This window comes from Phalacrocorax carbo, chromosome 2, assembly GCF_963921805.1.
Source record: "Phalacrocorax carbo chromosome 2, bPhaCar2.1, whole genome shotgun sequence".
In the NCBI taxonomy this organism is placed as follows: Eukaryota; Metazoa; Chordata; class Aves; order Suliformes; family Phalacrocoracidae; genus Phalacrocorax; species Phalacrocorax carbo.
The window spans coordinates 15,927,904-15,999,992 of NC_087514.1; the positions used below are offsets into that span (position 1 = coordinate 15,927,904).

Sequence of the window (72,089 nt, forward strand, 5' to 3'; positions counted from 1 at the left end):
GCTGAAAGGGAGGACAAGCTCCAGCCCATTTTATTACACATTTAACTGTTGTAGAACAGTGAATTTTGTGATTAATTTATCAGCCAATGCACAAACTGCATCAAAACATCAGTAACATGAATTGGCAATTTTTGACCTGAGCTGTTAGGCAAAGAAGGTTTGTACAGATTTGTAATATCCATTTTGACCTCTCTGCCTTTGATGGTAATAACATATGTTCAGCATGAGCCCAGTTTTTAAAATATAAGTAACCCCCCTGAGGATCTTTTCTAAAAAACTCAAGCCTCTCAATGATGGAAAGCAATGTTTTTCTCTTTAGGGGAAGGAGGAGGCAGGTAAGGGGGAGTGAGTACTCTGCTCCTCGGATATGGAAGGCACATGTAAATGCAAGATGCCATTTATCATTATTTGATATATAGCAAAATACAGTAATTTCATTTAGCAGCAGGTTTTAAGAAGATTAAACATGCTAGGAAAATTGTTTTAAAATAACAATGTAACAGGATATTGTAAATTATTTTGCAGTAGGCTGTCATGCCATGTCACCATAATTCTTCAATATTTAATTAAAACCCACAACAACTTAATATTCAGGTCCTGTCAAGAAAACTAATTGGGTACAGGGACCAGCTGCTGGAGAAGTTTGGATGTCAACTTCAGTGGTAATCTGAGCGCTTCACTCTGGCTTGTGGGTCCACATTTAAAACACTCGATCACCATGGACTCGTGGAAAAGGCTGGTTTTGTTTATAATACATTCTTGGCACTTTAGCCTGAAAGATTCATCTTTAATGACAAGATATACTAATCCTATTTAATTGGAGACCGTTTTTTTTTAAAAGCAGTTCTCAATTTAATGCTCTGCGATAGAAAATTCTCTCTTGAGAAAGGTGATACCCGCTGGTGTTCATGGTCTTAGGAACCTCTGCGTCTGCATACCCAATAGACCTTCCATTTCTCCCCATCTCTGAGATTAAGCTCTTTTAAGGTGAGGATGGATAGTTCAAACTACTAGTCCCCTTTTTAGCACTGTAATCATTGCACTGGGCTGAGCGACCATTAGATCAGGCGACACGATTATGGGGGGGGGGTGAGTTTGGGACCTGTAGTGCCCATTGGAGTGGGGCCAGCCACACTGGCCAGGTTTTATGATAAATAATGAAAGCCCTGACGTTAAATGCATTGCAATGAATCACATGCTTATTCAGGGTGATATTTTATAGCTCTGCAGTCTCAGAGCTGTGTATGTGGGTTTTTTTTTTAAAAAGTTTTAAATTACAAATGCTTTGTACAGCTCATTTGTAAAGTCGCAAGTACCGGGTATTGCAAGATATCTGTATTTCAGTGTTTATCAGAAGGCAGAACACTGCAAATTGCTCAGGAATATTAAAAAAAGTTTTAAAATTATGGAAAATGGCATAATAGGGATTTATAAATATTGTGTTAGCAGAGCAAGTAGGCTATGTAATTCTCCTTCCTTTGGAGCATTATAAAATACCCACAATAAAAGATACTCTCTTTTCTGGTAAATTGTTATTATTTTTTTCCATCATTGATTTATACTGAAGTGCTGAACTCTAACACTTTTGTTGCTAGCTAGCAATTAAGATGAAAGCACTGTCCTTTCTGAGAATGGCATTCATTCAGGTGATACAAAGATCTGACACAGTTTTGCTCTTTTACTCATCAGTTGTTTGCAAAACAATAGAGAGGAACTGTGCTTGATTTCCTTGCCTCAAAAATAAAGAAAGAGGAAAAAAACAAAAAGGAAAGAAAGAAGGCTGGAAATATATAGCTTACAAAGAGATGAGAAATGGGTTTTGCAGGGAGCCAAAGTCATGCTGTGTGGAAGCTAATACAGCAAATTCAGGGTAAATGCAAATTCTGTACATTAGGCAAATTAGAGATGGTTGAATTAATCATGAATAAGTGACCAACATTGGGCTGTTTCTGTCTGGGTTCTCCAGCTGATGTCGATTTCTGGTTATGCTCTTGTTTCTGTTTAAGCAGATTCTTCTGTGGTTTAATCCTGTGAGTACCTGAACTGCTTGCAGACACCAAGGACATCAAGACGTCTCATGACACAGGGTGAGGAAATGCCTCTCTGGAGTGGGGAGATGTGCTGAAGCGCAGCAGGAGTCCCGGCCCTGGGACTTGCTCCCAGCTCCTCTGAGACAGTTAAGGACCTCAGCCTGGGCTCCTGGTGGTCTGGATCTGGCCCTGGAGAGCTCTGTGTGTCCTCTTGAGCCTTGCGCTCAAGTTTCACTGTGCTGGCCTTGTGGCTTTTGAGATACGTACACCTGCACAATAGAAGCGTTCAAGGTGGTCTTGCCTGGCTGAGAGCTCTTCACCAGCCTCATCTAGAGGAAAATGCTGGGTGAGCTTCTATGCCAAGTGAGTGACACATTTGCTGTTAGTCCTGTTTTTATCACGTTTTCTGTCCTGACAGTGCTTGGGCTGGGTCTTTCTGCAACCCTGTGACATAACTGCCATGGGGAGGCAGAGCAGCTGTCCTTGTCCCCCATGACACGGAATGAGCATCCATGGGACTGGGCAATGAGTCTCCTCTGAGATTTTATCCCATACTAAATTCACTGGAGGAAGAACAACATTCTAGGATTTGGTTCGACATCAGGTGGTAAATACCTCGTTCTTGTAAAGCGTGTTCTGCCATAGGGAACAGTGTTCCTCTGCGTTAGATTAGTGTACATCTTCCACGTGCAACTTCTGCTAATTTAATGAATTATTTAGCAGTCCCGTGCTCATGGGCCTTGCCAACATGGTAATAGAATTCTGTCCCGGCTACGGGTATGGCCAGATGTTCACAATTTTTCTGCCTCTTTCTGCACAGATTTTATGCAAATTGCAGGAAGAATAGCACTGCCATCACCACCTTCTCTGTTAATAAATCCCACCATGGACTCCATGCCTGTACAACCCACCCCACGGGGACAAGCTGCCGGGTGTGATCCTTAGTCTTTGTGAGTTAAAGATGCTCAGTGGTGGGAAGGAAAGGGCCACGAGGGCCATTTCTTCACTTGCCCGCTCCTGCTGGTGTAAATCACACGTAACCGCAGTCAGTGGATTTACACTAAAGTGTTGTCAGGGGAGAACCGTGTTCAGCAAACTCAGGAAGAATTAGATAAGCTACAAAGTTAAAGGATAATCAGAAGGTGATGACAGAAGCAGTATAGGAAATCCTGAGCTGTTGTGTGTGACAGTTTTACAGAAACTTTTTTCCTTTCTTTTTTTTTCCTAGGGTTTGTTTTTCCAGCACTGGTGCAATTTTACAGAGTACCTACAGAGAGAAGAGCTGGCCTCACTCTCTCCCCATTTCCACACTAACGTCCCCTCCTCAGAGGATTTACTTGTGATTTACACTTGCAGAAGTGAGAAGAGATTCAAGCTGTTCTCATGCTATTGTACGGAATGGGGGAGAGAGGCCAGCAGAACTGAAGTTGGTGGATTTTGGGGCTGGGGCTGTTTCTACACAGCTGTGCTCCCTGCTTGGCCATTCAAACTGCTCCGGAGTGAGACAAAGCAGATGCAGCTGCTCTGGAGTCAGAGGAGTTTAAGTTCAGGGCTGCTTTGCAACTCATAATGACACCCCTGCTTTGCAAAGTAGTTAAATATGAGCTTTACTCCCAACGACTTCATTTCAGCACTTAAACCTAAGCACATGCTTAAATGGTTTTCTGAAGCGGGTCCTTGGCTTGATAATATTTTATACACAAGATCAAAGTTAATAAGCATCAGGCCCACTACACGACAGTGTGAGAATTACCCATTTATAGAGATCCAGGAATGTCATTTATAATTCAAGTATTTCAAGGGAAGGATAATTGTCCAATTTTGCACTGCTGCATGGGAGAAAACAAAAGCGGGTTATGTGTTTATGCGCTTGGTGCTTTTTGGTTTTATGTTGTTTTGCTTTATAAATTGCCCCAGGTTTTCAGGGAATTGAAACCCACCTGATGTTGTAAAATGCTTCCTGTAAAGCAAAGTCTTGCGCCCTGCCATAGCTGTGGGCTTTTGTGGAAGCGTTGTGCTTGCTCCAGACTCCATCTGTGCTCCTGCTCACCCCGAGTGCTTATTAATTACATGCTAACTTCATAGCCTGGCATAGGGACTGGTGATGGATGATCTCCGGCCAGAGTGATCTCTGCTTTCTGGTCACTTGACTCGCCTTGCCAATGAGGCTGTATTTCTGTTTACTCAGTTAATGAGGATCAGCGTTACGAAACACATGGCAGGGATTCAGTATACATTACCAGTTAATAGAGATAATTGAGTGGAAGGAAAACTAGTTTCTGATGTCACACAATGTCTCTTGTGATAAAGGATTTGGAATACAATGGTTAACATTTCATTTAGCTCTTACAGAGAGTTGTGTACCAGTTAATACGTATTGTTTGTGAAATGATAATGACATAATAATTGCTTGCAGATACATTCCTATTATATCGGGTAAAGCCTTCCTCTCCATTTTTCTTGTCTATCCAGTCTTACTAATTCTCCAAACATGCCATCAGACATCTGGTGCCAGGGTTTGAGTATCTATTTCTCTGTCTCCGCATCTAGACTCCTGAAAAGATAGCCAAATCTTTTTCTTGTTTTGTTTTGTGGTTCTTATTCCCCCAGAAACAAAAACACTGAGATCAGTGGGAGTTGAAGACTGAGAAATACTTCAAATTAGGCAACATAGCTATGCTGTAGCACATAAGTATGTACCAGATCAATAGATAAGTGCCAGGAAAGGACACTCAAAGCATGTAGTGTGATTTCTAGACTTGATAGGACCACTAAAAGTTCCTGTTGTGCATCGTACAGACTTTCCTTGGCATCTATTAACTTTCACCTTTGGAACTATTAAAAAATCTTGGCTCTGGTTTGGGAAAACAGCTAGCAAACTAACACTGTTTACCTGGTTGTTTGACCATCCATCTTCTGATTTAACCAATATTCATCAATATGGATTTTTATTTAAAAAAAACCAGACTCAACTGAGGACACCATTTTACCATTTTTTTTCAGTAAGTCCTCATATCAGTTTCAACTAAAACTGTGTGTTTAACTCATAGGTATATTTATTTTTCCAGCATGGAGAACCTTGAGAATAAGAGGAAAATAGGTATACATTGGGGGAAATAAACAGCACTTTCCTCTTTATGCATAGAAATAAATAATGTCTAAAAATCTTTTTGCCTCCTACTTGAGTAGACTAAAACCCTAGAAGCTTCTTATATGTGCTGGTTGACTAAAAATAGAGAGCATATATCACATTATCATTCATACAAAAACTGCCTGCACAGGCTGCATAGTCCCTGAGCTGCTGGAGGCAGGGAGGATATTTCATGGCAATACCAGTATATGCGGCTGTGCTCTTCCCTTGTTTTTTCTCAGAAATAGGTTATTGGACAAACACCCCCTCAGGCTGATGTGTTATGACCAACATTAGCTTCTTAAGCTCAAAAACACAAGTTGCTAGTCAAGATACTGGGAATTATTTCAGTACTGGTAGTGGTTTTTTAAAGTATTAATCAAAATAAGAAAGAAAGAAAATATGTGAGACTAGAAAATAAAGCAGTTAACCTCTAGTCTTTGCATGCTGCGTGTGTGTATTTTGCTGCATTTTGTGCACTGGCATGCAAGTTCTCTCCATGGATTTGTCATAGAAGCCAAGCACGTATTGCTGAAAACATCTCTGTGAGTCTCCAAACTGCTAGTGTATGTTGGTTTGGCTAAGGAGAGACTAAGGGAGCCTGTGGATGAAAAGAAGAAGGTGACTTGTTCTACCAGGTAGAAAAGTAATAAGGATTACTTTTTGGTGACAGAGGATCCAGGGTATGGGCTTAGGCACCCTTTGGGAGTCACCCTTTATAAAACCCAACCCAAGAAGACAATGTAAACCAGCCTTTCTGATGTTACTTCTAATTTCTTGATGTACTGCAGGAAGAGGTGGTGAGTTCTTGAGCTGATGCTGGCTGGGCTTTGCCTCAGATGGATCAGAAGTTGCTTACACTGGTATACAGAGAGAGACAACTTCTCTGAGTTCATTTATATGGAAAGGTGACAAGGGACAGGAACAATTTACAGAAAAGGAAGAAGGTATCAACCATGCTCTGCTCTTCATGTTGGTACAGTCCCTGCTTCAGGCAGGGTGGCACTGTCACAAACCATACCAACACACAAATGAGTCCAGCACATTAGCAATAACTCTCAGACCATGGACATCAGTTGGTTTGAAATAACCTATGAAACATCTGGAGGCAAAAGTCTGTTACAAGGGTGGTGAGGGCTGGTGTAGTGTTCCAAAGCATCCACCACAGCTGTCCGTAAGTTGCTGATACTGCCTACTTACGAGGAACTTGCAGAGATGTAACAGATGAACAGTAGGTCACCACAAAGAGCTAACCATGTAAAACCTCTGTTGTCCTAACATTTACATGTGTTTTAAAGCACCGGATCTCCATTGATTTAAGCAGACCTCAGTGATTCATTCTGGTAACTCTGGGAACCATCAGTTCCCATGATATCTTTTTGGTCTGAATGAAAATGCCTAACACGTCAGAGCTGGATGGACTGGATGCCTATGATCTACAAAGGCTTTCTGTTCAAATTATATAGGAAAATTGTTCTGTAACACCAGCTCATGTTGTCATAGCCAGGCCTGTCATACCTTGGGGAACATTAACCCAAATATACTTTTTGAAATATGTGAGAGTGGCTCAGGGGAAATCTGTGTCTCAGACAAATTTCCAGACAGGGTTAGTGAATTCATTTTCTTCCATTCCAGCTTTGAAGTTTTGTATGACCTGGAGCCTGTCCACAGTCCACGGATCATGGAGGTGATCAGGGTGCCAAGATGGAAAGGGAAAAGAAAAAACTAGGGTAAAAAACAATAAGTACGAAGGAAGCTATTGGTTGTGTGAGCTGACCCATGCTGTGGCTCATTATTATTATTTGCAACAGCAAATGTTGATGTAAGGGCTGCAGAGTGTCAGTAATTAGTAGGCATGCCTCTCCAACGGCTGCAGCATGTGGTCAATGAGTTCCTGCCTCCAAGTTATGTTCTGCACTGTAAGAAAAGAGATTTATGCTATGGATAAACATAAAGAAAGATTTAAATATACCTGATATGCCACACTAGGAATGAGATTTCTCCTACACCTGTGCATTGGGAGAAGCAATCTCAGTCTGGAGAGCTGGTGGAAGGTGAGGCTTAGCATCTAGGGTGCAAGTCAGAATATAATTCTCTCTGTTTTCTTTCCCTCAGACTCCCACCAATCTGTTCAGCAGCATCCAGGAAAAAGAAATCAAATGCATGTAACATGGAATGCTGTTGGGTGGCTTAGTGACATTTGATTATACATGCCCAACAGCAGTGTCATTATGACTGATGCCTTCCACAGTTTCCATGTCTGTATTGTACAGAATTCTCTTAATTACATTTTTAGTCAAACTCTTTCTGCCACTTGTAGGCTATACACATTTTACAAGCTCAGTAAATAGGGCATGAGCAAAGAAAATGCTGAAGTAATGAAACAGGATAGAGCAATGTGCTTCCATGTCACTTGGAGGCTTACATGGTATGCTGCTTGGTGTGGTGTGTAGGGGAAGGAGCTTAAATTCCCCTTTATTCCTGGCTAAGTCTCCACCATCCTTCAGTGCTGGATGCAGCTTTGCACTGCAGACCTACCCTATGGCACATCGATTTTCCAACATAGTGAAAGTCTCAGTGCCAAATTTCCAGCCTCTCAACTGCTGAATAAAGTCCTTTAGAACTTCATGAGGATGGAGAACATCTTGGGTTGTAAAGTCCAAGTTCTTTTAATCACATATCACTATGTCAAACATCCTCCTGGCAATCTTTTATTAAGCTACCTCTTTAAATGATTTTTTTATTTACTTCTACTTCTGTTAAAATGCAGATCCAGGAATTAACTCCTCTGCTCACTAGGTAGCTTCTTTCAACCTTTGGTCTAATTTTAGAAGATTGTTTTACAGCCATGAGCTCTTTATGCCAGCAATAGTCTCTAACTGCCACTTCTGCCTTGCTCACACTTGCCTTTCTGATAGTTTTATGGACAATGACCATATTCTCACCCAGCCTCCATTTTGCTAAACTAAACAAGTCAACCTTCTCTGAGCACCTCTCAAAAAAAAAACCCACTAAAATCCCTGAACATCCTACTAGGCCTGCTCTGCCCCATTCCAGCTGAACGTTTCTTTGTTACCACATGACAGTAGAATTGGGTATGAGTCTCCAAGTATAGTCTTACCAAGGTATTACTCAGCTAATGGCACTGATTGTGCCTTCTGCATGTGGCAACTACCTCGCCCGTACGCTTTTTGGCATGAGTAATATAGGACCTGGGACTACATGAGTGTAATTTTCCTCTGGCTTTCAAATCTGTGAACAGTTACACATTTGCCTGTTGTTCAGCTCTTGAGAGGGGCACCTCTTTTTTTCTCCTATAGAAAGAACCAGATATTAAATTAAGAACATACTGACAAATATTTTAATAAACTACATTCTTCTGTTTTGCTTCACACTGGGAATAAGCTGCTTAGAGATCAGAGAGCTTTTTACATATTCTTCTTAACTTGGCTTCCTGTGAGCCCATGCTTCTGAAAGCACGCACTGCACGTGCGTGTGGGTATATATGTATATGTGTTACTCATAAATTTTCAATTTCTTGACTAATTTCAACCATATTTGTCAATCTCAGGGGTACTGTATCCCTATAGATTTAATGAAAATCGGCAGCCAAGTAGAGGAAAGAGCTGTGCTGTCATCTCCACTGGAAAGGTTGCAGCAAAAGCTTTGTCTAATGCTTTCTTAGATGGTAGAAAACCCTGTCAGGTTCCCAGGCATGGGAAACAGTCATCTGGAGCTCACACATTATTATATGCTGTATAGTCAGGCCAGGACACAAATCCATAGGAAACCAATCTCCATTAGTTCTGCTGCTCTAAGCTATTTGCTATATTTGTGTATGTTCTCTTGCTTAGAGTACCAGATACCTCTGCAAATACATATCCACCCTTCTTTTTCTGCTGCCTCATAATATGTCTGGAAGTTGTGTATTTGTCAGACATATATTTGAATACATCACATGAATTAAGTTCTACGTTTCACTCTTTCTCTTTCTCTGACACACACATATCTCTGTGTATTCCAGCTGTTTGAATGCTCCATATTTGCATCCTTATCTCAATCTATAGATTTTATTGACAACCTTATAGATAACTACATTTCCACCATCCATGTCTTCTCTCTCCTCACCACCAGGTGTTGGACCTATAGATGGATATGCTGTGACCATATACAGGATACAGGAACAATGACATGAACAGGAGGTAATACACTCTCTGGGGAAAGGGGTGATGTTGTGTTGGTCGTGTACAGCCATGGTGTTGCACAGTTTATAGCTACCCCAGGGGTTCTGACTGTAGTCAAGATTTGGCCACAATTCAAGTGATAGTTCAATGAATATACTGTTAGTAACACATATCTGTTAACAAAACATTGGTCCCAGTTACTTAGCCCAATAGTTTGCTAACTGCAATACTGCATGTGGTGCTGGGAAGCTGTTCCAAGAGCTTTTAAGTGGAAACTAACAGTCCTTCTTGGGTGCTCCATGTTTTCACAATAAAGAACCATAGATAAGATGCTGCTAGTAGACCCCATTTTCTGTGATTACACAGCTACCTGCCTTTCTGTCTGTCAGTCACACAGTAAATCTCTCTCTTTCCGTGAAGTATCTTACGTTGTGCAAAATCAATATGCTGTTAGAGCACTTTGCTACGTTACTGGCAACACCAGCATGGCATCTCCCCTAGTGAGTGTGACTTTGCGCAGGAGTAAAAAAAAAATCACTCTTCTTAGGGCTGTATTTAGTAGAGGTCTGAAAGGTCAGATCACCATGGGGGCTTTGTCACTTTTTTTGCTCCCGTTCATTTCATTTAGTGTTCAGGATCCCTCCACCTGGCCCCTTTGGTTTACAGTCCCTGGGGGCCTCTGACATCCCATGCCTCAGCAAACTTGGCTAGACCGCAGCTACGGTAGCGGCAGCAGTGAGCTTCTGCCAGCTCCCAGCTCAGCATTATCAGTGTTAAAACATTTACTGCATGTGCAATTCTCAACAGCTCTTAACTCTGGCAAATCAAAACCAATTTTAACCGGAACACTCCAAGACACTTCTCCACAACGAGGGCTATCTATCTGTCTGACAAATTCAGACTTGTTTCCCCCAGCTGCTTTGGCATTAAAGCTGTTTAAAAAAAAAAAAAAAAGAGCTGGAATAATTTTCCTCTTTATAGATGCTGAAAAAAAAAATTCATTTTCTTCATATTAAAAACTGGTGATGGCTTCATGCCAACAAATCAAATGAGATTTCAATTGCAGGAGCAAACAGAAAAATTTCTCCCTGATCAATAGACATTCAAAGTGTTATCAGGAATTAGCCAGAGGGAGCTGGAATGGAAATACCTGGCTGATCTGAACTGCTCTATCTAATGCCCTGTCTCAGGGCAGTCTGAACCTCTCAGGGCTGTGAATAGATCTAGGTTTTGGGGCACAGAAATGTAAATCCCTGTGGTCAGTCCTGTCATTCGCACATGTCAAGCTAGGCATGTGACTGAACCCTCCTCATCCTACCAGGCACCCAGGCACTCACTCAACTCATGGCTGAGGCATCTGATGAGCTCTTTGAGGGCTCCAGTCAGCCTAAAATCTGTAAAATTCAGCTTTTGTTTTGCTCCCCACTTTGTTTAACTTCATTGCTGCATTTGCAGGTTCAATGTGCGTATGACCAAGCTATGAAACCAGCAACCAAGCAAAATGATACCCTAAGGTCTGATCAGCAGCAGACTGGGATCTACTTCTTTAAGGCTGTCACCCTTGACTTTAAATTGGAGCAGGGAGCACAGCACGGTCATTTTATTGATTGAATTACAGAAAAATTGAGGTGGCTGATCTGTATGATGACATTATTGAGTTGTGTTTGCAGCTACGACAGAAACAAAAGAATTTTTATTGGATTACTCAGGGCACAGGGAGAAAAGGGAAAAGAAAAGGTAATATAGAGGTGAGCAGGTATTAGCCCTGGTGCCTTTGTGCTTAGGCTCTCCAGCAAGAGCTCTCTTCTTCTTTGCTACCCTGTCTACACAGCTCACTGCTGTGTTAGCTACTGCTGCCTTTCCAAACATAATCCACTGCAGAACCAAAGAGACACAGGAATCAGTTGCAGTTCCTCATTAGTGGATGCTCACATTAGGCCTGTTCGTCACCCAAATGAGAATATTTGTGACCTTAAAAAACCAACAAAACCCATTTGGAGGTGAATATCTTCTTTAAGGGACATTTTTATGCAAGCCAGGTGTTTAAAAACTGTGGTGTTGCATGACACCTACTGACAAGCAGGGCATATCACAGTTCACAGTACATGGGCACTGAGTCACTTGATTTATTTTTACTGGTGATTTATCTTTACATTTGTTAAAAGTATGTGATTGAGAAGGAGGAAATTGATATTTTGTACCATGTGAATATGTGACAGTGAGTGAGTAACTGGCATATATATGTTTGTGTATATATATATGTACTCTACCTTATGTTTTATATACCTCTTTTACATGTTTAGTTTATAGACTGGTTTTAAAACCACTGAGTCCAGCAGCTTCATTGATTCATTGTATTTATGGCTGAGGAAGAATGTTAGTAGCAAACGTTGTAGTCAGCACAACAGAGCAACCTACAGGTTATACTTTTGAAATGATCACATATTTTATTTATATGGTGCCTGTCAGTCAGAGAAGCCTCCAGTGAAATATTACTGGAATGAAATGCAGCTAAAACTCCATATTAAAATGACACAGTCTGATTCTCCACCGCCATGCATGCTGTGCCCTTAGACTGCTGAATTCAAACCATGTGGAGAAGAACCCTATACAGGTATGGAGTGGCTCTACAAAATGAGACCAGTAACATTTTACGTTTGCTTTGCTCTGGTGTGTTTTGTCCTGCTAAATGGTCAGGAAACACTCAGACTCATGACTGTGTTCCAATATTGGGGTTTTATTCCTAGGTCAAAACATTCATTATCTTGTTGACTCTCCTGTGGCATGGGCAGGACAACTGAGGGACAGACGACCAGACACTGAGAATCAGAGCCCCACCAAAGGCCATCACCCTCCTCCCGTTGTCACAGTCTGTGTCACGATTTCACCCAACAGTTAATTTAAGACAAAGAGTTCCTGCATCGCAGATCAACCCAATTCAGCACCAGTGTCATGACAAAAGACGGAGAAGGAAATGGATTTTGTGAGGATCATCAGCACAATTCAAATCTTAAATGAAACCAACAAGCAAACAAATGAGCTGTAATTTTATCAGGTGGAAACAGAAATCAGTGGAGCTATTAAGTCTGCAGCAGCTGAGACTCTGTTCCTTAAATAAGTTACACAAAGCCACTGCTACAACTGGAGCATTTTTCAGCTCAGTGAGTGGGACCCATGCCCAAGGAAAAGATATTGACACTGTACATTTTTGGAAACATCATTTCCATGCTGTGAAATTGCCCGTGTGCTAGGCTTGTACAGATTTCAATGGGAAATCTGATCATCAAACCACATGGCACCCAGTCCATACAGAGCTTTGAAGAAGGTACTAGAGATAGTGTCAAAATCACCATGACAATGGGACCAATGGTTAACAGTACAGCCAAAATTGGTCCCGTAATTCATTTACAATGCTGTCAAAATAAGGCTAGAGCAGAAGGAATCTCAACAAGCACCATCGTCAGCTGCAGTTTTCTTCTAAGAATGAAATACGATGGCAAAAATGTGTCTCTGTGCACAAGCCAGTGCTGAGAGGAAAAGAGACCCCAAAAATTGCTTCAGTAAGATTTAGAAGTTGACACCTCAGGCTACAGAAGTGCTCTCTCTTTTGAAAGACAGACTATCCATATGCAGTGATTCATCAAAACTCCCCAAACAAGCAGCTCTGTTTCCCCAATGCTGAACACATCTTTCTATATCCCTACACATGTCTGATTTTCACAGACAATAAGTGCATTATACATATTGACTTCCTCAGCCTAACTGAAAAACAGGCCCCAGCTGTTGCCTAGAATGACCCTAAATCAGAACTCCTTGGAAATAAGTACACCAGTTTCTTGTTGGAGGACAAGACCTCATATCTCCCTTTGACAGCAGGTCTTTCTGCTTTGACTAGAGGACAGGCCCAGGATGCCCACACCAGTACCCACATTGTAGTAACTGGGAAGGCTCCCACTGCTCCAGTGGGCACTGAATCCAGCTTTTAAAGGCACCATTGATGTGATCAGTTCGTTACTGTTAAGGATGCCAGTGATGGAGTCAGCAACGAGCAGTAGGATAAAATTTAACAAGGAAAATGTGGACTGAACATTGGTAAAACTTTCCCATAGGTGATGTCTAATTGATCATGGCATGATCCTATCAGACATTTATTGTTTGGTCCTTTGAAGGATGTCTGAAAAAAAATACTATAAGATTATTATAAAGAAGAGTTCTGCATTGGCAAGGCATTCTGCCTTGCTTTGCTTCATCCTTGCACTGTTAGTATCAGTCTACTCAGGGGAAGTTCATCTACTTAATTTTAGTTTAAAAAAAAAGGTTTTTAAACCCTCAGGGAAGAGTTACCAGCTTAAATATTATTTTATTAATTTAATGGTTATGTTTTTATACTGATTCTTGAAAGTTACTTGAAATGCCTGTGGGGCAATATGGTAGCGTTATGTTTACACCAGAGACACCAGTGAACACAATTCCCCTCTAGTTTACTTAGTGCCCCACGGACTTCAAACAGGTTGTAGAGGAAGCAAAGGAGCCCAGAAGTTAACCCCGCAGACATTTGTCTTGCTGGACTCAATTAGTTTATCTGCTGGCACTTAACTGGCACATGGTTTGGATTAGGAAGAGCATTCTCCTGGCTGGGGAGGGGGGTTGCTGTGCGTTGTGTCAGGACAGTGTTAGATGGAGATCTAGACAGTATTTTAGTGTGTGGTGGTGGCTATCCTGAGGTTGTTTTAAATATATACAGTTTGTGTGTGACAGTTAACTAACATGTTTATTTACTGGCTTGCTGGCTTTTTGTGTTTGGAAAAGATGACTCATCTGCTACTTCATCCTGCCAATGTTTATTCTGCTGGTGGGCTCACTCTTTACAGGAGTAATGAGAGTAATCCCAGTCATATCAGGGCTATTAACGAGCATGCTTTCACAGGATTAGGTCACAGGCTAGCTGTAAATAAAAATATCCACCTCCTTGCCCTCAGCACTGGTGGGATTTCAGGGATGCTCATGTCATCATGGTCTATTATAAGGTTTCAAAGCCACCACATTAACTCCATCCAGTTTTTCTAGGGATAACATTCTAAAGGGAACAAAATGCAAGTAAGGGATTTTGCTGTCATTTAGCCAAGCACATAAGAGCCAAGCTCTCGCAAGATTTTCTGCCTCACACTCCGTGCTGTTCAGGTTCCCCACAAACTGCCCAGAGGCAGATAAATGTCTGAGACAGACAGTGGCTGGCCAGCAAAGCAGGGAGTTGCCCGAGGCTGAGATAAATAGTGAGAAAGCGGTTGAATGCACAAAAAAAAATCAAGGTTTCTGGGGTCGGGAGGAGGGTGCACAAGCAAGCATGCTGTGCTGCAGCCTAGCGGTTCATCAGCGAAGGTGGATGAAAGGGCTCTTTTTCCACCACTGTTGCCCCCCGCCAAGGGTTGTATAGATAGCCCTTGACTCTGTGCCAGTCAGTTATGGAGTGCCAAGGAGGCTCTAGGGAAACAGTAATTCTGTTGTATGTACTTTTAACTCATCTAAATGGTTCCTGGAATCTTTTTTTGTTTGTATCATCTCTTGGTCTGCCAAAGAGCATCTAGTCACAACCTGGGAGCAAGAATGGTCCAGGGCCTCTCCAAGGAGGAAGTCTGCATGTGGTTCCCCATCACTGAAAGATTCAGTGCGGGACAGCCTTTGTGACAGGATGCTTCTGGGTATGTTTAATTTACCAGGATGGCTGTAATCTCTATTTGCCCACTCTTATTCTGGGTTCTGCCCCAGAGAGGTCTAAAAGTGAGGTGTGGTGGTGCTTACCTGTAGTTGCATGAGTCTTGCTCCTAATTGCCAACTACATAAATACCAGTGAAAGCTTGGTGCCCCTGAGGATCTGTCTGGACCTTGGATTTTAGGTTACACAGATCTTAAGCACCTAACGACCGAAACAGATAGCACTCGCAGAAATAAATGCAACATCAAGGGCTGATGAAGATTTAGCAAATATCTATGTTGTGCACTTTGGTACTTTCTAAACTTGTACTTGGCATCATGCTTTCACCTTGAAAATCTGTCTTTGATTCCCAGTAGAGTCAGATTTGGAATGGGTTTTGGTATCTAAAAAGACTTCTAAGTCCGTCCTGAGGACATTCCCCAGATCCCCGAGCTCAGGCACTGGGCAACCTCCAGTCTCCACCAGTCAGACCATTTGTGAGCCAAGATATGGCCCAGTCAACGTCCCCAGGGAGGGCCAGCAAAGCCCAGGTGACTGGCTGTATTCCCCACAGCCAAAGCATCGATGACCTGAGCACCACTGAGGAGAGAAGACACAGAGTCCCAAAACAAGCGGGAACCATGAACATCTTTCCAAGGTGTGCTGAGTGTGGCAGAGTGATGCCATTCCTATTTCTGTCTCTAAGCTGCATGGACAGTCTTTTTTGCATCCTTCCAGAGCAGGTTTGGAAACAAGCTCCTCAGCTGGAGGCAGGGCTGGTCTCCAACCCCCCAGCCCACCCAGGAAGTCCCAGTGCTCTGCTCGCTTGATCTGCCCTATCTGTCACCCTCCAGCTTTTTAATCACAGGCACTCTGCTTGCCCCAGACAAGCCATCTTTGACTGTGTGCCCCTTGTGCACATACAGGTACGTGTTTTCCTTGCTTTCCTTACACCAGGATACTACAGCACACACTATAATGGGATAATGTGCTGAAATGAGATGCCAGGGCTGTCTCTTCAGAGGGCGAGGCTGCCAAACATTACACCCACTGGATGTTAAATGAAGGTGATGACTAAGTGTTCACACAGCAGCTTGCTTTCGCTGAAGAGCTTGGCAGACTGACGTAAATTGAAAGTCTGCTGCGGGCAGATTTCCTCCTACTATTTTTGATTTAATGCAAATAAGAATTGCAGGACGCCAGGCAATTTCTACCTGTGACTGACATATTTAGCGTTGACAGTTCCACACTGTTTTTATATCTAAAAGCACGGATTTAATAATACATGTGGGGCGGCTGCAGATTGCAATATCTCATCCCAGACCCATCTCCAGTTCCCCTCCTTTCCCTACTCCCAGCAGGCTGCATCCAGCCCCACGGCACGGCTTGCTTTGACACACGCATGTCTATAAAGTGTTGCAGTCTGCTGCCGAGCTGCCAAAGAAAACACAACGGTGCAATATTTTCTGCTAACAAGCCTTCATCCTGTTTTCACTCCCTGATTCTGCTAGATAAAAGCTTCCCGTTAAAGGATTAAGGGGTAGCTTGGTCAAACAAGCATTCCCCATCTTCCAGCTGAGCCAGGCAAGGAAGCATCTACTGCTCAAAAGAATTTAAGCCAATCTAAAGGAGTCTGGGAGGAAGGCTCAGAAGGTACAGGACTTCTAGGAGAGTAGCAGGGGCACCAGCTTTTGGGGTGATGGGTGGGCAGTAGGTAGCAGCCGCACATGGCCAGCAGCAAGCCCCACTAGAGTGGAAACCAGGACATGTGTCTGAAGAGCCTGAAGCACCAGGTGCACATGTGGTTTCATCCCCTCAACTCTGGGTTGTGCGTGGGTGCCACAAAAACTGCTGGGAAGGGATCGCAGTAACGACTTGGATATGAAAAGCCCTGCCACCCGTGAGCAGCGCTGCTCCTTTCTCAAGGCCAGAAGGCCATGCCCGGGCATGGGGGCTGACTGTGCCTGCCTTTGGTAAAGGCTCTTTCCACTTGTCCCTGCCAGCCCAGAAACCTTTCCCTGGGTATTTTAGTACTTTGCCCAGCCACCATGAAATGTGATGGTTTCATATCCTCTTTTCACAGAATCACAGAATCACAGAATCACAGAATCACAGAATCACAGAATGGTGGGGGTTGGAAGGGATCTCTGGACATCATCTTGTCCAACCCCCTGCTTAAGCAGGGACACCTAGAGCAGGGGGCACAGGAACACACCCAGGCGGGTTTTGAATGTCTCCAGGGAAGGAGACACCACAACATCCCTGGGCAGCCTGTTCCACAGCTCTGGCACCCTCACAGGAAAGGAGTTTTTTTCTCGTGTTTAGAGTCTAGTCTCATCGTCCTGAAACCCACCCTTTAAATATTCATAGGTGTTGATGAAATCCCCCCTCAGTCTTCTCTTCTCCAGGCTGAACAAATCCAAGTCTCTCAACATTTCCTCATAAGGGAGATGCTCCAGGCCCCTGATCATCTTCGTAGCTCTCTGCTGGACTTGCTCGAGCAGTTCCACAGTCTTAAACTGTGGGGCCCAAAACTGGACACAGTACTGCAGATGTGACCTCACTAGGGCAGAGTAGAGGGGGAGGATAACCTCCCTCAACCTGCTGGCGACATTCCTTGTAATGCACACCAGGATACCATTGGACTTCCTGGCCACAAGGGCACATTGCTGGCTCATGGTCAACTTATTCTCCACCAGCACTCCCAGGTCCTTCTCAACAGGTTGTTCCTCCCCAGGTGCAGGACCTTGCATTTGCCCGTGTTGAATTCCATGAAGTTCCCCTTGGCCCAGCTCTCCAGCCTGTCCAGGTCTCGCTGGATGGCAGCACAGCCTGCTGGTGTATCAGCCACTCCTCCCAGCTTGGTATCCTCAGTGAACTGGCTGAGGTTACACTCTGTCCCTTCGTCCAGGTCATTGATGAATATGTTGAACAGGACTGGACCCAGCACAGACCCCTAGGGAACACCACTAGTGACAGGTCTCCATCCAGACCCTGCCCTGTTGATCACAACCCTCTGAGTTCTGTTGTTGAGCCAGTTCTCTGTCCACCTCACTGTCCACTCATCCAACCCACTCTTCCTTAGCTTGCCTGTGAGGATGTTATGGGAGACAGTGTCAAAAGCCTTGCTGAAGTTGAGGTAAACAACATCCACTGCTCTCCCTTCGTCAACCCAGCCAGTCACACCATCATAGAAGGCTATCAGGTTGGTCAAGCGTGATCTCCCCCTGGTGAATCCATGTTGACTATTTCTGATAACCTTCTTGTCCTCTACTTGCCTGGAGATGACCTCCAGGATGAACTGTGCCATCACTTTTCCAGGGATGGATGTGGGGTTGACTGGCCTGTAGTTTCCCAGGTCCTCCTTCTTGCCGTTTTGGAGGATTGGAGTGACATTTGCTACCCTCCACTCCTTATGTACCTCTCCTGTCCTCCATGGCCTTTCAAAGATGATGGAGAGTGGCTTAGCGACAGCATCCGCCAGCTCCCTCAGCACTCACTCACGGGTGCATCTCATTGGGGCCCAAGGATTTCTGAGGATCCAGTTTGTGTAAATGATCTCTAACCCAATCCACCTCAACCAAGGGGAAGTCTTCCTTTCTCCAGATTTTCTCTCTCACCTCTGGGGGCTGGGATGCCTGAGGGCCAGCCTTAGCAGTAAAGACTGAAGCAAGGAAGGCATTCAGTAACTCCACCTTCTCTGCATCCTGCGTCACGAGGGCCCCTTCCTCGCTCAGTAGTGGGCCCTCTGTATCCCCAGTCTTCCTCTTACTGCTGATGTATTTAAAGAAGCCCTTCTTGTTATCTTTGATATCCCTTGCCAGATTTAGTTCCATGTGGGCCTTGACCTTCCTCGTTGCATCTCTGTATACCCTGACAACATTCCTATATTCCTTCCAAGTGGCCGGTCCCTTTTTCCATGTACTGTGAACCTCAACAACCAGACATGAAACCAAAATCAATAACAGAGAATAGTGCTTCACCTCCCATCACTACCTCATTCAGACCAGGACCTTCCACCCCAGCAATGACCTGTTCAGAGGCATGAACCTCCTCTTGCAGGTATTCTGTAGTAGATGTCTGTCTTTCCCCATCACGTTTTAAACAAGGGTTAGGCTGTGCCTACCTGCTTACTGGCATTTGCAACAGGGAACATGCAACCTGGCCAGTGGCACAGTGTGGATTACAGCCCAACAGCTCAGGGCTTGTCCTCCAGAGGCAACTGGCAATCCATACTTACAGCATACAGCCTCAGACTCTACCAGGTTCCCCATGGAGGACCTAACACATAATCATTTTTATATGGTTTTTTCCTTCTAAAGTGTTTAAATTATGTGAGACTTCTCCACAGTGGTGTTTTGGTGTGGTGTGGCTTGAGGGGGAGAAGGGAAGCTTCATGGCTTTCTGGGATAGTTGTAACTAATGGACGGTGGACAGATCCAAACTTAGGGGAATCTTGTTCATATTGCCTGCAGAAAACAGTCTCTGAATGAACTATCCTTAGATATTAATTTAGTAGTTCACAGAGCTCTGTGGGAAGCTAACTGGAAATGGACCTGTGGGCCAGGATCCCTAGCAGGAGGTGGCATCCTGCATACCTAACCTCAAACTTCCTACTCCATAATTCACATGGGCTCTTGAGATACCTCATCCCTCTAGGAGTGGGGAAGCAGGTGCCAAATTAGGCTGAAGGTGTCACTCTTCATTGATGTGCTTCAGAAATAGCCCTGGCATTCACCTCATGGCTAGCACACTGTCCCATGATGCTGTACTCACATCAATATGCTCACTAGACTACCCTTTCCCATGAGCTTTCCAGCTCCACTGGGAGAGAATAAGTAGAACAAAAGTGAGAAAAGTCGTGAGCTGAGATAAAGACAGTTTAACAGGTGAGAGAAAGACAAAAAATACAAGTCGGACAAAGGAGACCACTCACCCTCTCCCTGAGGAAGAGCAGCCAAGCAATGGCCATCCTTGAAGCCAAAACTACACTGCCTTCTTCCTCTAGCCCAGTTTTTATTCCTGAGCATGGCTTTTGTTATATGGTATGGAATATCCCTTTGGCCAGTTTGGGTCAGCTGTGGCTCCCGGCTCCACTGGAAATCTGGGTCTGCTTCACCCAAACCCAGCTGGCTCTGAGCACTGGAGTTTGGCTAACGGATGCAGGATTTCAGTGATCAACACTTGGTGTGCCAAAGACAAGCGCAATCCAATTAACGGTCAAAGTACCTGTGCCTGGGGCTGGCTAAAATGTCTTTTTTATGGTTTCATATTTCATAGGATAGTTGTTTCTTATATGTAGGAGCTGCTCAACCTAGAACAGTGACTCAGGGCTATGATACTGGGGCCAAAGACCTTGGTAAGTGTGTTTACAATCCAGCCTCTACATTTTTTCCCTTCAGCAGCTGACATCAAAGTGGGAAAGAGAAGTGGGTGGCCTGTCCCAAGGCAGGTTCCTAACTGCAGTTAGGAAGCTTCATAAGAATACACCCAACATTCAAACAGAGCATCCAGCGTTTTGTAGCTTTATTAAGGAATTGTGAATGTTAAATTAACCTAAAATGTCTGAACTGTCTTTTGTCACAACCAACCAGTTTAAGACTTTATGGATTTCCAAGAGCTAACGAACAAAAAAAGCTGCACTGGATCCATCATGTTCATTATTTCTTCTGATCCACCAATTTTAAGTTTCTTCAAGAAAACAGAACACCATTTGAGCCCATTGCACACACCTTACCAGTGAGAAAACACAGCTGCATCCTGCCACCACACCTCTGCCCATTTCTGCAGACTGTCTCCTTCTTTATTGGCATTCAAAGCATTGACAGGAATCAGCCCACCTTGCCTCAGCTGTGCCCACTAGTTCATAAACTTCATTGTTCAGTGTCTCTTCTAGTGCCTGCTGCTTATTTTCCATGCTCCTTGCATCCACGTATAGACATTTCAGTACATTAATATTCTTCATCTTCTCTTGCTGAGCTACTCCAGCTTCAGTCTTATTTGTAGGCTGGCAGTATATGTCAGATTATTTGAGTTAGGTGAAAATTCCTCCTCTTGCCTTCACACTGAGTTTTATAGCTATCTATTTTACTCACCTGGTTTTGAAAGTGAGAGTTTGGTACCCTGTTTTGGCAGAGTAACATTAACCACGAATTGCTTACATCTAAAAATAACACATGATAATTTTGTTCTCTCTCAGAAACTGGCACACTGCATTCTCTAAAGGGACATGAATGAATATGTGAAAAGGTTTTTGGAACAGTTGCTTGTCTATTACAAGTCAATATGAAATCAAGACAGAATTTGTATTTTATCTCTCCATAAAGGTTTATTGAGCTATGTTTCAAACATCATTCAGAGTGAACCCTCTGGAAGCCCAAGAAACAAGGACTTGATCTTTCCAGAGCTTTCTATCCATAGGGAGACCACAGGTGTGAATACTCGTCACCTGGACAGCAAGCACAGATTGCCGCTCTTGCTGAATTTCTTTTTGAAATCAGGGAATCGTGACTATCTTTCATTTTGCTTTCTAATCCTTGAGAAAATTCTGGGCATAGCAACACTTAGTGATTCCCTACAAGGAGTCCTACATGTTAATTAAATCTCCTGAGACTCATCTCTCCCAGTCTGAGACAAGAGCCAGACATTTGCCTGATTACATCATTTCACCATGTGCAACTTCTCTAAGGTTCACCCTTGTCAGCCACGCGACAAAAATTGTGGTCATGCCCTGATCATTTCTCCTCCAGACTACTACAGCCTCTTCATTTTCATCTTTTTCCTTTGCAACCTATTTCAAATGCCTCAGTAAATCATCTGCCTGAACAGCAGCATCTCTGAATTCTTCCATCATTTTCCTTTGGCCTCCTACATTAAATTTCAGCCACTTGTGCTTCCCTTCAAGGCTCCCCAGAACACTGCTCTGACCTAGAGCAGCGACTGCAATTTTTCCTGCTCCCATTTCCACTCAGGCAGTACATCACGCCTCAGTCATGCCTTTATCATCTCCTGCATGCTCCATACCATCTGCAACAACTGAATGTTGTGGATGCAATTTAGAAAGGAATGCACTTCTGTTTTCATACATCCTTTCTCAAATCACACCTTCCTCTGTTGACTGGTGATCCTACAACCCTCCCTGCTCCAATATGACACTGCCATTCAGACAAGGCCAAGCACTGCCAAAACTGCGCAGGATATCACATTCTGGCCACGGATGAGCTCCAGGCTTGTACTTACAATTCATTGGTTAAAGGTCCCCAGAGACAGCAGCATTCTTCATGCCTTGCACAGTGCCATAGACATCAACAACTAATAAAACTAAGAGGCCTGGAACTAAGTCTTCTTATCCTTCTTATTTTACAGATGGAGTGGTGGTACATTTTTCAAATCAGACACCCTTCCCAGCTACAAAAAACTAAGAGTGAAGATCAGGGTTTCCTGAGAACTCCACCGTCCTTAACTGGCTGGTTGGACACTTTTGTTCTACTGCCATAAACTGTCTTCTCATATTTGGTCCTTGCTGCCTTCTTCTGTATTTAGAGAAGTCCTGGAAGACAAATGGCACTGCAGGCCTGTCCTTCCAAGGAGTGGCGGAGAATCTCACCTGGCTATTGGAGGCCTGTCAGGCAAGAAGCTTCACAGATCTCGTGGCTTAGCCAAGAATGCTTATTGTCATCAGAAAAGGATAGTTTTTCCAGCCATTCAAAAGGTGAATAATGGGAGCATTGATCTGCAATTTTATGTGTGCAGCTGGTGGTTATACAGGTGTGTTTGTAGTTAGAAGAAGAGTTATAGGACTGCTTCGTATGCACCATTTACTAGTGTGTGAAGAAAGCATAAGGAAGAGGGTGTGTTGTATATTTTTGCTAATGGACTGGCAATTTCACAAAGATCTGGTGAGAAGGCACCGCAACCATATCTCACGCTAAAGCCCGTAACTGCAAATTCACTGTCATCACAGAAGCAGCATTAGAGGATTAAATGCAATGTTAATGGGTGTTCCAAAGACTGCTGGAAAAGCCCCCTCTGCTGTTTGAGCTGTAACACGGGTTTAAGGGCCAACACATCTGAACCCTTGACCAGGGAAGCAGTTAACTGCAGCTGAAGACACTGATGGCAAAAATACCCAGTGCACCTTGCTTCAGTGGTCCTCCTTACACGATACCACCTCTCCCTTTATCCTTTGGCCTTAGTCGCTGTAGCTAAGGGGATTACTGGCTTGGTTCTCATTGTGTAATATTTTGTACTCTTCCCTCTTCTGGATGCAGCTATTTGATTTGTACTCAGGAGCTGTATCTTCCAACAGATATAAATTATGCACGCACTCTGTGTCATCTTTCAGTTTTCATGAAATAAATGTTTGCTTTCTCTCTCTGCAGTGAGGCTTCTATGTATGCAAAAAAAGACTTGCATATGAGAGAGCACCTTCCAGACATAAAGTAATCTCCTTTCAGGCCTGACTCATGCTGCTGTATCCCTCTTTGCCTCAAGCTAAGCCTGATGTGCTACCAACGGTTGGAGACCTGAATCTGCATCTTTCAAGGAAGTGCTTTGATCATGAATGGGACGGGTGTTGCATTTCCTTGTGCAGTCTCTTGTGTGTTCCTTAGAAAATGCCTACTAGCCCCAGCTCCCAAGGGTGAGAGGTGATGAAAGGGTCAGTATGGGAGTTTTGCCAACACTTAGATGCTATCCAGGGATCACAGCAGCTCAGTTACATCCAGGCTTAGCAAGCCTGTGATTTCCTGTAGGCAAAACATGGGCTTCATTACAATAATATAGACATGTACAGGGTGAGATGGGATTTGAACACAAGTGTTAGTGTCACCTTAGTGTTGGACACAGCACTCAAAGCGGCAGTACAGCTCCTGGAGTACTCTGGTTCCAAGTGCCCAACACTTTAACAACACAGCAATTGCATATGCAAATGGTCAGAATTACCCATGTTTCATTACTCAGTGTTATGTACTGATGCAACACAACATCACAGTTACTGTATTTAACAAATTGGTCCCTTTACAGTTTTTCCAGTGAGATGTAGGTTAATGAAGTAACTTTCTGTCATGGACCCAAAAGGCAGAAACTTCTCTGTAGCTATTAAAAGAGATTCTTGGTTAAAGGATACATAGAATATATGTAAAATAAAATGAAGATCAGAACATGCTCTCTAGTCAAGGAACTCTTCCTATCACAGCTATCCTTTATAAATCATATATATGCTCCCTAAGCTCTGCCCTTCTGGAAATTTTGGGAAAATTTATGGGCCTTAAAAGTCAACGTTCATAGACACTGTTAGACACAGAAGAGAGGCAAAATCCAGAACTGAAGACTCTCAATTAAATGCTTAGATTGTTCTGGTAACAAATTCACACACATTAAACTAGAAGGCAACTAACTGGGGCATTTCTGGTGCTCTCAGATGCTTTGATGCTACAGAAGCAGAGATCATCTCTAAAGTGTACAAGATCCATCCAGTGACTTTGTGCACTCTCTGTCTCTTTGAAACCATTTTTATAGCAATTGCTTGGAAATTAAGTTCCACTGCATTTGTCATTAGCTTCAGTGGAACCAGGCTTTCAGCCACTTTATACCAGCTTTAGGGTTTCTTTTTTTTCCTGTTTCTGGCATGATCCAGTCCAGAGAGCAGCTACAATCTGTCATCTGGTAGTAGATACCGAATGTATATTAGGAGGAAGAAAAAAAGAATAAAACAAAATAAAACCCACCTGCGAAGTCCTGCAGCCTTAAACTTTTGCGGCAGTACAAGCTTTACAAGATGATTTAAAATCTGCATGTGTAGGAAATAAGGAAGATGGGCTGACTCTACACAGAAAATGGGTTTGGGACAGACAGAGATTGATGGCTTTGTGACAATGACAGTAAAGTTAATAGCTGATATAGGCAGACAACAGACTCCATTTTAAATTTAAAATTGAAGTGTGTGCTGCTGACAGCATCATACTGACCGTTCATTGCTAGACCTAATTTCTCTCTGGTAATGACTGCGAGAAGCTAAACAGATAATGATGTGCACTGCAGAACATTTGGGAAATGGGATTAACTGCTTTGCATTTTTTTTCTTGTTTTAAAAACAACTATTTAATGATTAGTAGAGGTGGCTATCCTTGAACACTTCTGAAGGGTAAAGATTAGTCACTCCTCTGGGAACATCTCTGTCACCTCTATTTCTTTTCCTCTTAGGAGACAGAAGGGGTGTAAACTGTGCTTGCAACAGACTGCGAAGGCTGACATTGTTAAAATATAAGACCTCGACAAAAACCCTAGAGATGATGTATCACCAGTCTCCTGGGCAGTTGCACTCCATGTTCACATTTGCACACTGCAGATAACTCCTGCCTTTCAACAGCCTGAACCCAAACTTCAAATGCAAGTGGTCTTGAAGCTGGAAATGGAAACCTGCATGCACTGAAAAGAGAGAGAGTTCCACATATTCAAATAAAAAGCTGACAAAAATATGAGAAACAAAGGGAAAGCAAACCCTTCAGTCCTGGGGGAAGCAACTATTTGCTCTCTATTTCTGTCACTCATCCCTCCTGTGTATCTACCCTGCCCTTCAGGGACAGAGACCCCTCAGTTTTGTACACCTCCACCCACGCAAATAGAGATCTTAACTGGCATACCAGCATTGGGCTGATCAGCAGAGACTTTCTTTTATTACATGTCAGTGAGAGGCCTTTTAAAAAGTACACAGACCATAATACAGGGGGCTTCTGAAATTTTACACACACGGCACACGAAGCAATTGACTTCAGAAATAGATAGTTGTACTTCAAACCTGAACACAGCCAGCACACATGCGAGGGTGAGCGTTGTTGGCCTTATGCTACCAGTTTGGGCTCTGTCCTCTTCACAGCGCTGTTGTGCTAGGCGCCATGCTTGCTAACGTGTAGCAAAATGGTAGTAGTACATTCCATAATCTGCTCGATAACTGTATTTCAGAGTATCAGCAGGCTGAAAGTTCACATTTGCCTTACTCCTCTCTGTGACATGAGTTTGCACAACCGAAGGATTTATTGTTTCTCTGCTTGTTTTTTTGTTCAGCAGGAAAGCTAGCTGAATTGTTCAAGTCAAGTTTAAAAGCTCAAATCTGAAAGCCGTATACTCTTTGCATGAATTAATTCCAACTCCACTCTGGCTTTGTAAAGCTAATTTAAATTATGGTGGTCTCTGCAACTCCGTGGAGCTGTAAAATAAATAAAGCTAATTGTATTTGGCTTAACTACCATGAATCTGCTTATTACTTTCAAAATGGTACAGTGGGGCTCAGAGTTTTTATAAAATCTAAGCTACCAGATGATTACGATGAGAAATTGGGACTGTGGCAATAGTAATTAAACACACGTAAAAACCCTTTTTCTCCTCTGTGAGAAAAGTGCAATGCCTACGTTCTATTTCCATCCCTTACTTCTGCCTTTTGTGATTGCTGGACGGCATTTTAGATGTGGTTGCTCAGACTATTCAAGACCTTTAAAAGAAGTTCTCATTTCCTAGAAAGTAATTAAAACCTCCCACACTGAACAAAACTATATGTAACATATGCAAATGCTATAAAAGTAGCATGTGGTTTACATAACAATTTATAACGCCACTCAGTATCTGAGGCAAAACACGATCACATGTTTTACACACTTAGATCACCCGTGTCTGTGTCGGAGCAAACTTGCTCCCCCCGGGCAGACTGACACGAGCTCACACTGCAAGGCATGCAAGCACTACAGTTGTTTTTAGTCAGCTGGGGAAGGGTGAATAAATAGCATCATGTTTCCACTTAGTAAAAGGCTTCCTAAGTTCTACTGAGTCAACAGACAGGAATCAGGTACCAGCTACTGCTTCAGCTTTGCAGCAAGATCACACAGCAGCTCTTCACTAGGAAATGATCCCGAACTAAGGTGGGGAGGCTGGGGATGTGAGGTGGGGAGGCAGGGAGGGAGGGAGAAACAAGGTACTGCTTCATTTCTTTTTCTGCTCCAATTCCTCTAATAGAAATTCCACACAGGCATGTTAACCTGAAGAGGAATTTCAGCAGCAAATCATCACAATGAAGCCATGAAAGCCTGTTTAATACTTGCAGGTGGCACCTAGTCCAGGTGCTTTCAGGAGCTCATCATCTGACAAACGATCACCCGATAAACAGATGCTTTACAACTGTAAAATCTAAAGGTGGGAAAACGAGCCAGGTCAGTTTAGTCTACCTCTATGCAAGACAGGATTTTTTTGCCTTTTCCCAATGCATTTGTCTAGTCTTTTTGTGTCATTTTTTGTGTTTTAAAATTTCCAAGTAACCCAAGAGACATCTTCTAAACTCCTAGGGAAATTAATATTTCATATCTTAGCATTAACAGGTTTCCACTACCCACCCCTCCTCATTGGTGTTTGGCAAAATAAGTTTTTACTTACCTCCTTTCACTGTTCTGTACTGCAGCTGCTCCAAATCACTTTAATTACCTCCCTTTTGCATCTACCCAAGAATTTCTACATTTGAGCCTTATCTTTGCTTTCACAAGTTATTCTAATGATTATTCATATGGTAGCACATCAGTATTCTTCTCTTTCACTGTGTTAATATCATGCTGACCTCAAAACTAATGCAGTATTTCATGCAGAATTACTGTATCAGAATTACTGGTCTCAGAGCAAGAGCTCGTACACTTAATACTCCCTACTACGCAATACGTGGTCAAGCACCCCAAAGCTGCAGTGGCTTTTTTTCCTCTCACTGCATCCCAATTATCTCTTTAGCGCAGGTTATAAATGTGTTTTCCCAAATCCTCCTTCCTTGCCTCTATTTTACGGCCAGTTCGTGCTTACCTAAGTTTTGATTGTTGCTGTTACACTTCTTTACATTTTCCCCTTATTGTTTGAGTGTCTTCCCACTTCAACAATGTATTTCAGTAATGGACTGTCTTCATGACCCTCTTCCTTGCTCTGCAAGACTGTAAATACCACTAAAACCTCTACACGGCTATAAAAACAACTGCATTGCTATCCATTGCTACTCAGACAACTTGACAATCACATATCTTTCTTCCTATTTAGGCAAAGCTGAATTTATTTTTCAAGCAAGATTTCACAAGAAAGCACGTGCCGACCTAGGAAATTATTTTATTGCAGATATGTATATAATTCATTCCTTGCAGCCACTCATTTTCAATTCTATTCCAGAACATTAGTCTACAGCTTTGTAGTAGGGACAGTCAGCTGAGAAGGGAAAGTGAGAGCATGAGGGGCCGGAGAGGGCTTGGCACATCAGGCCTCCTACAGGATTTGGGCAGAAAAATCACAGAGCTTATACAACCTCAGCAGTGATTATCAGATATCACCAGCTGCTGGGAACATGCACAGAAACAGAACTCTCAGCAACTGGGTAGCTTGCAAGTTGAACATGAAGGCATACAATAAGCTGAGACGCTCCCAGAGTTAAGTGCACACAAGAAAATGTGTGTCTGCTTATTTGCCTCAAATATGCCTACAGTTTTTACTGGACCCAATCCACTGAGGAGTGCTGTAAAACACGTATTCTGCTTCTGACTACATTCACATCAACACAAACACTGTTCCCAGCTTTTAGTGGCGTTACTTGTTGTGTAGTGTTGCAAGATAGCAGAATGCGTCCCTTATGCAACGTAAGGAAAAGCTTTAAAATTTGCACAGAAGTTAGATTTAACACAGAAGTTTCACTATATTGCATTTATTTACCGCTTACATTCCAGTTATCCATTACATTTTCCTTAAAAAAACTGACATTGGTACACATTTTTTGTCACTTTCATTAATATCCTGCAATACATATCAGCCACCTTGTTATTTTTATGTATAAAAATAGAGTAACCTTTTAACTCAGAAAAACCTCTTCTTTTAAAGCCCTGATGCTCTACACCATAGCAGTCTTCATTACTATTAAATAAGGAAAGTGAGCGAACTACTCACTTTCTCCTCCAGATATTTTTTTTCTGCACTGATATATTTGTAAATTCCTTTATAATTCCCCATTTCCTTTGTTAGCATGAAGTAATCAAACTAATCCACCATCTGTAAACCTCAGTTGACCAACAATGTCCTTGGGTGTCATTGCATCTTTGTTTGGGGTTTTTTTTGACATTTTTTTCTTAACTTCAGGTCTTCAGATCTACATCCGGAGCGTACTGCTTCCTACAGCAGTTGTCAGCCATCCTTCAGCTGCACTCTTTTTGGCTTGTGTGGCCATCTTGCACAGTGATGAAATCTTGGTTCCTATGAGACTAGAATCCTTGTCCTATTCCACCTGAATTTATCACTGAAAAGAATGCACTTAAGTAGCACTTGTGCACAAGTTACAATTTCTCTATCAGTAATACCAGAAATACTATGATCAGAGGGGTTTTTTCTACAGGACAACAAAAACGGTCATGGTTTATTAGAGCACTCTGGATGTGGCCTTGCTGCCTCTATGGAAGACAAGAGGAAGAATAAACTCCTTGCATCTTTCCTAAACATGGCATAAATCTGCCCTGCACTCTTGTCTTTTTATGTGAGAAAAAACCTTGGACTCTTGCATACTGCCCAGCAGGCATCTTCTGTGTTGTGACACTGAACCCAACATTCAGTATCTGTTCTATTGTCTACAAAGGTGCTGGATTAATGGTTTCATTTCGAGTGTATGTGTTACCTTGGGGTGCTCCCACAAACATGCTACAAAGGATTCAGCATCCTAGCTCCATTGCCCCAAGTCCTCTCTGGGCAAAACAGAGCCCTAAGAACCCCACCCCCCTCAAATAATTTTATATTCCAAAAATGGAACCATCCTAAGTTCTGGTATCTGAATCTGGGACTGTCTGTATGTTTACCCAGCTTCTGCCTAATCAGAAATACAGAAAGTCAGTGATATATAAACAAAACACTGAAACATCTGTGCTGGTATTGCTTTGCTGGTATTTGTAAATACTTCATTTGGTGCCATTTCATTAACCAGCAGTTAAAGTTCAGTTAGCATTAACTTAAATATTAAATTTCAGCACATGTTGGTGCCCAGTAATTCCTTTAAAAGTGTTTCACAGCTGAGGAACTGTCACTTTTCTTAAAACTGTCATGTTCTCGGCCAAATCCTATAGTTATTTGTGGATGTGGTAGCATATGAATTATGTTCACTACCCTTACTTTCATCTGTGTACATCAACGTGTATGCTTTTGATCCAATACCTTGCAAAGTTCCTGTTTTGACAGTATTTACTATGATAATTTGTAATTCTGTCAATTTCTGCACTTTGCAATTTAGCTACTGCGCTATCTATTCTGGTAGCGGTTTAAAGTGTTTTCTCCTCTCTCCCAGATGAAAAATTGTAGTTTAAACCTTGGCTACTGCTAGCAGCTGCAGCATAAGCTGAATATTGTATTGGCCAGTCATCTACTTGCAGTATTTGCACTCTTACTCACATTTTAGGTTACTTCTGCTCAGTTCATATGCAACAAAAAAGTCAACAAACTTTAAAGATATTTAGTAAGAATACATGGATGGTACACAGGCAGGAAAGTCTAGACTAATCTCCATTTTCCATAATTGTTCAAAAAATAGAACAAAATACTAAGTACTGAGAATTTTATACTCGCAATTAAGATCCTGGTGCCATTTCAAAATCCACTTCAAATACTTCTAGGCTGGATGCGTATTTATACATACACTAAAGAGCAAGCTGCCATTACACCTTGCAAATACAAAAATGCTCCTGCATTTTAAACAAAGAACAAAAAATCTCTACTTGCTGTCTTCACCTCTTTTTCAAATGCTTTGTGTATAAAATAGTTATGTCTCTCACAGCTGCAGAAATCAACCATTATTTCTGACCAATGAGTCTGCCACAGTGGTCAATCCAAATGGGAAACCAGCAGTTCTGCTGGTAGCTTTGCCACTAAGCTATCCACTCTTCCATTTGTAATATGGAGAAAAGAGAGCAATCTTATTTGTAAGGTGTTTTGACATCTACTCACATATAGGTGTTGTCTTAGTTAGGTATTACTTTCAACACTGGGTAAATTAATCAAAAGGAACATTTTCTGACTCCATTTATTTGCAATTATAAGACTAGGAATCCATTCATCTGCTAAGATTTAAAGCCTTCAAAAGGAGAAATAAAAGACAACTATTTTGTACCTAATTTCAGGATATGATCAGATCTATTACATGCCAGTGATTTTTACCTCAAGGAATAGACAAATGGGTTGAAATTACTAAAAACTAAAATAAAAAAGATCAATAGAACAACAAACCAGTATAACATTTCTAAATCCATATATCTCACATCAATAAACATTCAGTATCAGAACCTCATATTGTACAAATGATATCTTTAAAAAGGGTACCATTTAACTGGACTCTTCAGAAGGTTCTCAGCAAATCTGTCACGCAAAACTATTAAGGAATCTGACTGGGCATGGAATGGGAGTTAAAAGTAATACTCAAGAAACAAGTCAAGAGGATGGTCAGTTTTCAACTTGACAAATATTAACAGTAAAGTGCCCTATGGATTTGTACTGAAACAGTGTTACTGTACATATTTTTTCATCTGGAAAAAGAGATACATAGTCCACTGGCAGCTTGTGGATAACAAAAATTATTACGTCTATTTTCAGGGCTAATGAAAAATTGTGAGGAATACCAGAGGCAGAATAAAGAAAGACAAAGGTTGATGATTAGCTCAAAATAATGAGCTGTTCATATACTCCGAAGTTTACTAGGGCTGGCAGTCATAAGGAAAAGATTAATGAGGACTTATTCAGTGCATTCTGGTAAACAAAACCAAAGTATTCCAACCGCACATAATGCTTCAGGAATATACCACCACGCAAGTCCTGGAGCCGTACTCAAGAAATTGTAACACATAGTTGCAGAAGTTGTTAATGTTGAGGCTATAAGTATGTAGTCTTCACTTTAAAAGACTTAATTATATCCATAAGCATGTAGGGGTAATTTTATATAGCTTTCAAATTTTGCTCTGATTTATCTAATATAACATATATCCAGTGATAGGATATGGAATAAAATAAAATTATATGGCACAGTAGCCTGTATTATATGCTCCCACAATGGGGAAACATAATGCATTGTAATATCTGATCACTCATTTCGGTCCTATAGCTTTTCTGTACTTCTGACTTCTCCTGTATTTCTGACTTCTCTGTATTGCAACTTTTCCTGTCTGTAGAGATGGTTTGCACTGCAGGATGGCATGCAAACACATGTTTTAAAAACAGTGTTAATTGTATCATAAGCACTTCATTTATAAAAAACCCCTATTTGCATAGCAATCCAATTAATTACAGTAAGTTACTTAGGCTGTATTATATTCAGCCTAAGTGAATCACTCAGGTAAAACCTGTAGGATGAATCTTTTATAAAAACAAAGCCAACACCACCTAAGTTATTACAAAAAACTAACATTTTAAACCTGAAGACTTTTCAAACATTACTGCAATATGTTTCTGGAAAAACACTTCACTTCTTAGAAATTAAGTATATCCAAGCAAATTTGTATCTTTCCCGATTACGAAGTTTGACTTTCCTTGTTCAGTTCCGCATTGCCAACATGGCATTTATGTCCCAAATAAGATTCCGTAACTGATCCATGATCTGCTTCAGCTGCTGATTCTTCTGTTTCAGTTTCTGTGGGAAGAGTTTATTACAAGTTTTTTTTTTTATGATCAGTTCAAATAGCACAATCAGAAATTCAGCAAAAGTTACAGTGTTATGAATTGGTACATGGATCTCTTTCTGAGCTGTCTGTGAGCAGTATTAGTGGGATAATACATCCTCTTTAAAGCACACTCTAAAAATACAAGAAAGCCTCAAAAGTTAAGGATCATTCCTAGAGGGTGGATGCTGTTTCTTTTCACAGGAGTCTTTCCATCGAAACACTTGATCTCTTAAAAAACTGTAGGCTTGTGGGGTTTGGTCCTTTCTTTACAAAGTCCAAAAGATTGCACTTTAAGCATGAAGAAAAAATTCAGGGAGTGGGTAAAGTTATATAAATATATGTTGTATAACTTGGGTGCACAGAAAAATGAGGGATTAACAGCAGAAGTTTGAACAAAGCACAAGGTACAGATGAAGTCAGTCAAGCTTTTCTAGCCCTTCTGCCTACGTAGGTCAAAGCTAATGCGCTAAGGAATCCTGACTTGAAACAGATATTCCCAAGCATGCTGAATTCTTTAAAATTATGTATTTGTTTTTGCAAACTGCAGAAGCATTTGAAGGAACAGAACAACAGCAAACAGGCTTTTATTTGGGTGTATAACCAGAACCTAAAAATTATGTCTTAAGAGAAGAAAGATCAGTGCATTAAGACATCGCACAATCTCCCTAACCTTCCATGTTTCACAATAATGCACATATTTATTGTCTGATTTATTCATTTTCCTGCTCAAATCAAAGCTGTCAAGAACTAAGTTAGGTTATTGTTAAAAATACACAGTATGTCCTTCATTTCATTCTGATTTGATGTCAGCCTTCTCACATTAGAGATCAAACTACTTATTCATTAGGGAAGCCACGTTCCAGGTAAAGTGAAAGCACAGGAAAGACTTGCTACCTTCAAAAGAGGACAAACTATTCAAAATGTTTCAGGTTTGACATAACTTTGTTATTTGCACTACACAAATAGCAATACATTAACAGGGTGGCTCAGATCAGTAATATGACCAAAGTAACTGGAACAGCGATAAAAGGAAGCAACAAAAACAGTCTCCTGATTTTTAATGCAAACAACACACCAGTATTTTTAAGTTGCCCACCTGGCCAGCTGGGAAAGAAGTCCATAGGAAAAAAATTAAGTCTATTCACTTCAGACCTGTACAAATGGTCTGAGGAATATGGTAATTAGGCTTAGATTACATGGGGAACATAGCACTTTGAGTAAGTTAAATACTCCTGAAGACAGACTTTGGTGGACTCATTCCCTGGAAGCAGACAATGCTCAATTCCAGACTTCTGTGTACTAACTCAGAATTTCTCATCAAGCATTTGACAGACTAAAAAGTATTTTAAAGATAACTGTGCATTTATCTAATGCTTCTTACTTTTCCATTTGCTAATCCAAGACTTCATAGTATACAGCAGAGATCAAACTCCAAAAGACAAGGCAGAAAACTGAGAAGCATGTAGTTCCCACAGCATCCAAATGATAGAACTGCAAGCATCTCCCTACCAAAGCTCATAATGGATGATCTTGATGCTTGAGAAAGCACAAGAGAGATGAGATAAACAAACACGTTCATATCTGTGGCATTTTTAAACGTACTTCTGTTTGCCATCCTCAGCATTCAAACTTAAAGAAATCAATGAATGTTATATTAGAACTGAGTAGTTTAATGCAAGCTGTTACTGGCTGATACTGAGGGCATGCCATCTCACAATTTTTCAAAGCCTTCACCAACAGAAATGAAGGCTGGAGAGTGATGGTTATTCATGCCACAGATAGAAAGAAGATAGTATTCTCTCTTCATCCATGCCTAATTGTTCTGTTAAATACTGTTACATAGGTGTGTTCACATGAACCTTACATAAATTACACCCAAAAGACTCATTCTGTAAGACTCTCTCATTTCTTGTGCGGGTGTTATGAAACCGTAAATTGCTTGATCTTTTACTTGATGCTAGACAAGAGAACTTTCAAATTGGATTTCATTTGTTTTCAAAGCATCTGTAAAGACAAGAAATATACAACTGTTACTTTATTTATCTGAAGATAATTTTAGATCCTTGTCTTCAGTGAAGAGCCATTTTCTTCGCTCTTCTACTTTTTCTAGAGACAGTAAAAACATCTAAGATGAAGCACCATCTCTGGATTGCTAGGCTGAAAAAACAATAAAGAGAGGGGGAAAAATCCACTTCAGAGAGCACGGTCTAACTGAGATGCATATAGTCATCTTTGTTATCTATCTTTGACAAGCAGTGGTCTACACCACAAAGTACTACACAATTAGTATGTTCAGCACCGCTGGCAGTGCTGGCCTCTGCTTAAGACTTTGCTGAGCCAGTAAGAACATCTCACCTCAGGTCTAACCTTGGAAAGATATGGTGAAATGGCCGCCTTGGGAAAGAGGCAAGTTTTGTAAGCAGCTTCTGCAGCAATGACAAGTTTTCGTTAGAACAGATTGCTTGCAAGTTGTCTCCCACTCTTTCCTCCTTCTATTGAAATGACTTAGTTGAACTCTGGGCTGCTTCTTAGGATTAACAGTTGTATAAAACAAGAAAAGGTACTTCATCCTAAACGTACGTTACAGCTTCTGACTTTATCTGTTTTAAGACAGCATGGGAAAGTTACCATGTATGAGGCAGTTTATAATGAGTTTCAGAGATCTAAATTCCCCTTAGATCTGACAGACATATTTCTGTTAGTACCTCCCTGTCAGAAAAAGGATCAGACTGAAAACCAATCCTAAGGGGTCGTCTTTGGTGATATTAATTTTCAGTGTGATTAACTATCCATTTTGACTGACACTGCAAGTACTATGGCCAGCATGATAGAGTTGGAAAGGACTGTACCTTCCAGTAACCAACCAGACCTTAGTAGGCTTTGGTCAGGTGGGACATTTATGAAAACATGTGCATAAGCACAAAACTCACAAAAATGAAACAAAGTGGGATAACCAAAACATACATCAGAAAACAGTTGTTTTTCAAGGAACGCACCATAAAGGTCTTGACGTGTTTCATACGGATTTGGGTTAAATAGGACACAGTAATTTCAACTTTGACCAAAATAAATTTTTTACTTAAACTAATTTTTGGTTCACTTTCATATCATTTGAAATCAGTGCTGTCTAGACCAATCCACAACTTTCTATCACAGATGTATCAGAACTTTCCTTTGCACCCTATTCCTGTCTCTCTCCTCACTTATGCTCATCTATCTTTCACATTTTCAAACCTAAACATCACTATGAGTCATTATTCTGCACTCAACCCATTTGTTAAAAGTCCCTTCTTAGGCAATTATAATAGTGTAAACTCTGCAGAAGAGTAAGACTGTATTCCAGCTGATGCCTGTAAAAACATCAAAAGTACCTGCTGTGCTGATGTTGTACAGGTACTACCTTCTGCTTAAGGGGAAAAAAAAAAAAAAGTGTTTCCATCTTGAAAATCTTATATAAAAGACTATTCTCCTGAATGCTGTGCCAGCTAGTTTTACCTGCTCTGTTCAAGACCTGCAACAGAACAGGCCAGAAGTACATCTAAGCATAACAAAGCATTAAATATTAATAATAGCAGTACCTTTACTTGCATAAATCTCAGCAGAATTAAAAGAATTATGTTTACTTTGTTGATTACAACTCTACTGCAGAGAGAACTTGCATCATCATCTTTTTCATGAGCATGTTACTCCTCCTGACCATTAAACTGCTGTAGGAAGTGATTGTTGTAAGTCTTATGAAGGTGACAATGGCCTCTGCTTTTCTGCGTAAGTCAAACCCAAGAAATTTCCACAGAAACGCAATGTTGTGATGGGCGAGAAAACGTAAAGCCTGCCCTGGCAATTTATACTGTTTTTTTTAAGTGAGTCCTTCATAATGAAACCTCTGCAATAAGGAGGTAAAAAAACCTCTTTTTTTTTTTTCCCTTTCTTTCAGTTTTATAATCAAAAGACTTACAATGTTACATGCACACAGCAGGAAAAAAAAATTATAAAAAAAAAATGGCTCAACGCTTTGCTCAAACTCTCTTAAAGCTGCCAGGTGATGTTGTTCTTATGGCTACTCACCTGATACCAAGGCCCATTTTCCATCATAATAAATTCACATATCCATCTGTTTATAATATTTTTTCAAATGGATAAAAATTATTCATCAAAAATACACTGACCGTTGTGCAATTAAACATTAAAACACTCATTGCTCAATAACTACAGCTTTTCCTGATGATGTCATTCATAGACATAACTGTTCCATCCTTATTAGAAATGAGGGGCTGGGTTTTCTGCCTCTCTCCTCACCTGGCAGCTGAAAGGAAAACTGCTCCTTCTGCACACATAACTCTTTGTTCCTGAAACAAACAGAGGCACCAGTGACAACCTGTGCTCCACTGCACGCACAATACTTTTCACATCTTGAACTAGACAGCAGCTGCATGTATCCAGTGCTCTGTTGTTCAAAGAAGAGTGTGTTCATTAAAATAGATGGATGTTTGCTTCATACGAATTATTTATCATTCTACAATGAAGTCTGAGGTCTTATTTACTGAGTCCCTTCCAACCCCTACCATTCTGTGATTCTGTGAGTACCCTCTAAGCTATGTAGCTTATAATGGAATTATCCATTCCCCAAGGCTCTTCACCACCCTCTTCAGTGTTACATCCCCATTCTTAACTTGAAAAATCACACAGATGCATGATCCTCAGTTAGATGGCAAACTAAGTCACACGAACACTATGGATAAAACTGCAGTGCCTACTCTGTCCAGAGACATCTAAGATTCAAGTCCATCACTAAACTTTGTACTGTAACAGTTTCCCACATATTCAAAGGACAGCTATCACCGATAGTAAGGGGAAGAATGAACAACTACCACAGACATTTTGTGGCAAAGACAAGGAAGAGCAGCCTTCAGTTACTTATTCACTACTTACATTAAATCCTTCCTTCTCGTTCCCAAATTCCCTGCTTATTCAATACCCGCATGGAAGTTATACAATATATAAGCCAGGATTCTTTTAATCTTATTTATCACAATACTGATTCAATCTAAACAGTGCCTAGTCTGCAACGAAAGCAGAATAGCTCAAGGACTCTTCCAGAAAGGGAAGCAGGGGGAAGGGGGGAGAATAACCAAATGTGGTAATGTTACAAAGGTTGTATAATACGCATTTCTACGAGGACAAAAGGGGACAATTGGGATTATACAGACATCTCAACTCATCTTCAAGAAAGGCAAGGAGGGGGATCCAGAAAACTATGGGAGCTACAGGCTGGTTTGCCTAACCCCTGACCCAAGAAAGACTATGCAGCAAATCCTTCTGGAAGTCATGTCTAGACCCATGAATGATAAGGTGACTGGGAACAGTCATCTTGGATTTACCAAACCAGTGTTGTGCCTGACCAACATGAATTATAGCCTTCTATTGAGAAATGACTGGCTGTGTGGCCAAGGGGAGAGCAGGGGATTTTCTTTACTTTCAGGCTTTTGATGCAGTCCCTCATAGTATCCCTGTAGCGATATTGGAGAGGTGTGGTTTGGATAGGTGGATTATAGGGGTGATGGAAAACTGGCTAGACTATTGGATTCTAAGTGTTGCAATCATCAGTATTAAGACCAAGTGGCATCTGGTTGCTCTTGATACTACAGTCAACATCCTTAATATCCTTATTAATGACTTATCCACACTTAATGACCTAATCACCATATCAAAGTATCAAATTTATGGACAATACCAAATTGGGGTAAGTAGTCAATATACTCAGTGGTAGGATGTCCAATTCAGAGGGACCTCAACAGGTGGGCAAGGCAGGCCAACGCCTATCTCAGGAACTTCAGTTAGAGCCATATCTTACATCTGAGAACAGAAAAAACCTAAGGTCCTTTTTGAAACTTTCTGACAAGTTGACCATGAGGCAGCAGTGGATCGTAGTGGAGACTAACTACACACTGTGCTACATCAGCAAGAGTGTACCTATCAGGTCAAGTGAAATTGTTGTTTTTCTCTATTTGGCTCTGGATAATGATTGTCCAATTTGGGGCACAACACAAAACAGTAACATACTGGAGAACATCTAGTTGGAAGGCCACCAAGCTATATTTTTTCAGTCTCAAGCAGAGAAGGCTAAGGCAGGGTTGCGATGCTGTCTTCAGCTACCTAATATAGATCATAGAAAAGACAAAGCTGGACTCTTCTTGAATGTACACAGCAAAAGGATGAGGGGCAGTGGACCCAAGTTACAACAAAGAAAATTCCAATGTAACATTAGGAAAACTTTCAAAGTGAAACGTGACACTTCACAAAGGCCCAGAAAGGGTAGAATTTCCATCCTTACAGATATTCAAAATGCTACTGGATATGAGCCTGAGCAACTGGACCTAACTTTGCTGGTTGACCCTGCTTTGAGCTGTGGGTTGAATCAGATAGTCTCCAGACCTTCCATTGAGCCTAAATTCCTCTATGATTCTTCAGATAAAGTTCTCCAAAGAGAAAGACTATTAATTGCAAATTGCTGTAATTTTAAGGACTACTTCCCTGAACAACATCAGCTGCAGTGCATAATGGTTTAGTTATCAAAAAAAGCTGAGAGCTAAACTCATAACAGCTTAACCTAAAAGCCTGTCATGTGGACTGTCTTTTCCTCTCTTAGCAACATCACTGTTAAGCAGTTAGCAAAGATTAATTAAGAATATCAAACATAATTGTTTTCTAAAGGGTCACCTGGAATGTCCTAATGATATTTCACGTCATTTCATTTTCACCCAAATTCACCGAGACTACTAATTATGCGATGGTTTTCCTAAGTCCTTCATTTGAAAGCACACCTGCAGCATCTAAAAAACCAAAGCTGTACTTGCTCCATTTCTGAAAACAAGCAGTAAAGAAAACTGCTGATAAGGCAGCAACACAGATTAAGGTGTTCTCAGCCTGTGATTTGATATTTTCTGTTATAAGTCCTGTCAAATATATTAGAAGACCATGGACCCAAGGTGAGCCTGACATCTTGAAAAATTACAGATGATGCTATACTTAGAAGGTAAAAACCCTGAAGACAGAACATTAAAGACTCAAAAAATATGAAGACAAGCAAGGAAATTTTGCCAACAGCTTCCAATTGTTGCAAATAGTAATAAAGTTCAGTGAAAACTGGATCAGGACTTGTATTAGTAGACCAATGCAAATGCTAAACTGATTCTGGGACAGTAAATTATTTATTCCAGAAAAGAGTCAACCACCTCAACAATTTACAACCCAGAAAGCAAATACAGATAAAAGGAATAAGCAACATAAGCTGCAGGAAAGAATTGTTTAGTACAAAAGATAGAGGTAGTCAGTGCTCAACAAATGGTCTGTTTGGTTGTTTTATAATAATGGTGCACTCTTCTTAGCGCTGGCAAAAATCCCTTTTGTTTTTAAGCTTAATAGGTTTTATTTAAACCTACAGTTGCCAAATATTACTGAATTGCTAGGACAGAAACGCATTATCTTGTAAATTGATCTATTTTAAATGAATGGACAAATACTTCCTAGCCAGGGGGAGCACATTAAACTTTCTGACCTAAAAGATAAGTCTAACGTAACAGAATAAATAAATAAGACCAAAAGATGCCACTATACAGTAAACTGACATTGAAAGCTACTGCAGTATTTAGGAACTCTGCTACATCAGTGGGTTCTTCTGCCCCATGAGTGAGATGGTGAGTATAGGAACTATGTGATGGTCCTCCACTGAGGATGCTCCCTTCCCACACAACTGCTGTGGTGAAGCAGAGTTGCTGTGTTTCAGGTCAGTGGTTCCTGAAAGGAGGGACATTTTTGTCCCATTTATGATCCACAAGGTTTATATGATCTACCAGTTTTGGCTGTGCTCCACGCCGCAGGGCAATGTCTTTCACATACAGCCAGAGCCACTAAAGAGATCAGACTGGCTGGGATAGCACATCAAGAAGGGCAAAATTAAGACACCTGTGAAAGGTCTAAGAATTCAAATGTCTCGATAGTGTCAAAGTATTCAGTATCGCAATATTGCTTTTTTTTTGTACCAGTAACATGCAAGACTTTGAAAAAAATGCTGCCTATCACAAGCAAAAAGGACTAGGTGAGAGCAAGACAACCAGCTGAACGAAGAAAAGACAGTGGGTCAAGAATATAAAAAGCTTCTTCATCTGTCATGTTGGTTTCCCTGTCACAGCATTTTCATCAAAATTTTGTATTACTGAAATTTTGCTGAAATAAATTAAGTAAAATTGAGTTGAAGATGGACGTTACGTACTACAGCGGATTCAAAAGCTGTCAGGAATGCCAGCTAAGAACCAGAGAGGGCTACCAGAGCCCAGCAGCCAGTGCCAGAAATTAGGCCAACTAACCAAACTCTAGTGCTTTCTCTTTGCAAAAATAAGAATTTATTTATTTCTAGTCATAAAAAACCCAAAGCACTTCCTATTTTGTAATGTATTGGAATTTGAACTTTGAAACTGCTGGCAGATGTGCTTATACAGCTAGAGAGAGACAAAAGAAAAACTTTAGTGCACTTCCAAAACCAAGAAGTTTAAATTTCTTCTGCAGCAGTTATTAAATATCTGTCCACAAAAATACTAGAGAAAGTTCCACTATCTTCTGAGGATTTACTGTGGAAAATCTGGAAACTAGGTCTAGATTTTAAGTGTAAATACAGGATTTCAGACTAGATTTAAGTGAATGTCTACATACATTCTTAATCACCAATTTGCTGCCAATGGTCCTGTAACACCATCAACCTTTTTAAGGTTTAAAACTTACCATACACATTTATGAAATTCTTTTCACAAGATCACACCAAGGAGGTTTAGAAACATATTAGCATACAAGTACAACAACAAGGGCAAAAAAATGTCATTAAACTATCAAAACCACAGCAAATATGGACAGTTAAGCTTATTAACACTTAAAGAGTGCAAATAAATGTGCATAAATTCACAGTACAACATTACATACGATATAATATATACAACCCTGCTACATCAGCACTGAACAGAAAGAATACAAACAGAACAGCTGACAACTGCTTTTCTCTAAATTCACGTAGTCCCCATTTTCTTCTGACCAATATACGCATGCATTTTTCTACACAAATGGGTTAAGGAAAATTCGGTACGTCTCTAATTGTTGAAGACAAAATATTGGAAGTATTTTAAAAGCTGAAAATCCACCAATTATTCTTTCCATAAAGAAATATTTTACTCATTTATTTCCTTTGGTTATTTTTGTAATTATGCCTCCTTTTTACCACACATTTATGGATATTACAGCTACAGAAATATTTAATTAATCCTATATTTGTACTTTACAGATTAAAGAAACAATGTTCAAAATTGTGGTTTAGCAAAACTGTATCTTTTTAATCTCAATATTATATTACCATTTGCTACAGCATATTTATTTTTAGATTTGAATCCATCTTTAGTAATTGTGTTCAATTGCATACTGCCACCCCAACTGAAAATTTAACAGCATCTTTATCATATATAGCATATTTTTTCTCCAAATGTGTCAAAATTCAGTACATGGTACATTTAACAAAAGGAATGGTCTTCCCCAGACTGTCAAAATACAGGAAGTAGCCCTGAAAATCCTTTACCAACTCATTTGATTGTGATATTGTTTACACGTCTGATGTTCAATACCCATTTTTTTAATGCCTAAGGTAAGTTTTGAAAACGAAGTAAGTTCAACAGGCACTTTACCTCAGTCTGTACTGCCAATATCTAATGAGTGAAGCACAAGCATAATACACCATATTCAGAAGAATATATATTGATTTAAAAAGAGGCACAAGTTAAAACTGTCAGGAAATCTAAACTCTACAGCCAGAGGTATGGCTAAAAAAACTGCTTAAAATGTAATTCTGAAACAGTTCATTTCAGAACAGTTTGATGGTAGTCATAACACATGCTGCATTTAGTACAGCAGTCTAGAAATTTAAGCTTTGTAATGACAAAGTGACAGTTTTATGCAAACTAATTTCAACTTTGTTACCTTATTTACTTCCATGATTTCCCTTCTCTCTTCACTAGCAAAACGAAGCTGACTGGCAGCACCACGATCATCGTGCTTGGAGCCATCTTCTTCAACATAAGGAATAAGTTGCTGCGAGGACAAGAAACTTTAGATTAAAAAAAACAACAACAACAAAACAAATGAAAAATGAAGAAAAAAACCCTAAAAACAGGAGATCATAAGGCACTAGCATTTTCTGCAAAGTTTCAAACTTCCCAAGAGAAAGTGCAGACAGGCTTACTTCATCACCTCAAACCCCAAGGCCTTGGAATGACCTCAGTCAGTTCTTCAGGAAAATTATGTGCTTCAAAAAGACACAATCCCACATATTACCATGCCTAGACCTAAGCAATTTCACAACTACAGGCAGAACCGAGTCTTTAAGTTTTAACATGTTTATCACAAGTAATCCTCGTATTCTTCAACTCTGTAGATTGTGATTTTAAAATTTACTATTCCACACTATGACATACCACAAACATGAAGCTATCATTATCATAAAGTATTTCAGTGGCATACTAAACATAATTATGACTGGCTTTATATAGCTGCTTGATTAATATTCTAATTATGACTTGCTATTTTAGTGGGCCTCTGTTTGGCTATTCTTAAGACCAGGCCCACAGTTGCTTAATAGGAGTTTTGGTATTAGAATTTCCCACTGTGATCTCTTCAGGCATATAGTGCACTACCTTTTTTGTAAGCTTCTACAAAGCCAAAACTCTTTGATAAAGAATTTCTGAATTAATATTAATGCATGTTTCCTTCCTAAAAAAAAAAAAAAGAAGCAGTAAATATACTAGATACAAAACAAACACATGCTTCTGTGAGAACACTCCTAAGCTACGAACATCTTTGTCAAAAATAAGTATAAACTGTAACATTTTATACATAGCATACATCCACAAAGCTCACAGTCTATTGTTGATTTTTCTGTCCTGAACTGAGGAAAGCTGAAGTAGTTGATAGCAAAATTTCATCCTTGTTCACATACACATTACAGACAAGCAAAAGACTAGTAACTGATGCAAATGAGCAAGAAGACATTAGTTTAAAAGTCAGGAAGCAAGTTGCTCATCACACGCGTATTAACTTGTTACTTAGTTTGAGGTGTAATATTATCATAGAATCATTTAGGTTGGAAAAGACCTCTACGATCACCAAGTCCAACTGCCAAGTCCACTGCTAAACCATGTCCCTAAGCACCACGTCCAAATGTCTTTTTTGAACACCTCCAGGGATGGTGACTCCACCACCTCTCTGGGCAGCCTGTTCCAGTGCTTGACAACCCTTTTGGTGAAGACGTTTTTCCTAATATCCAATCTAAACCTCCACTGACACAACTTGAGGCCGTTTCCTCTCGCCCTATCACTTGTTACTTGGGAGACCGACACCCACCTCGCTACAACCTCCTTTCAGGTAGTTGTAGAGAGCGATAAGGTCTCCCCTCAGCCTGCTTTTCTCCAGACTCAACAACCCCAGTTTCCTCAGCCACTCCTCATAAGACTTGCTCTTTAGACCCTTTACCAACTTTGTTGCCCTTCTCTGGACACGCTCCAGCACCTCAATGTCCTTCTTGTACTGAGGGGCCCAAAACTGAACACAGTATTTGAGGTGAGGCCTCACCAGTGCCGAGTACAGGGGCACGATCACTGCCCTGCTCCTGCTGGCCACGCTATTCCTGATACAAAGCATTCAGCAGCATCCTTCAGCATTCTGATAGAAAACTTACTTTGATTTAACCTACTGAAAATTTAATTTCCTTGCATACAAAAATTTTTGTAGGCCTTCCTTATTAAACTTATCAAAATGGACAAAAACTACCACACTAAACTCTGCCATGAAAATGTAGTAAAGGTTAACAACTTACTATTATTTAATTTAATTTCAATTAAACTAAATTTTTATTTAATTCATTTTATTTTTCATAAAATTCAATTGAACAAGATTCAACTGAATTAATCAATTTCATTTAAGCATTAAGTTGCTTAAACTAGCATAAAGAAGAAGTAGTGTGGCTGCTAAGTACTCTCGGAAAAAACTCCTCTCTCTGATGGAAAAATTACGTACCACTCAAAGTAGAACATTTCCTTTGAAAACCTCCAATCTTTCAGAAAAGCTAGTAGAAAAAAAAAAGCAACGAAGCAAAGAAAAGCAAAGAACCACACTTAATACACAAATTAAGCAGGAAATTCAATCAATTTAATCTGAAGCCAGATCTGCTTCACAATTAGCTCTTGCCTTGCTATGCTGGTTAACAGGAAGTTGTTAAGAATACCTCTTACATGGGTAATACACATCAACAAAAAATATAAAAACATTTATATCAATAATAATAGACTAAGGAATACTGGTAGGTGTTGACTTCTCTTGACTGTGTTAAAAAAGAGATTTGTTGATATTCTTTAAAGATATGGTTAGAATCTCAGTCATTAAATAATATGATTGAGACTATAATTGAAAAGCTGAAATAAGAATTTAAGAAAACTGACCCAAGAGGAGTAGTGTGCCACTCTCATTCACCCTAATAAAACATGAGGAGGCAGGCATTCTATTAACTTCAGAGCAGGAAAGACTTAAGTAGATAAAAGAAAAAAGAATTCCAACTATCAGCACAAAACTCTGCTTTGCATAAGGTATCAGTGAGACTTTGCATTAAAGAAGTTTAAAGGGACTAGTAATTTTTTTCTATGGAGGTTCTTTTTCATCCTGGTAACAGGAAAAAAAACTGTGAAAAGAAACCTCATCCCAAGCATATGTGAAAACAAGACATGTCAAAAGCTTTTAAAGGGGACACAAGTATTGAGCTATCGCACACAAACCAACAAACCATGAAAAGGTTTTATTTTCTTTTTTAATTGGGAAGTCATCTTACTCCCCTGCTTCTCTAAGGTTTCCGAATACCTTTCTCTGAAACACATGGCTACGACTGTTGACAGAAGTACATTAGTAGCCTAGAATGGACTCCTTCGTTCCTATTCAGTGAAGAGATTAAAATAAAAAATATAGTGCTTAACTGATTAAAACTCAATGGATGATCAGAAGTCCATTAATAGAGTTGCCTCAGAATCCAGAGGTCAACAATTGAAGAACTTCACAGTTCTGGTTAATATAGAGCTATAGTAAATCACAACACAAAACAGGCTTTAAGAGCATTATTAGGAATTAGGAACAACTTAACTTAGGAGGGGGGAAAAAAAAGACATTTTTATTTTTACCAGGAATAGCATTTTTATTAGGAAAAACTTTGGCCAATCATACTTGCTGGAAGTCTCATGCTGTTCACTTTTACACCACTACTGCACGTTCAGATTTGATTCACATTGGCTCAGCAGGTTAAGCATAACTGAGTGAGGGAACTATGGAGGCACAGACTGATGGCCAGAGCAAGGAATAATGCGTGTTACTCAGGGAGCCAGGCTGGCAGATGAGAGCTTAAATCAGACTTTTTCCCCCACTATAACCACCTCTTTAAAAAAAATTTGCCCTGACTCTTTTGACTCTTTTTTTCCTCGTGGAAACAAATTGGTGAATGTTCTAAGAAGCCCAAGGGAAAAAGCTAACATTTTAAATGCAGTTTGATTTCAAAACTGGATCCCTCCCAACTGGTGAGAATTGCTGATGCTAACGTAAAAGTTTCACAATCTTTCAACCAACTCCAAATAACAAAGAGAATTCAGTCCACTGAACAATTCCAGTCTCATTTAGAACTTGTTATGGGTCTCCTGCAACTCAGGAGAATGGACGATATGCTAAGCAGAGAGTAGTTATTCTGATTTGTAATTTATATATGAATAAAGACACTTACTTCTATTGGAACAGGATCGAGGCCAGCACAGTTTTCATTGCATTTGTCATAGACTAGTCTCAGTTTCCTGAAGAGTATTGATAGCTGACGGAGATGTTCCTGCAGCTTTCCCAGTCTGTCTTGATATGTTCCAGTATGATAAGTAACACCGTTCGGTAACTTGGAGAACCAAAACCCCAAAATGTTAAAAACATTATGTTAAAGTTTCCGTCACATAAAATAAATAAACTAAAATAAATCAGAGGGGTTTTGTACATTTTAAAATAAGACACACTATCCCCACATAAATCACTGAAATTTCTACTTTCTTTATCAGCAAAATTCTGCATTTTATCTGCTCATCTGATGTGTCAAATCATGGCTGTCAAACACCTTTATGTAGTCTACACTTTGGTCAGTCCCTCTGTAACTCTTTTCAGTGAACATTTTCAAAACGCTTAAGCAAGACACTGTTGTTATCTGTTATGACTATCACACTTCGAGACTTTGTGTCTCAATGCCAGGTCACAATTCAGAGACAAAATCAAAGTGAATTCAAAGTTAGCAAACTCTAAGTACCTATACCAATACCTAAGATAATTACACAAGGAAACTGCCAGAGTCATGAAAATACAGAGGGAACAGGAGTGATGATCTTCTGCTCTCAAGAGAGAAACACAACAAATGTCTGCATGTTTTCTCAGTGTCCACTTTAATAACAAAAAGAAATGTCAAGAAGTTCTAGGTGGAAAATATTACAGAAAAAGATCAACGAAAATTCCTCTAAAATTACTCCCCAGATGTTAACAAAAACAGAGAAACATAACCAGTATATAAACAGACTTCACTATTCATAAAGGAAAACCAGATATTAAGTGTATTTAGAATATATTTAATGTAGGATCAATAACAATTCAGCACTCCTGAATTTTCTCCATCTTCACTTAATGTATAGGAGTAAGCAAATATATTAAGAGTAGTATTCACTTCTCCAATCAAGCCCCCTTTTCAAAGCAGTTTGATCCAGTTACCTATTTAAGTGCCCTAAGCTATCTCCTGTGCCTACATACACTGGCAGCTGGTGGTAAAACACAGGAAGCTGAGGCCCATGTTTTTATTACCAGCTGCCAGTATGTGTAAAAGTTATTTCTTACCTGCATGTTCCTCAGTAACTGGAAGATTTCCATGGTTCGAAATACAATGTCCTGCACAGTCTCTTGGCCAATTCGGCAGAGAGAAGCTGTATTTACCTCCCGGGCCGCTTGAGCCTGCGTCCCTGCGAACGCCCCAGGCGGCATGCCTGCCCCGGCGAGAGGGGGCGTGGACATCCCTCCGCCGTAACCCGGCCCGCCGAGTCGAGCTGCACAAGGAAGTGAAGACGGGATGACTGAGTACTTGGGGTCTGTCATAATAAACAGACTCCTGTACGGTGGCTCTACGACTCCTTTTCCCCATACGTGGTCCTACCCAAGACAAAACCGTCCAACCGACAAAAGCCGGCCCGGTGCTGTACCTGGTTTGTGTACCCCTGCCTTAGCCCCTGCGGCCTCGCTGGGCCGCGGGTGCTCCTCACGGACCCGGCCTCGGAGCCGTCACCAGGAGGCCCCCGCCTCCGCCAGGGCGCACCGACGGGTCGTTCTGCCCGGCTCCAACGCGCGAGGGCGGCAGCGCTGCCGCTGGGCCCCTGCGCCTGCAGAGAGCGGCCTCAGGCACCGCTCAGCCGCCCAGCGGCCGGTGGGACAGGGCATGGGCGGCGGCCCGGGACCCGCGCACCCACCCGGGACCCCGCGCACCCGCCCCGGGAACGCCCCCCGACACCCCCACCCCCCCCCCCCACCTCGGGCGGCGGCGGTGCTCACGAGGGACCGGGACGCCGCGTTGCCCTGGAAACCCACAGGCGGAAGCACTCGGCGGCGCCCAGGTAGCGAGGCGGAAGTGGCGTTCCGGCAGCCGCCGGGGCGTGGCGTGACGTGAGGGGTGACGGGAGCGCCGGGGAGGCGGCGCCGTTGTGGTGGGGGAGGTGTGTCCTCCGGGCTGCCCGCGGAGCCCCGCCGGGTCCGCAGCCTCGCGGGCTTGGTGCCGCACCGCTGCCCGCCGCTCGCCGCCACAGGTCCCACATTCAAGGCCTTGCTCGGGAGGTTGGGTCGTTTTTCTGGCTTGCTGAGTCGGGTGAGGGCTTACGGGCAAGTCAGCATCGCAGGGTGGCAGCCCGCAGCCCTGCGTGTGGTGCGTTGAGGTTGGAAAGTTAGGTCAAAACCTTAGCGTGTTCACACGAGCCACACCACCCCCGTAATGAAGGTGAGGGTTTGGACATACCATTTATGGAATCACAGAATCATTAGGGTTGGAAAAGACCTCTACAATCACCAAGTCCAACCATCAGCCCAACACCACCAGACCTCCTAAACCATGTCCCAGAGCGCCACATCTACATGTGTTTTGGAACACCTCCAGGGATGGTGACTCCACCACCACTCTGGGCAGCCTGTTCCAAGGCCTGACCACTCTTTCAATGAGGACATTTTTCCTAATATCCAATCTAAACCTCCCCTGACACAACTTGAGGCCGTTTCCTCTTGCCCTATCACTTGTTACTTGGGAGAAGAGACCGACACCCACCTCACTAAAACCTCCTTTCAGGTAGTTGTAGAGAGCGATAAGATCTCTTCGGCCTGCTTTTCTCCAGACTCAACAACCCCAGTTTCCTCAGCCACTCCTCATAAGACTTGCTCTTTAGACCCTTTACCAACTTTGTTGCCCTTCTCTGGACACGCTCCAGCACCTCAATGTCCTTCTTGTACTGAGGGGCCCAAAACTGCACACAGTACTCGAGGTGGGGCCTCACCAGTGCCGAGTACAGGGGCACGATCACTGCCCTGCTCCTGCTGGCCACGCTATTCCTGATACAAGCCAGGATGCCATTGGCCTTCTTGGCCACCTGGGCACACTGCTGGCTCATGTTCAGCCAGCTGTCAGCCAACACCCATGGATTCTTTTCCACTGGGCAACTTTCCAGCCATTCTCCCACAAGCCTGTAGTGTTGCATGGGGTTGTGACCCAAGGGCAGTACCCGGCACTTGGCCTTGCTAAACCAAGTCTTTGGCAGATCATGCTGATAAATTGCTGAGCATCTGTTTTGCAAGGTAGGTGTGTATTTGTGGGGCACACATGCATGCCTGTATTAATTTTATACCTTTATAGGTGTACTACTCTGCTTCTTGCATAGATACAGTTTTGCTAGTATAGAAAAGCCTTACATTTTGGCCTTCCTGTGTCACAGTATTTCTGTGGGTATAAAACACTTACATGTTGTCTACCCTTTGCGCTTGTACTACAAAAATACAACTGAATTGGTGCAGTTTTGAAGTACAGACCGGCCTCCTGTGAGAGGAAGGTGAAACAACCTCCAAAAGAAACCAGGGCTGACAGATATGAATTGTCTGTACAGCAATTAGTGCTTACTGTCTGTATAACAAAAAATTTCTTCATATGGAAAGATTAGTGAGTACCAAAGTCCCCTTTTCCAACTGATGTCATACCTAGGACTCTGTATTTGAGTGATTTTGACAATAAGTACCTGAAAATGCAGAAAAGGGTATTCATATACCTGTGGCTTCTTATGAATTCTTAGGAAGTACAGTCTTAAAGTAGTTGTGCTATATTAAATCCGATGTTATGAATGATCTTTTGTACAAAATGCATTGGGTTTGTAATACTATAAAAATAAATCAGAAGTTTGATGCATGATATGCAGCCTTCGTTAAAGAAAGAAGAAAGCAGTCAAAGAACATTCAGGGACAGAACCATACAAACTTGCTGTCAGAGGCATTTTACTGCAGAAAACATTTTTTACCTCAGAAACAGATTAATGAGGCGAAACACCACCCCTTTCCCTAAATTGAAGCTTTTTGCTGCCTGGCTAAATTCTCTGTAGCAGGCTGCTTTAGCCAAGGTGCAATGTAAATAATTACAAACTATTTTAACAAAGATCTTAGCATAAAAGATACAAAAGTGGTTTCTTAAACATATACAAGAAAATTGTTCATAAGAATAAGTGAGATATTTTCAAACAGAAAAAGAATATCCCACGGTGTCTGACTAGACAACACTTGGGAAGAACAGCCCCCAGAGAATTTCTAAGGGCTTCTGTGAGGGCTTGCATCTGCGTTTGCTGTACGTTAAGGAAATGATGCAAAAACTGTTCAAGAGTGGAGCACAAAGGATAATGTTTTCCTCTTCTGATTGCATGCCCAAGAGCTCTGTTCACAGTGCTTAACTTGCTGCCCCAAATCTGATGGTATGAGAGTAATGAGCGATTCAGACCACCTACGATTCAGGGCTGCCAGACACAGACTCCATAGACAGTCATATCCCAAAGTATATGACTGCCACATACAGTAGGCAGTGGAAATACTGAGCCAAGTCTGCATGCGAAGGGTGCTGAGGAACGTTGCTAGGAGGCCTAATGTTCTTCATTGCCAATCTGTGGAACCATCCAAATCTGTTTTTTACTCCTAGACAAAGGAATCTCCTTTTAGGTAAGGAATGTTTTCTTGGTTGAATGAGAAAAAGATGAATATATATTTTGCTTTTTAAAAGCAACCCATTAAGCAGCCATTGTCTGTCTTCAGTTTGGGCCAAGTGCTTTCATCTGGAAGGTGTCCAAATCAGGCAGTTCATCTTTCACATCCATTTCAATTTCTGTGGCGTCAGTTCAAGCAGTGTCTCAGGATGCTGCAGCCTTTTTTGTTAGGTTGTAGAGAAGCTACCAAAATACTAACAAAGAGCATATGTTTACACGTAATATTCTAGTTCAATCAACTTTAACCCAAATTTGAAATTAGGACTCTTTAAAAGTAACTACTTCAGTGACTATCATTTTCACAATAATAATGGATTTATTATTTTTTTAATATTTTGAGGTTCTCACTCATATACCCCGAGCAACTCCAAAGGTGGTGTGGCTGTGGTCTATCAGGAAAGCAAAAATCCTCAGTAGTGACGCAAGAGGATAATTGGTGCTTTTGTTTAAACAATTTTCTGTAACTTGGTCAGTATGCTTGCACGGCAATACGAATAATTCTATTTAAAAATAAACAAAACTGGTGGAATTCCTGGATCATCCTCTGTTTTCCTTGAATAAAGAGTGTACTCTCTCCCAGCTCTCCTCACGCTATTCCTTAGCAGCAGTGCTTTGATACTGCTCCGAGGGTAACAGATGGGCTTAGGAGAAATGTGTTAACCAGGAAAGGACTTTCATTCTCAGTCCTGTCCCGTTCAGTGTTTATGTACGGATTCAGGAAAGCAATGGGACTTTGTGGAACCTTTGCCAACAATAAACACACAACGCACAATCTTACTGTTACCAAGCTGTGCTAAATAACAGCACGGCACATAACTTTTTTAGTATGTGGCCAACACAGTTAAGCTGGGTGGAGTTTAATTCAGCAGAGATTACATTTATAGGCCACAGGAAACAGTTAAGGACTGTGGTTAGGTGAGGCAGGTTGTGGGTTTGGGGTATTTTGTGTGGAGTGGGGTTTTTTGCAGCAGTTTTGTGGGTTTTGTTTCCCCATCCAGACAGGTATTTTCATGAACAATGAAGGCAACCATTTAGAGGGAAGCAGGATCATCCCTGGTAGTGCTGGATAAAATGGAATAAATTAGATAGGATCGGAGCTTAAAGCATCAAAGCAAAGGGCAGTTCTTCATGCCTTTGCTCATTAGAGGGTCGATACAGACTTTTTCTGGACCAAGGGGAAGCTGGGTTGAGCAATAACAACCTCTCTGCCATTACGCGATTCTGCTGCACAGCCCTTTGGTTCTGCAAGTGGTAGGACAGCAAGAGAGCAAGATGGAAGGGGTTCAGCCTCCTTGCTTGCTTCTTCTCTCCTTCATCTTCTATATATCCATAAGCAAACTTGTCTATACTTGCTATGTGTTATTGGCACCTTCTACTGGAGCACAGAGAAGCAGGTGTCATGCCTACTGGGTTTCATATGCATAGTAACCAACTTCAGTGGTTTACCATAGCCCTGCCTCTGCGTGTTCACTGAGTGGTCAGAAAAAATGATCTGTACAAGCCTAATTTCAGGATGTGGTGGGGTGGCTGCCAGGTGCCCACCAAGCTGTTCCAGCAAGCTGCTCCCTCAGTCCCCCATCTCAGCAGGACGGGGAGAAAATAAGGTGAAAAACTTATGGGTTGAGATGAAGGCAGTTTAATGAAAGAAAGCAAAGGCTGGGCATGGCAGCACAGTCCTGGCATAGGCTGATCCAAACCGCATTGGAATAGGTGCCCTCTTACAGTATAGATACTGCTGGGACCTGTGTCGCCTCCATAACTCAGAGTCACGTCCATTTCCCATAATATGACAACAAGCATTAACAGATGATAGGGAAGTCAGGCGAAGTGTGATAGTTCAGTGTATGTTTGGGGGGCTTAACACATGATGCAGCTTTTTTGTTCTTATTTTGCAGAGGGTCCTACACACCCACTTCTTGGTCTTGCCAGGTCTGTTATATCATCAATTCTCTGTTCTCTAAAGTTTGCTTCTTGACCCTCAGCTCAGAAATGTTGCCCTTGGCCCATTTCATGTTCCTTTAAACACCCAAGAACTAGTTTCATGTTCACTGCTTTCTGACATGAAGACTGTTGAAAACTCCTTCCGCACATTTTGCATGACGGGCTGTTACGCCCAGCAGTTGGTACTCGCACTGTAACTGTGACAGAAGAAAAAGGAAGTTCCCAGACTTCTTCCAGGGTATCCCAATGCAGAAGTCTCATCCTTACAATCTTTCTGCTTTTGCAGTCATTCAGTTGTTTGTCTCCAAAAGACATCTGGGCGTCCCAGCATAGTCTCAACATTTTGACTTTAGAGCCAAGCCTACAAGCAGACGTATCGTCTCCTTTTGGTCACTTGCCACCCAGCACCTCTCCTGCAGCCTCCCACTGTATTGGTGCTCCAAATGCAGACACTGAAAATTATTCAAACACAACAGTACCAAGTTTTTCTTTTTGGCCCAAAATAGCTGTGGGCAGCTTGTGACTTCTTCTACTGGACATTCAGATATTTCCCCTGGTCCTATTTTTCCTGAGCAAATGCTATCTTGTGAGACTAGCTGTTTGGACAAGGAGGCATTCCAAATCGCAGTTTATATAAACTGTATGTCTTCATCAGCCAGATGTGCCTTAATGATGCCTGTGGATAAATTTTCAGCATGCTGTCTGATGGCTTCTCCTGGGGCTTGCACAAAAATGGCTTAGAAATGGAACATTTGCAAAGAAGCGGATGCTGGCAAAAGAAAGCATTACAATGAGATGTAAAATATGTGCACTGTAATTTATACAGGCAACGAGCTTCTGGAAAACTTGACCTCTGGCCAGTAGAGGACGGAAACATATCCAAAGAGACCACCGAAGCAGTGACTGGTACCCACTGGGACAGAGATGGAGGGACTAATTATATTTTTGCAGCTGTTAACCAATGCTGGAAGTATATTGGTGACAAATGACTTTGTGGTGGACGGCGCAGTAGTTAATACTGGAGAAAAGCTAGTCTGCCCTGTGGTTTGCCTGCTATTAGCATTATGTGCTATTAGCATTATAAGCAGGAGTGCAAGGGTGGGTTTTCCCTCCAGGGGTCATTGCTGGTATGCAGTTTCCCACTGTTGCTCCACAGCTGGAGGCACAGTTCTCATTAAGGTGTTGACAGATGATATTCCTGTGACTCACTCCATAGTAGGAGAGAGAGGGGAATCCTGTGCTGTTTTCTTTCCCAAAACATGCCCTAGTTGTGTGAGGGGTTCCATGCTGTGCTCTGTAGTACATGGCTTTTTGTCCTAGACCTTGAAAGGCACAGCAGCCTGAGGTTCCTCTCTTCATCTGCCTCTATTAATGTTTTATTTCTCTCTCTGACTCTAAACGCCTAGTAGCAGGTGAAAACTTTCTCTTTGATGTTACAGGAACAAGCTCACCCCACTGTCATTCGGGGGGCACTGGCCACCCATTAATGGATGGCAAAGAGTATCTGTATTCTTGACATATTATAAGCCTCATTGTTGTTTCTTAGATCTGTGGCAAGAGATGTTTTCTTCCACCTTAACTTCATTCTTATGAGCGAAATTAATTGTGATTTATTCAGTGTCAATCAATTTAGATTCTCTAGTCTCCTTTCTTATTTATGGGTTCCACAACCCTTCCTGCATGTGAATCAGATATTGCATGCAAACACGGATGGCATGTAAAACAGGTATTAACAAGGTGGTAAGATCAGCCCTTCTGGTGCTACAAATCTTGTCCTGGGAGATATTTGCATTCTGGTCTGTAGTTCCCCTATGCATGTAACCATTCATTGACTCATTCTCTCTCCTTCACTGCCTCATTGGACATTCATTCACATAATCTATTCGTCCCAAAGTGCATTTTGCTTGTCTTGTTTTCTTATTGGTAGCTTTAGAATGATTTAAAGAAAACCGGACACATATTATTTAGTAGCATCAGATACGTTATGGTAGCAGCAGAAGACTCCACGCAAGAGCGTAACGTCATTCTGCTGTGTGAATACAGAGGAAAACAGTCCTTGCCCTGGATGGTTTACAATTCAGAGATTGTGTATTTGAAAGCAAAGGAGAAGAGAAATTAAAAAGGGACCTAATAGTTTCTGGATAAGGAGGTTAGAGTGTCCTAATTTACCATGAAAGTCATCAGCAGTGTAGAAGGTAATGCAGGAAAAGTTATAAGGGCATGAAAGATATATAGTGTAGATCCTGTCCACAAAAGCCATCATCTCTCGACACAAGTCAAATGCCACTTGTGTCTGCCCAGTGATATAAGGCTATGTGAACTGGTGAATGGAATAATAGAGAGGAAAAAAGCGTAGCTGGAGGCAGATGTTTGAACACAAATCATTCCTCTAGGCTGACACATTATTGCAGGGTTCCTGGATTGACTCATTGACATTATTTATGCAAAACTGGCCACATTCCCTCTGTGCAATATTACAAGCCATACATTACAGAAAGGAGTATGTCCTCTATTTCCCCTGAGTTTTCTCTCATTCCTATATAACCTTCTAGATGTATATCACAATTACTAGAAGCAGTATATTTCTCATTATAACTTGGAAACTATGTACAACATCTGGCCACTTTTAATGACCACATTCCCAGCTAGTGCAGGCTCGGATGATGGCAATGCTGATCATCTTACCTGATCTGTACTAATTGCACATTAGATTTTAGGCTTTCTTTCTTGAACATTTTGTTATGGAGTGTTGGAAAGTGTTTTGTAACTTGTAGGGTACGCTGTGTGTGAAACAGATGTTCAGTAGACTCTCTATAGCTGCAACTGTACTAATAAATTAAATGTTCCTCAGGCTGTTCTCTGGATGCAAGGCCAGTTGGCATGGAACAGCCCATATGCATACTATTTGACCCTTTTAAAGTTTGAAAAAAGGGTAGCAACACATGTGCTGCTGACTGGAAATTATTGCCATCTCATGTTAACTCCCAGACTGTTGGTGGTGGAGTGCTAGCTGACCAGCATAGTCTGTTCTTCTTTCTACAGTGCAGTCTTACCAGCAAGCACATCCATAATAACTGCATTTTTTCTTTGTTCTTATGACCAGTGTCTTTGAAATGCAAAATGGGATAGAAGAAAAGAGAGCTACTGAAGAAGAAATCTCATAATCTTGTAATCCGTGTAATTTTTAAGAGGATAATGGAATTTGCTGGCGTTGTCTGGTTTTTTAATTGTTATAGGGGCTTTTTTAACATGAAATGCGGCATGAGCAAGTTCTGTCTCCATGAGCTGTGTGAAGTGAGTGAGAAGTCTGGTGTTATTTCAGTTTCACAAGTTTGTCAGTATCTGGAACAAGGCTTTTCCTGGGATAAATATGATAATTAGTGATCTGAGATCTAAGCGTGTTCTTAGGTTACAACTCAAAAAGGCTTATTAGCAGAGTGAGTGTACTGTCAGATGCAGTGTGACAGCATGAGGGTCTCTGAACCTGGTAATGCTTGGAGAATTCGGAGGATTCCTGCTTTGGATGGGAACAGCATACTCCTAGTCATCTGTGAGTAGAGACTGGCCCACAGCTAGTAGCAGTGCTTTTACTGAAAATAATGACAACAAAAGGAAGAAAGGGGAGCATCAGCCACACAGAGCTCAAATATCAATCTCTGCCACTGTTACCAGGCTGTTTCAGATGAGAAGTACAATGATGTTCCTTTGAAAAGGGCTGCCATAGACTTGCTGTTGATGGTGCTTTAATAGGGACAGCAGAGAAGCTGTCTCAACCCTAAGAAAACTCATGGCTGCTTCTGTCTTTACAGATACACAGAGAGCAAGGAAACAGGCAGACAAAGGAAACAGGCAGACAAATTGTAAGGGTAGAGAGGCAGAATACTTCAAAATTACCTGGTACCGCAGCAAAAGATTCTGAGATAATCCAGGTGGTTTAAACTAATGCAATGAATTCTCAAAGAAAAGGAAAAACAGAAAAGTGCAAGTCCCTGTTTATTTAAAGCCCTACTACCAAGTCCTGCAAGTGGATCTTCCTCTGCAGAACTAGCTGAGATCTTGCTGCATTAGCAGTGACATGATACAATTTTTATTTGCACTGATGGTGCTGACAAATCACCTTGGCTCCATCACTGAATACTGAGACTGTTGCAGTGGAGTGTTACCGTGGTGACCTCCATCCTCAAGCTCAGAGCAACCATCATGGGGCTCTTCAGGTGCAGTTGCCTGCCTCCTGTAATGCAGGGAAGTTTGATATGGATTTTAAAAGACCCCGTTAAAAGGAAATGTAAAAAAGCCATGAATTTAGGTCTTAAACCCCCAAACTTTATGCTAAAAGTCAATGAAGATGTTTCCACCACATATTTTCAATATTCAGAGAGAACTGCACATGTGGTGATACCAAACAGAATTGATTAAAAGCCATATTCTTCTCATTCCCACCTCCTTCCACCTCATCCCCAGTGATTCAAAAAAAAGTTATGAAAATTACTTTTGTTTGTTTTTCATTGATTTTTTACATCTGAAATCTGTAGGGGGGAAGGTGTCTTTTTGAAAGCGCTCATCTTTTGATACATGATATGAGGAGTAGCTACAGATGTTTTCATTTCACTGTATAGAAGCTTTTCATTAAATGAGTTTTTGATGGAAAATTTCTGGCCAGGACTATCTGAATGACATATCACACAGCCTTGTGATAATAATAAGAGAAAAACACTGAAGTGAAACAGACCAGAAAGTGGCAGTGTGAAAGGAGAAGCTGACTAATTAGTTTGATTGCTCAAGAAAAAAAAACAGAACAAAGCAAGATAACCAGATCCCTTCAAGCTTACTATTTGTTGTTCAACTAGACATTTGAAAGCTCTTCCAGTTTAATGGTATAAGGGCATTTTTGGCACACATGACAAGTGTTGTATCTTTGGGGGTAAGAAGTGGGACTTTTAAAAAATGTTATTTTAACCAATACTAACCCTTCAAAAGATGCCTTTTAAAAAGCCTTAGCAAATACCATCCATGTGGTTAACAAAATAAAGACTCAGATGCGAAAACAGATGTGCTCTCTTGGTATGGTGCTGGTCACCATGATAATCCATGCATCACTGTAAAACAGAAAAGATTCTAGAAATGTATGCCTAGAAGAGTAGAAGATATTCTGCAAGGAGTAGTACTTTACTGCACACTTCTTTTTCTATTTTTAATTTCTAGGGGTATTATCCTTAGCTCTCATTGCTTGAGCTGAGGATCTTCAGGCCCATATGTCGTTATTTCTCATGTGCAGGTGCCAAATTACTGTATGGAAAAAAGGCATATATAAATAATACAGAAAAGGATTATATTTCTTTAATTCAGAAAAAACCTGTGAAATCCTTTTTGCAGCCTTTACAGAACAAAAGTCTGGGTCTAGAAAGAATGCTTACAGACAAAATCTGTGCCCTGTTGCTACTTCTGCAGCTGAGATTAAGTGAATTTTTAGTTTCATTTAGAAAGATTATAATTTACCAGCATGTGTTCCACACACTATAGGAAGGTCCTTCCCTTGGACCAGTAAATACACATCTTTCAAATACTCCTTTTGGTTCTGTCAGCCTGTGCACATCTTCCCACCAGGGATGCAACACTGCCATCCCATCTTTCTTCTTAATCTTAATATTTAATGATAGAAGTGTACTTAGGGAGGCTGCTTCCATTAGTGCCAGAAGTGACAGAGCAAACATACAGTATTAAGAGGGCGTGGGAAGAGGTCCTTCAGCAGCTGATATCTGCTGAGTAATAGCTGCAGGCATGAGGAGAATTAAAAGCTTATCCTCAAGCATGAAAAGAAGAAAACTGCAGTGCAAAGGTCAAGTCAGTGTTTCATCATTTGTCATTTAAGTTGAACTGGTTTTTCAAATCCATATCCTCTGATAGCATGAAATGTGAAGTTTTCTAAGTGACTTATCTTTTGCCTGTATGGCACTATATGACAGCAGTGGCAGCATCTAGTGATTCATGTCTTTGGAGAAGTGGGTAACAGGAGGAAAAAAATGTATATTGGGGTTGATGGAAATTGTCATGGTTCCACTGATGTCAAAGAGCCAGCTATCAAGTGGCAGGGCAAGATTACATGAGATGAGGATCTGTGCCATCCTGAATTTTTTAACTGTCAATCCTGACTGAAAACTAATGAGGGTAAAACTTAAAAAAATTTGATTCATACAAATTCAAAATGTGAACCACAGAACTTAAGTCTTGGTTTGGGAGGCTTCAGCATGTGAGGTTGATGAACTTGGTCCAGCTCACAGTAAATAAAGGCCGTTTCTAAGATGCATTTCTTTGCTGGGATAGCTATTTGAAACCCAGACTGAGAGCACATTGTTCCTGTATTATCTAGCTAACACAAGTTAGGTGGGAGAATTATGGCTTCTTTACAGGATCCCTAACCACTGGTGGGGTCCTGATAAGATACAATAGAGAAAAGCCCATCTCTAATTTTGAATTCTTTTATTTTTAAAATATTTTTTATGGTTGAAATTCTTCAGAATTAATTAACCCCATAGTTCAGCATCCATGACCAGTAGGGTTTAAAAGTTGTAATATATCAGCTAAATTAATTAGTGCCAGGCCAAGTAATATATTTCAGATGTTAATCACATCAAATCCACAGGCTAAATGGGAAAAAATGACATTAGGGACAGGACTACAGCTACTGAAGTAAAGGAAAAGGCTGCATTGAATCGTTAATGGCCTAAACATCAGGTCTGAAATAACAGTGCTTCTCAGACTCATAATCCCAGAGGGACCAACAATCTTTCATCCTTCTAAAGTAAATATACCAGAAGTCAGCAGATTGCTATACCTCAGTCTTTAGCATTAGATCTTGCGCCTCATACAAACAGTACAGAACTTCTGGGAAGAGAACAATTTAATTAATCCAATTTGCTGCAATTTTCACCAGTTTTTTATCTACATATCCTTCACCCCACTTTTGATTTTTCAATGGTGCAGTAAATTTACAACAGGAAGGACATGGGAACTCGAAGCACAAAGCAGGAATCCAGGCTAAGGGCAGTGCTGGCTATTGTACTGAAAATGCTGAAGTAATGCTGCATACAAACAAAGGTTAATTAATCTGTTAAACCACTCTAGAGAGTACGCTGATATTTTTGTTCCATGCATATACAAAAATGTTTATATTGACTAAGAGGTGATGCTGTTGCATCACTCCAGCTTGCATCCGCAGCATGTTTTTGTTTTTTGAGAGAACTCCAAACTCAGTTTCCGTCAACATGTGAATATGTTTTTAGTCCCTTAATTTGGACATAAATGACGGATGCAAACACATATCCAGGGCCTAATAGCTAGGCCTGACCTGAATCTCCTGGCTTGGCACCTTTCCCCATTGTTTAGGGCCATATTAAGGTCAGTGGGAAGCAGTAGCAGTCTTACTTTTACACATGGTCTGAGGGAACTGAGTCAGGGTTTTACTGGGATCTTCTGAACTCAGCTTCCTGTCACGTCCCACAGGGGCAGTTATTACTGTCCCCTTCCCTTCCCTTCCCTTCCCTTCCCTTCCCTTCCCCTCCCCTTTCTTGTTTGTATCCATTCTCTCTATGTAATCTACTTAAAAATGTTCGCTGACCATTTCCATACTAATGATTCATAAGTCTACCTTTAATGAATCCCTCATCTCAGCTGGTTTTATTGGCCCTGATCCAGGGAAGTACTTAAGCGTGTGCTTAGCTTTGAGTTTACTGACATTTCAAACTCAGGCCAACATCATACTTTGCAGAACTGTCAAAATAATAACTAATTTTATTACTGAAAATGCAGTGCTTTGTGCTGTAAGATTGACACAAAAATTGGTTAGTATTGACCCTTCTAAATAAGGGTTGTTAGAAAGTCATTCAGCACATAAGTGATTTTGGAAGAATTGAAGAAATAGACAACATAAATCTAAAATGAGTTATATACAGCTGAATGTCATATCTTAATAATGTATCCAATACACAAGTATACCTATATGAGAGTGAGTTTATAAAAATATAGGAACCATATAAGATGATATTACATATTCTGTATTGCATGTTAAATGTGTATGTGTGTGTATATCTGTATCCGTATGTAACTGTGTATCCATATGAAATGTATACATCTACCGAGTTATATTTGTGTTGTAAACCATCATATCAAAAATGTAGATGAAGAAAATAATTGTTTCTGACCCTGCATGTAATTTAACTGCTTGACTAAAATTCTGAGAATTGTCTGAACAAGACAAGCCCATCTGTCTTCACACTAGGAGAACGACAGCAGCTCGTGTCTTGTCTTGTCTGTTGGTTATTTAGTACATGTCAGCAGTACAATTGGTCTATAGGAATTGTGCTACTGCTGGTAACGTTCTGTGCACTGATACACATGCCATGAGAAGATGCCAATGTATACTGGTGTGTTTTTAATGGGGAGAACATTTTCAGAATTAACTGAAGTATTCCTTTGCTAAAGGAGAAAGGAAAAGTAGAAAATAACTTCAGACAACGTGTTCCTTAGGCACAGATAGGATCCTTATTTGACCATATAAGGCAAGACCTAAATTTGAACACAGCCTCCGTATGAGCGTGAGAGCCAGGAACAGATTGGCTTCCTGGCGAAAAGTGAGTGAATTGCTTCGGCAGCCTCTCCTCATTATGTTGTCCCTGATGCCGTAAACTTTGTTATAGTGATAATTGCTTCTTCTGGATTAGTAAATCTTCTCTATATTGGATCAAGAGTAGAGATCAGCTCAGGCCAAACTACCTGGGGCTCCTCATCCTTGCAACATTAATAAGTCACAAGATCCGAACTGGAGTAACCTTCCTTACCATTTGATTTAAAGGGTGAACCAAAAGCTAGTGGGGAATTCTAAGCTATGGTGGATAAATCCAAACCATTTTGGAACTGTTCCTAGGAACTAACACTTGACTAACTTAATAATGTGTTATATGGGTATTTCTGAACTCTGGATATTCACAACCAGATGTGAATTTCATATTTAACCTCAATTTTCATGATCCTTTGGATCAAAAAGCTCAGTTCCAGGTACCTCTGAACACTCAGAGCTTTGTGGCTTTCTTCTCGTCAAATTCTTAGTATTTCAAGATGAGGAAGTATGAGGTTGGAAGGTGAAAGTGATCAGAGTGACAGCTGATCATAGCAGGCCAGACAATTGCATGTGTTTGAATGCTGAATCTATACTGTGATACTAACAAATTCAACAAATATTAAATATTTGCAGAATATAAGCTGAATATAGGCCAAATTGAAAGGATATTGAAAATTATTCTCAAGTAATCTTGCTACTGGTTAACAGAAGAAAGCTGAATGGACATGGTTGACTGCTGTCAGAGCTCTCCACCTGCCCTTGGAAGATGGCTGTGTCCTCCTCTGTTTGACCTGACGTTTAACAGGAGGTAGGGTGGTGCTGCACCCTTTCCTGCAGCAGAGGCGCACATAATCCCTCTTTTATCTAACTGGGAACTCTTCAAACACAGAATATGAGTGTTGTAACATTTTATATCCTGAACAGAGATGGCTGGTAACAGATGGAAAAAGGGCATGGTTGTTATTACCATATTAGAGATCTGGGATGGAGAGGAGGTAGCAAGAAGATTTTCTTGTAAATATTAATCATCTGAAAGCTCTGCTGTGGAGACTAACCCTGTTGTCCAGACTTTCCTGTCAGCCAAAGGACACCTGCAGAGAATGATGTCCCCAGGAGCGCTGGTGATGCTTGTCTCTTGACTGTAGAGAAGAGCTTAGACTGGACAGCTGAGTCAGGGAAAGCAAGCCCCATTCCTGGTGACAGTGGCAAACCTCCTGGAGAAGTCTGTGGCATAGTTAAAAACTGGAAGCAGGTGTCCAGAATCCAGTGTCCTGAGTGCACTGCTGTTCTTTATTTTTAAAGATGAATGTTTGGTGACAAAGAAGGATGGAAGAAAGGAAACTTCCTGCTGAGGCAAAATGGTCATCAGTGTGGATCTGGAGCTTATTCCTGGGAAATCATATCCATTTCAGAGATTTGAAATTAATCTGAAGGCTGTATGGAAAGTGAAGAAGTGAAAATGTGGCCATGAGGCAGACAAAGTGTGATTAATTAGCAGACAAGCTGGTTCCAGTTGCAGTAGAGAGCTGAATGTGACAAAACAGGCTGTCCCCCTCATCTTGCAGGATGGCCTACTGTGCCATGTGACAATGACAGATAAGGGAGTGTCATTTAAAATAATATAAATTGAGAAGCAGTTGCATTCTGGGTCTGACTGATGAAGCCACCCAGCAAGTAAGACCTCCTCCAAAGGGGATTAGTGGTTTAAACACAAGATTTGCTGTCCTCTAAAGGATCACAAAGGTGAAAAGCCGTCATACCAAAGGAAAAATGGCACTTTTCTACTTAGTCTCTGTTCTCAGGATGAATGGCAGGCTGTTCTCAGGATGAATGAAAAGAGAATGAAGATGTCAAAAAACAAAATGTCAGTAAAAGAAGCAAGAGAAGGAAAAGAATTGTAAAACCATTCTCAGTTCATCTGTGATAAAATAGAACCTATTTACAGAAATGTCTACAGCAACCTCCTTTCATCTGAAAAACCTTATACTCCCGCATCAGCTGAAGTTAACAGAATTCATATCTGAATATGATTTGATTTTTATACAGGAACATTTTCTTTGATATCATTTTATTTGTTTTCTGGCACTGACTGCCCTGCCATGTACTTACATTTAATTTTGTTTTCTGTGGAACAATTTTTTTCACTGCTTGTACTGTACATGTTTCCCTTTACAAAACAGATGACGGTCCCTATATGCAGTATGGATACGTGCATGAGTACTCTGGTTCAGTCCAGTGAGGGTCCTTAAATGCAACATTCCCTTTACAGTGTGTCACTGGAAGCTCCTTTAAACTCTGCCGCTTGTCACTGGAAAGGGGACTTCACTTCGAGCTGCCCACTGTGGTCTCCATGGCCATTGTAGGTCCTTCACTTTTCTTGCACCATAAGAAGAGAAGACTGTGTAGGTAACTCTACAGTACTCTGACATAAAGCTAGTATTTTCAGAGAGGTGATCAAGGAGACCGTGGAATTCACACTAGAGGGTCCACGTGCATACAAAGAGAAAGCAATACACCAACAAAACTGCCTCAATACAACCACCTAACGTAGATGAGATGCAGAAACTAGTGGCCTCAATTATTTTTTTATCAGTGTCATCACCTGTACCTCATCCAGCCCTTGTTTCACTTTCCCCATGTCGTCCCGTAAAATGTGTAATCTGCCTCAAGCATATTTTAAGGGGACTAAAAATGTGGTTTGATTCACTTAGCCTCAAACCTCTTCCAAAGGTGCCAAGGGCTCCTCTCTAAATGTACCAGATTTTTGTATGCCAGTGGTGGGAGATCTTGAGATCCAGTAATTCTAAAAGCCACGCCACCTCTTCAAGTTCTGGCCTTAGTCTGATGAGTTTTGAAGTTTGAAACAGGATCTCTGAGTTTAGTTCATCTGGTGCTAAACAAAGGACACAGTTTGTGTTGTTTAATGTGCTTACATTATTTAACAGATACACCTGACGAAAGCCTGCACATGTCTCCTGGCCCTTCCCTCTCCTGGTGGTACACTCTCAGTCCTGGTCAGGTAAGGGATTCAGTTTCCATTCCCATGCTCCCTGTACTGAAAGATTATTTCAGATGAAAGAGGCAAAGCAAAGGGAACAGGAATTTAGACAAGCAGCTTGGAACGACAAGAGATGCATATTGCCAAAAGCCCAGTCTATCACCAGCAGCAGCACTGAATCCAATATCTTTCTGCACTTTTGAATCATCATGGGCTTTATACATCCACACACATCCCCCACCACCACCACCACAAACACCCCCACACACCCCCCCCAATTTCTAAATCTCTTTGTTGGCATGTACCTTTTTTCTTTCTAGTGGGTATTATTTTCTTCATTTTTCTTTGCTTCCACACATATTTTTATGAAAGTCAAATAAGATGTTGTGTCACCTGCAGCTAAGCTGCCAACTGAAACTGGCTGGCATGTACACATTAGGCCAGGAATGTGCAAGCTTCACTGTCTGCTAATAAAGTGGCAGACTGATGTCAAGGTTGTCTGACTTTTTAGTCCCTGTATATAGGGTCAGCTTTGTTAGCCTTATTATTTATTTATATAGTACTAAAGGTATACGTGGCACTTTACTAACAAATGAGATATTAAGTCCCTGCACTGAGCCACTTATAGTCTAGATTGCTACGATGCATAAAAGAATAGTGGACATGTGCAGAAGTAGGGGCAAATAACGCCGAAGAGGAACTGAGTCATTTAAGACTCCATGAAAGCAGCAAAGATTTAACACTGATGGCTGTAAGGACATCCTTCCTGGTGACTGTAGGTAAGGACTTTGGACTGCAGCTCCAGAGAGCTGGATTTAACAGCTGAGTCTTCAACAGATCTCTTATTCAATTCTTGACAGTGCATGGTGTGAACTGCTGTTGTGCTTCAAAATAAGGTCTTAACTATGTGCTTAGTTTTACCTTTTGGCATCTTGACTTCAGTGTACCTGTGCCAGCTTACATCAGCTGAGGATCTGTCCCTTAAAACAGAAAACCACAAGCTACCTACCTTAGCTGAGTTCTGAAGAGACACCTGCAAACATTTGTGCTATTTTGTCTGATGTCACTAGGGTTCATTTGCAATTTATCTGGCAGTAGAAGGTGGAATACCATTTCCAGGAGATGTATGTTGGAGAGTAAATCAGTGTTAACATACTTTATTTTTTCAGCCTTAATGTGCATTTTCTTCTGCTATTGTACAAGACACACAAACAATTTCTTTATTTTTTTTCTCTTGACTTGCTGACAAAGCAATGAGCCATCTCTAATGCTGATCTCTAAGGTATGCAGGCATTCTTTTCAGGCGGAGAAGGATTTGTTTATGACAACCTGTTATTCTTATCCCAGTGTTCCACTTTCTGCCTTATCTGTTGATGCTTCTTTCTTCACATTAGACATTTGTTGTTAGTGGGCTGTGTTATCAAGTGCTCTAGGACATCTTAGCTAAGGGATTTGTCTCTCCGGAGTAGCATGTCAGGGGGATCTTCAAAGAAGTCATAACAAAGGATGCATTTGAAGGCAAGAGAAGTCTGGCTATTTTAACTATTCTTCCTTTTGATCTCTGAAAGTAGATTGTGACTGTGACTGCTCTGTATTTTCCTGTCGGGTCCCTTGACTCTTTTTCTAAAAGGTTATGTTAGTTACTTTCTAGTCCAAAGGGACTCTTTCGTGTACTAAATGCATTTCTTAAAATGTCAGCTGAAACTTCTCTGCCTTCTATTCTTGTTTGGTTTTAATATTCTCAGTTTCTTATTGCCAGAATTTTAGAGCACCATCAATTTCCAGATCTTTCAAACTTTTCAGAGAAGTTTGGTGCTATTGAATGTCTTGTTTGGCCTTATCACTTTACTGTCTGGCAACAAAAGTGATTCACCCTTTGCATTTCAGAATGTGACTTATCACTTTATTACTACTGTTATTGTCTACTCCTTTGCAGCCTCCCCTGCCCTTGTGCAACAAACAAGTTTGAAAATCTGTTCGCCAAGCTTTAGTCCTCTTACTAATTCTTTGCTTTAATTTTCACTGCTGTACTTAAAAAGCAACAACCCATCACTTTAACTCTGTCTCACTTAGAATAGAAGTTATTGTTTAAGACTCATAAGTAGAATCAGCTTCCTCTCAGTTTTAGTGGGTTTTGTCTATAAATTGTCTGCTGTTGTTGAATTAGCATAGCTAGAGCTGTACAGGAATTGAATTACTGCAGATTTTCATTTTTTTTCAAAAATATGAATAAAAATGGCGAGTTAAGAAAAAATTCCATGAATAAAAATATTTCCTTCTTGGTCAGATGACACATTTCTTTCCACTGAAATCAGAAATTTAGTGTCAGTTTTTACTTTCTAAATTCTCCATAATTTGAAGATAAAATGCATTTAAAGATCCAAGTGATTTGAAAAGTAAAACTAACACATTTATTGCTCCAAAAAGGAAAAGTTCAATTTTTACATTGTATCCAGGCTTTTCTTTTTTCTTAATTGCACCATCTGGTCTAATAAAATATGTTACATCTCCTTGCAAACTGATTCAGTGATGGATATGGGTAACTTTTACATATTTTAAAATCCTAACTGGTATGGTGTTTATAAAATTGGTATCGTTTTATCTGTGTGATAATCGGAATGACTAGTGTTAAGAAAGGTGAGAAAGAGAGATTTCTTAAAAGATGCAGGAGTGTTAGTGAGGGAGGCTGTACCAGAATGTGGGAACTTCAGAATTAAGACTAAAATGGCTATAGGGATACATGCAAATGTGTTTTCTTCTCTAAAATTTAAATACTAATGTGGATTTCTTGTCAAGTCTTTTTATTAACCATTTTCAAGATGGCTGGTTATAGCTTCTGATGGAAGAATCTCTTGATGGCTGTAATCTGCCACTTTACTGTAGTCAAGTGCTTCCCTGGGACTGTTCAATTCCATTTCTTCCCGCTTCAGACATCAGAGACAACATATCAGCAATCTACATGGGTGACGTGGTTAATCCATCCAGAAGGGAACTGAGAGAGATGGGAGGAATTTTAATGAAACATTTATTATTCATAATAAAAGTAAATGCCTGCCTTTTTTTTTTTTTTTAATTACGGCTTTCCAGTCAGCCTCGAGCTGATTCCTAGTCTAGTAAGCTATAACAGTGATCAGTTTACATAGGTGAAATTAGAGACACACACACAAGGAAATCAACATGTAAAACCGAAACATAGTATGAGACTTGGCACCTTCAATAGGAGAGTTTTAGCCTGTGCTTCCTTGCATACATATGTTTGTAGGGAAAAGAATGAAGAGGAACAGAAGTTTTTCCACTTTGCCATGGAGAGTTTGACATACTCCCAGAATGACAGCAGAGATGAAAGGTGGATAGATACAGGCATGATTTGTAGTGCTCAGCGTAGCTCTACATAGTGTAACCAGAGCACATAGAGCCTGGAGTGACTATTTTAATACAAGTAGCCTTGGGCTTACAACTTGTAAATCAGAGTCTCTACCTCTGTCGTGTACTTTGCTATGGATTAGTTAATATCTTGAAGGCATTTTGAAGTACCACCAGCTTTCCTCATGCCTTAAATTAGGCAGCGTTTTGCTATTTGCAGCTTCATATTATATCATTTTGTCTCATTATTATTCAGTCATTTTTAAAGAGAAGACAGTCCCAAACAGTCCCAAACAGAAATACTCAACAGCAGGTTCATTCCTGGGGGTGTGCAGCAGCAATTGCATGTACCACAGAGCAGCTGACGCAGAGAAGAGGCATCACAGGAACGGGAAGTTTCTGTGTGAGGAAGACCCACGCACTGGAAGGTCACTGTGCTAAAAGAGAGAAGCCTCTCCACTGAAAGCAAATTTAGGCTCTTATTTAACAAAAGTCACCAACAGTGTGAAAAATCTAGTGAGGATCTCAATTGGAAAGGCTCCACCAAGTTTCAAGAGGATGTACACCCCTCCACTTTTAAATACCGCCAAAGATAAGGGCTTTACTATTCTCTCAGTTAATCCTGAATTTCCTTCCAGAAACATCATGTTCATCTAGTAAAATGAAGATACTTTTACCTCATCAGTCTCAGAAAATTATCTTAACTATTTCCGTGTTTGCTGTTCTATGAAATATGTTCACATATGTGGTATGTAGGAATGTTAGAATACACTGTGCATGAAATATAACTCTTTTCTTTTTTAGTTCAAGTGTGAGTTTTATCCTTATGGCCCACAGTGAGGGAAACTGTTACACAAAGATACAACAAAGTCTGTTTCCAAGCTTGAAGGGCTTGAATCACAGAATCACAGAATCACAGAATCACAGGTTGGAAGGGACCTCAGGGATCATCTAGTCCAACCTTTCTAGGAAGAGCAGAGTCTAAACAAGATGGCCCAGCACCCTGTCCAGATGACTCTTGAAGGTGTCCAACGTGGTCAAGTCAACCACTTCCCTGGGGAGATTACTCCAATGGTTGACTGTCCTCACTGTGAAAAATTTTCCTCTGGTGTCCAATCGGAATCTCCCCAAGAGCAACTTGTGTCCATTCCCCCTTGTCCTCTCCATGTGACTCCTTGTAAAAAGGGAGTCTCTGTCTTCTTTGTAGCTACCCCTTAAGTACTGGTACATGGTGATGAGATCCCCTCTGAGCCTCCTTTTCTCAAGGCTGAACAAACCCAGCTCTCCCAGCCTGTCCTCATATGGCAGCTTCCCAGTCCTTTGATCATCTTGGTGGCCCTTCTCTGGACCCCTTCCAGCCTGTCCACATCCTTTTTGTATAGAGGGGACCAGAACTGTACACAGGACTCCAGGTGTGGCCTGACAAGCACTGAGTAGAGCGGGATAATGACTTCTTTCTCTCTGCTGGTGATGCCCTTTTTGATGCAATCCAGCATCCTGTTGGCCTTCTTGGCCGCAGCAGCACACTGTTCGCTCATGTTGAGCTTTCTGTCCACCAGGAGCCCTAGGTCCCTTCCCACAGAGCTGCTCTCCAGCCAGGTGGATCCCAGTCTGTACTGCATTCCTGGATTGTGTTTTACCAGGTGCATGATCTTACACTTTTCCTTGTTGAACTTCATAAGGTTCTTGCTGGCCCACTCTTCCAGCCTATCCAGATCTCCCTGCAGAGCAGCTCTCACTTCTGGAATGTCTACTTCCCCACTCAACTTGGTGTCATCAGCGAACTTCATCAGGCTACACTTGATGCCGGTATCCAGATCACTTATAAAGATATTGAATAACATTGGGCCCAATATCGATCCCTGGGGGACTCCACTAGTGACAGGTTGCCAGTTTGAGAAAGAGCTATTTACCACCACCTTTTCGGTGCGGCCTGTCAGCCAGTTCCCCACCCACTGCACAGACCACTTGTCTAGGCCATAACACGTCAACTTCTCCAGGAGAAGACTATGGGGGACTGTATCAAAGGCCTTGGAGAAGTCCAGGTAGACAATGTCCACCGCCCGCCCCATGTCAACCAGGCAAGTCATTTTGTCATAGAAGGCCACCAGGTTTGTCAAGCACGATCTGCCTTTAGTGAAGCCATGTTGGCTTTTCCCAATCATGTGCTTCAATTGACTTGTGATAGCCCCCAGGAGGATTCATTCCATAACTTTCCCAGGGATTGAAGTAAGGCTGATGGGCCTAGAGTTACCCGGATCCTCCCTTGAGCCCTTCTTGTAGATAGGGGTAACATTTGCCTTCCTCCAGTCCTCTGGGACATCCCCTGTTCTCCATGATTTCTCAAAGATTATGGAAAGCAGCCTAGCAATGATGTCAGCCAGCTCTCTCAACACCCTCGGGTGGATGTTGTCAGGGCCCATTGATTTTTAGGGGTCAAGCTCCTGTAGTAGTTCATATACTAACTCTTCCTTCACCGATGGTGGGTTGGTGTTTGGTTCAATTGGCAATTTCGTTCCCAAAGCCTGGGACCCTACAGTGCTGGTAAAGACGAAGGTGAAGAAGGTGTTGAGGACCTCTGCCTTTTCTGCATCATTGGTGATTGATTCTCCTTTTCCGTTTAACAATGGTCCTATGTTTTCCTTCTTTTTCTGCTTGTGGTTGACATGTCAGAAGAACCATTTCTTGTTATTTTTTATGTCTACAGCCAGTTTCAATTCAAATTGGGCTTTTGCTTTTCTTACTGGGTCTCTGCACTCTCTGGCTATGCCCTTGTAGTTCTCGATGGACAGTCCTCCACTTCTCCATTTCTGGTGTGCTTCCCTTTTGGATTTGAGTAGACCCAGGAGGTCATGGTTGAGCCACGGGGGCCTCTTGCTCCACTTACTTCCTTTTCCTTTTCCTTTGTAGAGGATAAATTGGCTTTGTGCTTCCAGTAGAGAGTTATTGAAGAATTCCCAGCTCTCACTAGCTCCTTCGTATTCCATGGAAGCCTCCCATCGAATCCCTCCCAGTTGAGCCCTGAGTGCACTGAAGTTTGCTCTTCTAAAATCCAGAAACCTTGTCTTAGAGCTGACCTTCAGTACACTCAGCAGGATCCCGAAGTCCACAATATTGTGGTCACTGCAGCCAAGGCTATCACTAACCGAGATATTACAAAGCAGGCTTTCTCGGTTTGTGAATAGCAAGTCCAGCAGTGCCTCCTTCCTGGTTGGTGCATCTAACATTTGTATCAGAAAACATCCTCTATACATTCCAGGAACTTGGTAGATGACATGCGAGCTGCCGTGTTGTTCTTCCAGGAGATGTCTGGGTGGTTGAAGTCACCCGTCAGGACCAGGTTCTGTTGGCCAGAAGCTTGCTTTAGTGCCCCAAATAATGCCTCGTCGTCTTCGTCACTGTGGTTAGGAGGTCGGTAGCAGATGCCCACTGTGAGGTCCTGCTTGGATATGACCTCTTTGACTTTAACCCAGAGGCATTCGATAGAGCAGTCGCAATCACCATAGTTGACTTTGATACATTCAAGGTGTTCCTTGATGTAGACTGCAACTCCTCCACCTCTTCTACCTTGCCTGGCTTTACAAAAGAGCCTGTAATCATCCATTGCGATCCCCCAGTCATTTGAGTTGTCCCACCATGTTTCAGTTACTCCTATGATGTCACAGCCTTCTGAGTGGGCACGGAGCTCCAGTTCCTCCTGTTTGTTGCCTAGGCTGCATGCATTCGTGTACATACACTTGAGGTGTTTACTCTCTTGTTTCACCTCTTGGGAGACAGCTAAGGAACCTTTGTCACCACACTGCTTGGCCTGACTTACTCCCCCGTTGGATGTGCTGATGTGAGCGTTTTCTCCACAGATCCCACACCCCAAGTCCTTCAGTTTAAAGCCCACCTCACCAAATTAGCCAGCCTACTGCTGAAGATTCCCCTACCCCTATTAGACAGATAGATTCCATCCTTCCCTAGCATGTTGTTGTCATTGAAGAACACCCAAGCCAACCAGGCAAACATGTTTTCAAGTACTGAAAAGAAATATCTCCAAAGGGAAA

The 72,089-nt window shown here is 41.3% G+C and overlaps 1 protein-coding gene across 4 annotated transcripts; it reads right to left on the bottom strand.

Annotated features, from left to right (window-relative positions):
• Positions 1-28,727: 28,727 nt before the first annotated feature.
• MED30 (mediator complex subunit 30) lies at positions 28,728-48,523 on the bottom strand. 4 transcript variants are annotated; one of them, XM_064442198.1, is made up of 5 exons: positions 48,438-48,523; positions 47,697-47,902; positions 46,564-46,722; positions 42,735-42,845; positions 28,728-32,692 (listed from the first exon to the last, which is right to left on the bottom strand). In XM_064442198.1, the coding sequence occupies exons 2-5, from the start codon at positions 47,868-47,870 to the stop codon at positions 32,597-32,599; spliced, it is 540 nt and encodes a 179-aa protein (XP_064298268.1). In that variant the 5' UTR covers positions 47,871-47,902; positions 48,438-48,523; the 3' UTR covers positions 28,728-32,596. The 4 variants fall into 4 exon arrangements, with proteins under 4 accessions (XP_064298268.1, XP_064298270.1, XP_064298271.1 ...); XM_064442200.1 differs by having other exon boundaries at positions 48,402-48,484; XM_064442201.1 differs by lacking the exon at positions 48,438-48,523 and adding an exon at positions 48,056-48,327.
• Positions 48,524-72,089: the final 23,566 nt, after the last annotated feature.

Bases quoted from the DNA above. Each gene is read 5' to 3' on its own strand.
- MED30 (XM_064442198.1), bottom strand. From the start codon at position 47,870: ATGTCCACGCCCCCTCTCGCCGGGGCAGGCATGCCGCCTGGGGCGTTC. The intron at 46,723-47,696 runs GTAAGAAATAAC...TGGTTCTCCAAG, and splicing joins AGTTACTGAGGAACATGCAG to TTACCGAACGGTGTTACTTA. The intron at 42,846-46,563 runs GTAAGTGTCTTT...TTGTCCTCGCAG, and splicing joins TCGATCCTGTTCCAATAGAA to CAACTTATTCCTTATGTTGA.